This window comes from Theropithecus gelada, chromosome 17 (assembly GCF_003255815.1).
Source record: "Theropithecus gelada isolate Dixy chromosome 17, Tgel_1.0, whole genome shotgun sequence".
Lineage (NCBI taxonomy): Eukaryota > Metazoa > Chordata > Mammalia > Primates > Cercopithecidae > Theropithecus > Theropithecus gelada.
In genome coordinates, this window is record NC_037685.1 from 71,984,619 (window position 1) to 72,056,707 (window position 72,089).

A 72,089-nucleotide genomic window follows, 5' to 3' on the forward strand; every position below is an offset into this window, starting at 1 on the left:
AGCCGGGCGTGGTGGCGGGCGCCTGTAATCCCAGCTACTGGGGAGGCTGAGGCAGGAGAATCGCTTGAACTCGGGAGATGGGGGCTGCAGTGAGCCGAGATCGCGCCATTGCACTCCAGCCTGGGCTACAAAGCGAGACTCTTGTCTCAAAAAAAAAAAAAAAAAAAAGGATTTACGCTGGGTGCCAGGGGCGCAGTGGCTCATACCTGTAATCCCAGCACTTTGGGAAGCCGAGGCGGGTGGATCACTTGAGGCCAGGGGTTCAAGACCAGCCTGGCCAACACGGTGAAACCCCGACTCTACTAAAAATGCAAAAATTAGCCTGGCGTGATGGCGAGTGCCTATAATCCCAGCTACTCGGGAGGCTGACCCAGGAGAATAGCTTGAACCCGGAAGGCGGAGGCTGCAGTGAGCCAAGATTGTGCCACTGCACTCCAGCCTGGGCAACAGAGACTCTGTCTCAATAATAATAATAATAATAATAATAATAATAATAATAATAAAAGAAAAAAAAGATTAAAAAATGCAAGAGAGAGACTTGGCTTTTACCTGTCCGTCATGAAACAGGGAACTGTGACCCCAGAAATGATGTGGGGTTCCCAAACTTGGAAGGGCATGAGAATAAATCTAGTGGGAAATGTTGGCTAATAGGACACATAGGAACCACTAGCCTAAAATCCATAAAGGCATTCCAAAGTTTACATCAACATTTTCCCCGTCCTCTCAAAAAATAATCAAGGTGGGGAGGCGAGTTTTTGTGATGCTCAAACAGAGCTTACATTGAGCAGATCTTCCTGAGATCCACTAACACTAACAGAACCTTTGTCACTGAATGCTCTACACAGTACACTTTGGGATGCTTACTTTGTCTGATTTGTAAAAAACCAAACTTAAAAAAAAATTGAAGCATAACTTTGTCAAAAAACAAAATTATGGCAAATTTAGTGTAATTGGCTTTTATTTGTGATTCTAGAACAGGGTGACATCTCATTCTATAAAATAGTGTGAGTGTTCCAGTGAGTTGAGCAGAGGAGTTTGGCTTTATAAGCACAAAAGGGTTGAAGAAAATAGAAACAGGGAATAAAAATCAGATTGGACATTTCAAAGCTGCCTTCCTTATTAAAGGGTTAAAACAGAGGGATTTCCTTATCAAGCTGGCTCAGGTAAATTAGGCCCCCTCTGATTGGTGCTGTGAATCTCCTGCTTTTGGAAAACTGGTCCTGATTTCAAAGTTCAGTTTGATTACTTGGCACTTAGCACAAGTGACTATTCTGGTTTGGTCTGGTGTGCTGGGGGCTAGTACAGGAAGCTTGTCCAAAACTACAGCCTCCTATAAACTTTAGCAACTTCAATTCAGAAAAGTATATGAATTATAAATATGTTGATGACAATGTATTTTTGTTATTGTTGAGATGGAGTCTTGCTCTGTCACCCAGGCTGGAGTGCAGTGGTGTTATCTCAGCTCACTGCAACCTCACCTCCCAGGTTCAAGCAATTCTCCTGCCCTAGCCTCCTGAGTAGCTGGGAGTACAGCCGTGCGCCACCACCCCCGGCGAATTTTGGCATTTTTAGTAGAGACAGGGTTTCACTATGTTGGCCAGGCTAGTCTCAAACTCTTGATTTCAGGTGATCTTCCCATCTCGGCCTCCCAAAGTGCCGAGATTACAAGCATGAGCCACCGCGCCTAACCAAAAATGTGTTTAAGGAATGATCACAGAGTTAATACACCCACATAAACCTCCACCTAGATCAAGAAATAGAATATTAGCAGTATGGCATACTTTTCTTGATATCACTTGATACCCAGTGGAAAATCCATTCTCGAGTGTAATAAGCAGTCCATGTGGATCACATTTAATAGTTACTTCATCTTTTTTCTCTCCTTCCTTCCTTCCTTCCTTCCTTCTTTCTTTCTTTCCTTCCTTCTTTCTTTCTTTCTTTTCTTTTCTTTTTTTTTTTTTTTTTTGAGACGGAGTCTCGCTCTGCCGCCCAGGCTGGAGTGCAGTGGCCGGATCTCAGCTCACTGCAAGCTCCGCCTCCCAGGTTCAGGCCATTTTCCTGCCTCAGCCTCCTGAGTAGCTGGGGCTACAGGCGCCCGCCACCACACCCGGCTAATTTTTTTGTATTTTTTTAGTAGAGACGGGGTTTCACCGTGTTAGCCAGGATGGTCTCGATCTCCGGACCTCGTGATCTGCCTACCTAAGCCTCCCAAAGTGCTAGGATTACAGGCGTGAGCCGCTGCGCCTGGCCTCGATTTCTTATAATATCCTTCAAATGGGTTTTTTAAAACCCTAAAAACTCTTGACAAAGGAGATGAAAACTTCCATCTCAATTTCACAGCTTCTCTGGGGGAAGATCTTGTCCCATTTACCCTGTTCTTAATCTACTCTAAGGTAGTGCAGACACAGTAAATTACCTCCCTGCCGCATACGGGCAGATAGGCTGTGACTATGTGAAAGTGCCTGGCTGAGGGTCACAAGCCAGAATTGAAATTTAGTATTCTCTACCATTTGGTTCCTTCCACTATCACTTTCTTACAAAAGAGGCTTTCGTTGACCACCGTGGTTAATGTAGTCTCCTGCCCCATCCAGTCGCACTCTGGCAGGGATTGCTGTTGTCCACCTATAGCTATTCTCTTCTTCTGGAATTTAAGCTGAACTCATGACCCTGTCTCTACAAAAAAATAAAAAAATTAGCAGGGCATGGTGCACCTGTGGCCCCAGCTACTTGGGAGGCTGAAGTGGGAGGACCGCTTGAGCTCAGAAGGTAGAGGCTGTGGTTAGCAGTGACTGAGCCACTGCACTCCAGCCTAGATGACAGAGAGAAACCCTATCTCTAAATAAATAAATAAAATTCACTTTAATAAAAAAGAGAATTAATAGGATAGTTCTACTTGGCCATAAATTAAACCATAAAGAGAATTTCAATAAATTCCCCCCAAAATTTCAAGTCTGTCCTTTGAAAAACTAATATAACTTGTGTAATTTTTTTTCCAGAGCAATCATTTATGAGAGTGACAAAAATAAAGCCGAAAGTAGAAAATGTTTTTCCTCCCCTAATTTTCTATTATGGTATTTGATTCACCAGTCATTTTCTTCCCAGGGCCCCTTGGAAATGTACTTTTTAGAAACAAGGCAAGAAATAGAAAATCAACTGAAATTGCTCCTGATACAGAGCAGTGACTTTGTCCTAGCTATCATAAAATTTTATACGAATTAACTCAACAAGCCTTACAAGAAAATGAAGAAACAAAATCACCCTATATTCCAGTTATCCATTGCTGCACAACAAACCATCCTAACACTTAGTATCTTAAAACAACAATTTATTATCTATCCTGGTTCTGTGGTGGACGGGGCTCAGCTGGGTGGTCCCCACTTTGATTCCTCATGTGGTTGCCATCAGGTAAGACTGAATGTCCAGGATCGTTTCTTCACCCACACATCTGATGCCTCAGCTGGAATAGCTGGAAGAAACAGGGGCTGGCTGGGCCTCTCTCCACACCATGCCAGGCCTAAAGCAAGCTAACTCTTATAAAGTTACAAAACCACAGTGAAGATATTAAAGTAGCAGGTTAATTAATGGTACAAGCAATTTCACTTCATTGCAATGAACTTCTTTCCCATAATATTTAATGTATCCCAGATTCATTTCTACCATTACTTAGTTACTATACTAATTCTTAGAAACACTTTAAATCTAGTAAATAATACATCTCGGAAAGATCTAAGTGAATTAATAATACAGCTAGAAAGATTCAGAACAATTTAGAATGTTCTGCCAATATGCATGAACTAGCCACTAGTTCATGCTAGTGGATCACAAAAGGGTAAAAACAATGAAGCTCCTTCTCCCAAGTGGCAGGATGACAGAACACGAATGTCATAGCACAAGTGAGGTTTACAAGCTCTGTGGCTACTTTGCCTGTGCATTAAAATGTATCATATTCTGCTGTTTGTTTTATGCCATTTTTCCATCATACTTACTTTGTCTATGCACTTCATAGGCAATAAAATGTAATTGATTCTATTAATTGCTTTTTAGTCACTAGAATTGTCCATATATGTAACTTCATTTCCCAATGAATATGTCTATAAAGCTGTATAGTTTATGTCCAAAGTAATCTTTTTCCCTAAAATCAACTCTGAATTAACTTTCAATGCCTCTGTGTAAAAAAGCATGTAAGACTTTTTCCAATAAAATCAGGAGGCAGCATAAACATGCACAATATGGTAATGAGAATAATAACACCACTAACTGCCATTGTTGCATACTAAACCATTTACATTCTTATCTCATTTAATTTTCTCATTGGCATCAGAATTATCCAACAAGACCAGTCCTGTGTCACAGCAGATGTATGAAACCCTGTAGCAAGGAGTCCAGGAATGGTCAATATTTGAAAATCCAACTATCCAGGTCAGCAATGTCCCCAGTTTTCTGAGGTTTGCTCTTTGTGAAATAAGCCTACAGAATAAACCCAGTTGTCCAGCAGTTTCAGCTACCTACTTCAATTTACTTGTGGCTCCACTAGCAAAAGTATTAAAGGATTATGAACATCTTTCCAAAGGCGGTGTACTAGCTGAAGGCACAGAAAGAAGCAAAAAAGGAGGCTGGATGGGCTCACTGGGGACATAACTTGTCATGAGGTTTCCTGATTTGGGTGATGGATGATGTGTGTGGTACTACACTGGCTGTGGTATTTCCCTTCTTTTTTCCTAGGTGGATTAAGAGCATTTTTGTCTTTGCATCTTCCAAGTTGAGAAATTCTTTTCTTTCTTTCTGGAATGAATATATATATATATAAAATCTCCAGCTGGTCTATCTTATAAACCAGATCGAACTACAGTATCAAACACAGCCTAAAACAGCACTTTAGGAGGCTGAGGCGAGTGGATTGCTTGAGCCCAGGAGTTAGAGACCAGCTGGGCAACATGGGGAAATCCCATCTCCACAAAACATACCAAAAAAAATTAGCCGGGTGTGGTAGCGTGCACTTGCAGTCCTAACTACTTGGGAGGCTGAGGTGGGAGGATTGCTTGTACCCAGGAGGTGGAGGTTGCAGTGAGCCGTGATCATACCACTGCACTCGGGCCTGGGTGACAGAGCAAGATCCTGTGTCAAAAAAAAAAAAGCAATAGATGAACATACATGCATGTTTATATAATATATAGATAGATGATATTAGTGTAAATGTAGAACATTGTGTGAAAAATGTAGCTTTAGTCTCCTTGGAACACAGGGATGAGTATGACTTGCTCCCTGCTTCAAGGGGCTGGTGATCCAGCAGGGATCACAGATGTGGAACAAGATATATAATGCAACAGGTGCCAGGCCTGTGGGGGCCCAGAGAGGTTGCACCTAGATGGATGAGTCTCCTAGAGCCCATTACCTTCTTCACAAGGTCTTTAGTGCCCAAAGTCAAAAGACAAAGTAAGGGGGAGGGGCACAGAGAGGCCCACGGCAGCAGAACTTACGGGAGACGGGACGGAAGAGGAAGTGGTTTCGTGCCCTTCAAATTAGATTGCCTAGATACTTGTCTTTCCCCTCCACGTAAGATGAGTCATTCTTAGTATATTCATGTTTAAAATTGCTTTGGATTTTAAGTGCATGGAAGACCAGGATCATGTCACGCTAATGTGTATTGCACAGCTTATGACATAGAACTATGCTGAAATCGTGCTTAGCACATAATTTTTGGAGATGACAGAAATATGACCAGGCAGAACTGTCCTCAGGTCAATTTCTAAAGTACATCAAAGTACTCTGGTTCCCCCCCGCCCATCCTCTTGACTTCTTGTACTCATTTTCTCCTGTCCCTTGGCCCGTCTCTATGTTGCCTTCTAGCTTCTCAGAACCTCCTTGCTTTGGGTCTCACCCAGGCCTGACACCCTTGCCAAGATCTCTCTAAATTAGCTTTTCGTCTCCTCTCCTACATGTCAAACTCCTCTGTCATCTCTCCACCAGGGGGAGGGCTATATTATTCAACTAATACTACTGTACGAAAACCCACATTGCTAGCTTATTGTACTAACTATCTCAAGAAAATTTAATTTTTAAAAGAAATGCTTTCAAATTTCAATAAGCAAAGGCCTCAGCTGAGATTATTTTATTTTTGCATTCCTGGCCCCTCAAGTTATGCCTTCGGGAAACTGCTTCTCTAAGTGCTGACCCAAGCTGGCCCTTAGATAACATTTGTTATGTTCAAGTGCCCTCTGGAGGCAGAAACAGTCTCCTGTTAGATAAAAGACAGGCCTGCCAATGACCCACAAATGATTGGTCCCTGTGCTGTGAGGTCCATTCATTCCTTTCCATCTTTCTTTGTGCAGGTCTAGCACAGCCCTGCCTCGGGGCCTTCAGCTTAGGCACAGAATCTTCTTTGGCCTGGAATAGCCATTCCAAATACTGTCCCACGATTGTTTTCTTCACATCATCCACTTTAGCTCAGCAGGGCTTTCTCAGGAGTGCACCATGTCTAGCCAAGCCGACCTTCCCACTCTGTCATGTCGTGCTGTTTCCTTGTCTTCCTACATGCAGCACTATCTGAAATAATCTCCTTCCATTCATTCAACACGTTCATTGAGTGCCTGATCATATGCCCTGTCTTATGCACTTGAGACAGATCAAGGTACAAATGCAACACATTCTCTCTCCTAGTGGAATTTACAGGCCTTATGAATTACATGGTTTCCTTTTTCATCATCAGCCTCCCGGCTAGAATGTAAGCTCTAGGAGAGCAGGGACCTCTGTCAGCCTTGTTCACTACTTTATCCCAAGAGCCTAGAACTGTGCCTGGTACATCCTTCATGGTCAATCAGTATTTGTGGAAAGAAAAAACAAATGTTTATATTAGCCAGGCACAATTGCTGTTACAAGAGGATACTTTGATGCCAGGAGTTCAATACCAGCGTGAGCAACATAGCAAGACCCCAGTCTCTAAAAAAAATTTTTTTTAAGTCTATATTTTCTATCAGGATACACAACTAACATTTTAAACTTCTTTTGCTGTGAAAAAGTTAATTCAGAGACTTTTCTGACTCATCCAGCTGGAAGCAGAGACGCTAGGATTTTCCTTTCAGGTGTCTGACCCAGAGCTTGCATGCTAAGTGCTAAGGTGATGGCGTCTCAACTGTGCTGGGCCTTTATTTGTGTGTCCTTTCAATGGTTGTATCTGCCTATGTTTGACCAGAATAATTAATTTAATGAAAGTACTTTAAAAACATTTATAAACAGCTAAGTATCTAGTGATGGGTGCCATATAAATATTTAGATATAAAGGGTCTAAATTCAGATTTTTTTTACTGGGGGAACCATTATAAATGTAATTATAAATAGTACATTGCAGATATGTGCACACGAGAGAGAGAGAGAGAGAAGCTGTGTACACTTGCTACTTCACAACAATGATGCAATTCAACAGATTTATGATAACGATCCCTTTAGACAGATACTAAAACTCACCAGGGGCAGAGCCCTGGGCCAGGCAAGGAGTAAGTCACAGCTCCTAGGCCTCAGCAGGGCCTAAGATACAAGTACTTGCCCTTCCTGGGTGGAGTAGCTCACACCTGTAATCCTAGTGCGGCCAAGGCAGGAGGATCACTTGAAACCAGGAGTTCAAGACCAGCCTGGGCAATATGGCAAAACCCCATCTTTACAGAAAAATACAAAAATTATGTGGGGGTGGCAGTGCACACCTGTAGTACTCAGGAGACTGAGGTGGGAGGATTGCCTGAGCCCAGGAGTTCGAGGCTGTGGTGAGCTGTGATCATGCCACTGCACTCCAGCCTCGGTGACAGAAAAAAATTTCTGTTCGCCCCCCCGACAAAAAAAAAAAAAATAGGTACTTGCCCTTGTGGTTGGAGCCACAGGGGCCATGAGTTCAGCAGGGACTCCTGCCGGCTGCTCCAAGTCACTCTCCTGGCACTCCCTGCTCTACTCTTCTGCAGAACCAAACTGCTTACCGTTCCCCAAACGTGCTCTGCTGGTTCACACCTCCGTGCCTTTGCATGTTTTCTCGGACTGGAATGCTCGGTCCGTGTAGAGTGGACACGTGTCATGTTTTCTGGCTGCTTAGCAGGGTTTGAAAACCCTGCCTATGTTCTGGGAATTTCCTAACACAAGAATGAGTCCTGCCTCCCCAAGGCAGATGCCAGAGATCACATGCGGCCAGGCTTCTTTGCAGAGCAGGGTACAGGCACATGACCCAGCCTCCCTCCGTCAGCTTCGTCTACACAAGATACCAACTTAGAGATGAGCAATCCAAGGCAGTGGGCGTGGTGTAGAAGTGATGTATCAGGCGATGCTGGTAACGCAGGCACCAGGCTTTGGAGAAGCAATAGTTACCAGCGTGTGGCCCTGGCACAAGAAGGGGCAGCATCACAAACCATCAAATCCAGAGCCCTAGAGGGGCAGCGGCAGTGGCTTCCGCCGCAGGCCAGATCTGCAGTGGATGTAGGGCCTTGTTTCAGGAAGCTCTTCATGGCACTTTATGTCCCCATCCATCAAGCAGAAGAGTCACTCTATATCCTTGTAATCCTTTTAATCAATCCTTTTTGTGCTTTTGTTGATTATACCTAAGAGCCTGGCCTAGTTGCAAGTCTTCCAGCCCCTATGGTAGGTCATACACCAGCCTACATTAATCCTCTTAACGAAAGGCGACTTGCTTTGCAAAATCCATGTTGGCATGGAGGTCTCCTGTGGCCCTCCCCTGAAACCTTCTATCCCATTCCTCGTTCATGCCCTCCTGGGATGCCCTCACTACCCACAAGCCTCTCGCCGCATGCCCCCCGGATTATAATTGCTTGTTTCTTCCTCCTCTGCTTGGACCATGATTTCTTTGAGGCTAGCCGTTGGCTCTTTCACTTCTGCATTTCCAGCAGTTAGTTTGGGTTGACAGCATCCAACACAGGATGGGTACTAAAGGGAAGTTTGTTACTGATAGGAAGGAATGCTCCGATTTGCTTTCTGAGAACCAGAAACAGGTGCTATGAGGTGGCTGCGTCTAACATAGATCTCGGTGAATGGTAGGGATTTCAACAGGCAGAATTGGTGGGGATCATCCTGCACATGACATGTAATCTGCTTTTTAAAAATTATTATATCCCTCAGCATTTTCCCGTATCCTTAATATGCTATATGGGACATTCTCAGTTGCCCAACAACCCTTCCCTTGCCCTTCTTTTTTTCAGGTTTGGATGGTGATGTCTCCAGGAAGGTGGACCCTCCCACAGTCCCAAGGGGATGAGTCCTCATTGCTCCAAACCAGGGGTTGACCAACCGCAGCCTGCTAGCCAAATCTGGCCTGCCACCTGTTTTTGTATGGCTTCATACCATACAAAATGCTTTTTATAGTTTCAAATGGTTGGGAAAAAAAAGAAAAAAGAAAAAAATTCTTTGTGCCAGATAAAAAATATATAAAATTCAACTTTCAGTGTCCACAGGGACACTGGAACATAGGCATAATGATTTGTTTCCGGTGTCTCTAGCTGCTTTGGCTCTACAATGGCAGAGTTGAATATATGTGACAAGGACCACATGCCCTGCAAAGCCTGACATATTTACTGGCTGGTTCTCTTCAGAAGAAGCTTGCTGACCCTGTTCTCAAGCAATCATGCTAATGCCAATCTCCTCCAAGTGTTGATTTTTGGGAGGAGCATGAGACCTATTTCTCGGCCAATGAAACACACAAGGAAGCCTGACAGAGGGCTGCTGGGAAAGATTGTTTTCTCTGATGAGAGGGAGATATGTGAGCGTGCTTCCTTTTTGCCTTTGGATGTTGCATGTGAGGATGTGATAGGCAGAGCTGTGGCAGCCATCTTGTAGTCATGAGGGAAAAGCTAAGAGAACCACAGAGAAGCTGCCCCAGATATTGTTGAGCTGTTAAATTAACCAGCTCTGGAACCTGCTACCTCTACCTCTAGAATTTTTTAATATTCAAAGTAAATATACTAGGCAGGGCACAGTGGCTCATCCTGTAATCCCAGGACTTTGGGAAGATGAGGTGGGAGGATCACTTGAGCCCAGCAGTTTGAGACCAGCCTGGGCAATATAGTGAGCCAAATCTGTCTCTACAAAAAAAAAAAAAAAAAAAATTAGCTGGGCATAGTGGCACACACCTATAGTCCTAGTTACTGGGGAGGCTGAGGTGGGAGGATGACTTGAACCCAGGAGTTCAAGGCTTCAGTGAGCTATGCTCACACCACTACATTCTAGCCTGGGCAACAGAGCCAGATCCTGTCTCTAAACAAACATAAACTGACAGTTAGGCATTCTGTTCATTGTGGCCAAATTCATCCTAAAGCATATGATGTGAGAAGAGTATTTCCTCTTATTGATGAACCATAAAATGTTAACCATTTATGAGCATTTTCCCTTAATTATTTGTTATTATAAGTTTTATATTTTTAAAAATATATACCTTACAAATTCAAATTTAAGGATTATTAACTCTCAGAGGGAACACAGAGAAATAAAATAAAAACAAATTTAAGTCTCATAAAATATGTGCCTCAGCTAGTGCCTTCTCCCTCTCCCTCTCCTTCGGCTTCCTTCTCCTCCCACTTCTGTTCCCCATTTCTTTCCCTGTACCATTAAAACGTTGCCAAGGAAAAGACAAATGAAAAAAATTGCCCATCCCCAAAACACTGTTCTAACAAGTCTTTTACTGGATGCAGATCGCCCTCTTATTCTATGTAGATTGACAGAAATCCAAATCCATGTTTATCTATTTAAAATACAAATTCCATTATGGTTATTAGAGCCTGGGAAAGGCAGAGGGAGGAAAAGATAGGGAGAGACCGGTCAACAGAGATGAAATTTAAGCTAGATAAGAGGAACAAATTCAAGTGCTCTATAGCACTGTAGGGTGAATATAGTTAACAATAATTTATTGTGTATGTTCAAAGAGCTGGAAAAGAGGATTTTGAATGTTCCCAACACAAAGAATGAGAAATGTTTGAGGTGAGGCCTATGTTAATTGCCCTGATTTGACCATTACACATTGTATACATGTATTAATGTATCACTCTGTACCCAAAAAATATGTGCGATTAGTATATGTCAACTAGAAATAAAAGGAACAAATAAAATAACATACAAATTCTACCTGACTCCAAAAAAGACTTATGGGAGTTTTCAATAAAAGTTACATCAGCAGCCAGGAGTATTTAATGGGTACTAAAATTGCATAATCAAAAGCAAATTTTCTTCTTCTTCTTCTTCTTCTTTTTTTTCAAGACAGAGTCTTGCTCTGTCACCCAGGCTGAAGTGCAATGACGCGATCTCAGCTCACTGCACTGCAACCTCCGTCTCCTGGGTTCAAGCAATTCGCCGGCCTCAGCCTCCTGAGTAGCTGGGATTACAGGCACCTGCCACCACAGCCAGGTAATTTTCGTATTTTTAGTAGATACGGGGTTTCTCCATGTTGGCCAGGCTGGTCTCAAACTCCTGACCTCAGGTGATCTGCCCGCCTCGGCCTCCCATCTTCTTTCTTATTAACTATAAATACGTTTGAGTCAGAGATGTTTTATGCTGTTGATCTGTTTGCAACTCCAATGAACTCACTTTGTTAAAACATGTCCCGTGTGGTATAAGAACCAGGGATACATTTTCTGAAATTATTTCTCCTTTTAGTGTCATTAACCAGTGCATTGTGAAATTCTGTTGAAATAGCAAACGCTTGCTTGTCCATGCAGACATTCCATGTCTGTCCTCTCACCTCTGACCTGCGTCACACCTGCCACCCATCACAAAGTCAGCTGCTTTCAAATCTCCGAATCGTGCAATTCCAAGTGCAGCAAACAGTTACCTGGAGCAAGAGGTCAATGTGCTGACGTGTTTCCTATTTGGAACCTAGGTCTGAAATAGTATTGAGTTGAGCTACCTCTACAGAGAGCAGTGATCCACGTCTTTAAAATGTTGTTCTCAAGAGGCCATAGGATTCCTAGGATTTTTTTGTTGTTGTTGTTTTGTTTTGTTTTGTTGAGACAGAGTCTCACTCTGTCACCCAGGCTGCAGTACAGTGGCACAATCTTGGCTCACTGCAACCTCCACCTCCCAGGTTCAAGCGATTCTCCTGCCTCAGCCTCCGGAGTAGCTGGGATTACAGGCACGTGCCACCAAGCCCGGCTAACTTTTGTATTTTTAGTAGAGACAGGGTTTCACCATGTTGGTCAGGCTGGTCTCAAACTCCGGACCTCAGGTGATCCACTCCCATTAACCTCCCAAAATTACAGGCATGAGCCACTGCGCCCAGCCAGGATTCCTAGGAAATTACACTCAGAACAAAGTTTGCATGGACACTTTCTTAATTTAGTGCCAACCAGATGATTTTACAATCACTTCTCTGAGCATCTGAGAGATACGAAGCATTTTAACATCTATGTATTTATTTCTTTCTTCCTAAAATAAAGAGAGCAGACTAAGAGCCACTGTTGTGGGGGATTTTAAGCTGCTGAGGTGACTTTTATAAAATATTATAGAAGGAGATGTATTTCAGAAGAAAAAATTTCCAGTTCCTACAGCCCTCTTGCCTTTTTTTTTGAGATGGAGTCTCGCTGTGATGCCCAGGCCAGAGTACAGTGGTCCAATCTCAGTTCACTGCAACCTCCGCCTCCTGGGTTCAAGCAATTCTCTGCCTCAGCCTCCTGAGTAGCTGGGATTATAGGCACCTGCCACCATGTCCGGCTAATTTTTTTGAATTTTTAGTGGAGACGGGGTTTCATCATATTGGCCAGGGTGGTCTTGAACTCCTGACCTTGTGATCCACCCGCCTCAGCCTCCCAAAGTGCTGGGATTACAGGCGTGAGCCACCGCGTCTGGTGCCTCTTGCTTTTAATAAGAAGCCTCGGCTGGGCTCGGTGGCTCACGCCTCTAATCCCAGCAATTTGGGAGGCTAAGGTGGGCAAATCGCTTGAGGTCAGGGGTTTGAGACTAGCCTGGCAAACATAGTGAAACGCCATCTCTACTAAAAATACAAGGCCGGGCGCGGTGGCTCAAGCCTGTAATCCCTGCACTTTGGGAGGCCGAGACGGGCGGATCACGAGGTCAGGAGATCGAGACCATCCTGGCTAACATGGTGAAACCCCGTCTCTCCTAAAAAATACAAAAAACTAGCCGGGCGCGGTTGCGGGCGCCTGTAGTCCCAGCTACTCGTGAGGCCGAGGCAGGAGAATCGCTTGAACCCGGGAGGCGGAGCTTGCAGTGAGCTGAGATCTGGCCACTGCACTCCGACCTGGGCGACAGAGAGAGACTCCGTCTCAAAACAAAAACAAAAACAAAAACATCAGCCGGGCATGATGGCGGGCGCCTGTAACCCCAGCTACTTAGGAGGCTGAGACAGGATAATTGCTTGAACCCGGGAGGCAGAGGTTGCAGTGAGCCGAGATTGCGCCATTGCACTCCAGCCTGGGCGACAGAGCAAGACTCCGTCTCAAAAAAAAAAAAAAAAAAAGCCTCTGGAAGAGAGCACTGCACAGTGTGGCAGCTGAGCACCTGACCTTTGGAGTTGGACAGAACTTTGCTGAGTCCCTGCTTTTCTCTTAGCACCTGTGTAATGTGGCCTCTCAACGCCTTGGTTTCTTCTCCAACCTCATTCTTACCAGCCATTGGGCTAGGCAAGGGGATACAGCAACTAAGTTGGACAGAAGACAAATGGATGAGAGTTTGTGCAAAAAAAACAAAAAAGATAACTTTGTAGATTATGGATTAAAAATCTGAGCAAAATTCCGATCATTTCTCATAGAACAAATTGGGAGGCGTGGAGAGGAGAAATGTGGAAGGCTTGGGAGTGATGAGAGTTTGGAACAGTCTTTGTCAGGACAGGACAGGAAGGGGCTCAAGGAAGACATGACAAAGCACTAGGGGCCAATGGCTAGAGGAGAACACCATGCGCCCTGCATGGTGGACTGTTCCAACAGGCTGATGGACAGGGGGCTCAAAGGAACCGGTGATGCAGTCATGCTGTGGCTGGGGTTTACAAAAGGCTAAGTGACTCAGTAAAGGTCACACAGGGACATTTACACAAACATCCTGGCCCCGAGTCCAGTGCTCTTTCTAATCTAGAACAGGGTCCTTCCTTTTTTTTTTTTGAGACAGGGTCTTGGTCACAGTTGCCCAGGCTGGACTGCAGTGGCGTGAACACGGCTCACTGCAGCTTCAACCTCCCAGGCTCAAGAGATCCTGCCACAGTTTCCCCAGTAGCTGGGACTACAGGCATGCGCCACCACACCAGGTTTAAACAAATTTTTTGTTGTTGTTCTGATTTTTAGTACGGACAGGGGCTCACTGAAACTGCCTTTGCAAAAATCATAACAGAAAATTATGATGGTGAAAGAGATCTGACCTAACTGACTCCATCTTGCTTCTAACCTCCAAACTGTCCTTGTTCTGGGCGTAGGCCCAACTAACTTTGGGAGGAGCTTAGTTTACAGTTTAGTGTTGAAACAAAGACAATAACAGCCCTTTCCCAAAACAAATACCCTTCCTGCCTGGGGACCAGGCTGCCTTGGTAGGACTAACAAATTAGCCACAAGTTTACAAATTATGGTTTAGGAGTCACGCAGCTGGAGGCTGCAAGATTCTAAACCTCCCCAAATTGCTCCTCAGGATGACATCACTATTGTAAAACCTAAGATCAGAGATAAGATTGAGATATTTTGCAGACCCTGTACTAGACGGATTGATCAGCTGGCACTACCCAGATTGATAAACTGACTCATCTGGTTTTGTGGCCCCCACTCAGGAACCGACGCAGCTCAAGAGGACAGTTTAGACTCCCTATGATTTCACCTCCAACCTGACCAATCAGTACTCCCACTCACTGGCCCCCGACCCACCAAATTATCCCTAAAAACTCCAAACCCCGAATTCTTGGGAAGATTGATTTGAGTAATAAAAAAACTCTGGTCTCCTGTACAGCTGGCTCTGCATGAATTAAACTGTTTCTCGATTGCAATTCCCCCATCTTGATAAATTGGCTTAGTTGAGGCAGCGGGTGAGAAGAACCCATTGGGCAGTTACATCACTATGTTGCCCAGGTTCGACTCGAATTCCTGGGCTCGAGCAATCCTCCTGCCTCAGCCTCCCAACATGTTGGGATTACAGGCATGAGTCACTGCACCCGGCCAAGTCTGTCCTTAATCAGGGTTCTTTTGGGTCTCATTTTCCTAAGCTGCAAAAGCCATTGGACCAGGTGATGTTGCCAACCCCTTTAAGCTGCTGTAACCGTAGTTTCGGCTCCTGGGTCTGCTTTCAATTAGTTATGTTCCCCATCACTTTGGACAAGTCATCCCAACTCCCTGGCTTCTTTCTGTAACTCGATTATGGTCCAGAAGCCCGAGTTCTAAAGTGCTGATTCTGATGAGGGCCCACTTACCAGGCACTCTGATCCCATCATAGCATCTACTACAGCCTGGGAGGTGTATTCAAGTGTGCATTCATGTTAAGCAGAAACACCAATCAAATCACTTAAATAACGTAGGCAATAATCCAATAGCACAGTCAGACATGGTGGCTCACACATGTAATCCCAGCACTTTGGGAGGCCGAGGTAGGTGGATCACCTGGGGTCAGGAGTTCGAGACCAGCCTGGCCAAGGTGGTGAAACCCTGACTCTAAAAAAACACAAAATTGCCGGGCGCGGTGGCTCCAGCCTGTAATCCCAGCACTTTGGGAGGCCGAGACGGGTGGATCACGAGGTCAGAAGATCGAGACCATCCTGGATAACACGGTGAAACCCCGTCTCTACTAAAAAATACAAAAAACTAGCCGGGCGAGGTGGCGGGCACCTGTAGTCCCAGCTACTCAGGAGGCTGAGGCAGGAGAACGGCATAAACCCGGGAGGCGGAGCTTGCAGTGAGCTGAGATCTGGTCACTGCACTCCAGCCTGGGCAACAGAGCGAGACTCCGTCTCAAAAAAACAAAAACAAAAACAAAAACAAAATTAGCTGGGCGTGGTGGCGCATGCCTGTAATGCCAGCTACTTGGGAGGCTAAGGCAGGAGAATCACTTGAACCCGGGAGGGGGAGGTTGCAGTGAGCTGAGATTGCGCCATTGCACTCCAGCTTGGATGAGAGAGTCTAAAAAAAAAAAAAGAAAAAGAAAATAATAATAATCCAACAGCACATCCAAACAAGGCTGAAAGTTGTAAAATAAAATTACACTGTGTGGAGGGTGTGCATGTGTGTTAGAGACGAGGTCTCTGTCATCCAGCCTGGAGTGCAACAGTGCCATCATAGCTCACTGTGGCCTCCAATTCCTGGCCTCAAGCAATAATCCCGCCTTGGCCTCCCAAATAGCTGAGACTAGAGGCACGTGTCACCACACCTTGTTTTTTGTTGTTGTTGTGTGTTTTTATGAGACGGAGTCTCGCTCTGCACCCAGGATGGAGTGCAGTGGTGCGATCTAGGCTCACTGTAACCTTCACCTCCCAGGTTCAAGCCTCAGCCTCCCTAGTAGCTGGGAGGCTACGCACCACCACGCTGGGCTAATTTTTGTAATTTTAGTAGACGGGGTTTCACCATGTTGGCCAGGCTGCTCTTGAACTCCTGACCTCAGGGGATCCGCCCACCTCGGCCTCCCACAGTGCTGGGATTACAGGCGTGAGCCACCATGCCCGGCTAATTCCTGTATTTTCATACTCAGTTGTATCTCCTATTAGGGCCTTGAATCCCGAGTATAATTTTGTACTCAAATATAATTTATAAATATGGCCTTAGCCTCCCAACAACGTCAAAGCAGCTAAAAAGTCAGTCCTCCCAACCACTGACATTGCCAGCCCCCAGCCCTCAGTCCCAGCCCAGCAGGCTAACTAGGGTCCGGTCGCAGAGAGGGTCTCAGGGATCCCAGAGGCGGGAAAGTCTCCGGAGGCGCAGGCCCCGCTCTCCAGCTTCACCAGGGTCGGCCGCAGCGCCACACCGGGTCGCTGGCTGGGCTGTGCGCGCCGCGGCCCCACGCCCACTTCCGCTTCCCGTGCTGGGGGCTGTGGCAGGGCCGGTAGGCGGTGGCGGCTCCGGGTCCCGGCCTGGGCGCGGCCCTGCGCAGCCCGTCCCCCAGCCGCAGGGGCGCTCCTGAGCTGAGCGGGGCCGCCGCCCGGGCTGCCTGCGCGGAGGGCGGGGCGGAGGGCCGTCCGTGGCCGACGTGGGTGTTAAGTGGCCGCCCCAGCCGGCGACCCGGAGCCGAGAGCGGCGGCAGAGCCTGAGCGGGACGCGGCCACGCCGGCGCGGCGGTGAGCGCAGCCCGGCCTGGCGCCTGCAGCTGCAGGGAGCGCGCCAGGCGGAGGGAGCGGGGCGCGGGGCGGGCCTCGGTGTCCGGGCGGCGTGACCTTCCCGGGCAGCGGGGGAAGCAGCCAGCGTAGCCGCACACGTGCCGTGGAACCCAGAGAATCTCGGGGTCGTCGGCCTCCTTCCCGCAGTGCCCACCCAGTGAGAACTTTTGTCCTTCTTTGCCCGCAAGTCGTGTCATTTGGCTGCGGGGCTCCGCACCCCCGGGGCGCCAGTGCTGGGCAGCACAGAGCCGCTTCTGAATGGAGACTTGCAGGCTGTCCAGGAGTGGGCGGCTGGGCAGCGGCGGCGAGCGTTTAGGGCCGGGCAGAGAAAGTTGGAAGTCGTCTCCCTGCTTGCGAGGCCCGGGAAGACACGCGCCTGGCCAGGTCCTTGGCGGCAAAACTGATTGGCATCTCCACGCTTTACCTAAAGCCCGGGCTCTGGCATCTCCACGCTTTACCTAAAGCCCGGGCTCTGGGGACTGGATAGCGAGCTGGCCAGCGGCTCATGCCGCCCCAGCTTTAGCGAGAAGCCGGGATCTTCCCGCAGCGGTTCGTGTTCGCTCGTGGAAAATGCAGCCTCATCTACTGACTCTCCCTCCCATCCAAAAAAAAAAAAAAAGTTAATTTCCCCAAGGGTGGAGAAAAATGGGTGGTTGGCACTGTTGTTCCTCAGTCGCACCCTGTTGTAATTTGAGAGAGGGGTCAAAGGCGCTGAAAAGATTCTTTTTTCTATTCCAAGTGCTACAGCAAGCTCATAAATCAATTTTAATTCATGGTGAACAGTCTTGCCTTCTCCAAGCCCTGTGTCTTCTCCAAGCCAGAGCTACACATAATGTGAATTAGTTGCCCACTCCTGAGTGAATCTGTTAGTACCCGTCATCGTTTTCTATCCTAATAATTCTAGTGGCTATTTGTAGAATTTATTTATTTATTTGTTTATTTTTTTGAGATGGAGTTTCGCTCTTGTTGCCCAGGCTGGAGTGCAATGGGGGCGATCTGGGCTCACTGCAACCTCCGCCTCCTGGGTTCAAGCTATTCTCCTCCCTCAGCCTCCCTAGTAGCTGGGATTACAGGCATGGCCCAGTACGCCAAGCTAATTTTGTATTTTGACGGGGTTTCTCCATGTGGTCAGGCTGGTCTCGAACTCCCGACCTCAGGTGATCCACCCGCTTTGGCCTCCCAAAGTGCTGGGATTACAGGTGTGAGCCACTGTGCCTGGCCTATTTGTAGAATTTAATGTGTTTAAGTTTGGCTCACCTAACAGGGTTTAATTCATATGGACAGACAGAGTGTGATGTGATGTGACTTTCCTTCAAAGTTAAGAGAGAAGTGTCTGTGCCAAAAGAAATAAGCGCATTGAGGTTTATCTGGGAGGCCACATTGGACTTGCCTCTGTCAGTCTTCTCAGTTGCCCCGGTTTTTTTCTTTCCCTAAAATACAGGGTTGGGTGTTTTGTGTTGCCTTTGGCCAGGTTGAAATACTCAGATTAAGTGTTGGTTTGTAGGCACAGGCCTGAAAGGACAGGACTTTGAACTGAATCCTCTGTCACTGACAGTTGGGTGGCTTTGGTTGACCTTGCCTTGCTCCAGGCCTTAGTTTGCCTTCTGGGAAGGGATTAGGACCCTGATAAACTTTTTAAAACATGTTTTTTTGAGATGGAATCTCGCTCTGTCGCCCAGGCTGAAGTGCAGTGCCACAATCTCGGCTCACTGCAACCTCCGCCTCCCGAGTTCAAGTGATTCTTCTGCCTCAGCCTCCCGAATAGCTGGAACTACAGGTGTGCACCACCACACCGGGGTCATTTTTATATTTTAAGTAGAGAGGGGGATTTCACCATATTCATCAGGCTGGTCTCAAACTCCTGACCTCGTGATCCGCCCACCTCGGCTGGCCCAAAGTGCTGGGATTACAGGCGTGAGCCACCGCGCCTGGCCAGGACCCTGATAAACTTTTTTAGGAAGATACCAGATGGCCGCCACCTTTTCAGCCTAGTAAATGGTCCTGTCTCTTCAGATCTATCAACAGCGTATAAATCAGTGTCTTGCACTTCTAACTTAGTTGCTTTATTAAGTAATGTGCTGTTGTTGCCACTGGTTTAAAATTTTTTGTAAATAAAGGAAGATTATTGAAGTATGGTCATTGGCAAAATGCTTCAAGAGGTTTAAACAACTTCTCCACGGCCAGTGTTTCCTGTTGACGTTCAGGGTGACGTTGGTGTTAGGAGGGCACTTGGTGTTCATCTCTGATCCAGCACGATGGGTCACACGGCTCCTCAATGTGATGAGGAATAAGTTGTTCCTTATTATTTGCAAATAAGTTACTGGCACGGTTTGAAAGTTATACAGGATTGGTTGTTGAGTTGGATATTTTAGTCAACGTTTATTAAGCCCACGCCTCAACAGTGGTTGACTTTTGTCTTAAGGGAGAGAAAGAAATTCTCTTTTTCCCAAATGTCCAAGGCTCCAACCCAAACATACTGAATCAAGATTTCCAGAAGAAAGTCCTGGCAATTTGGATATTTAATAAGTACTCCAGGTGATCAAGCGGATTTGGACACAATGGGCCAGGTGTTGTATCTCAAGGTGTGAGTTTGTGGACTGGCATTGTCCGCCTCACTTGGGAGCTCATCAAAACAGGCAGAATCTCTGGTCCTGACCGAGGCTACTGAATCAGAAGCTGCGTTTTATTTAGCAAGGCCCCCCAGACGACTCCTGCGCACGTTTACATTTGAAGGGCTAGTGGACTGTGGTGACAGGAAGATGTGTGTGACAGGAAGGTGCTTGTGCAGGGCCTTGTTCTAAGAGCACGTGACGCTTGTGCACAGTGGGGCGTCCCATCAGTCTGATGTGGCTATTTGTGACTACCTTTGTTTTACAATATTTTTATTATTCACCTTGTACAGATGAGGACTCCCAGCTGTAGAGGCTGAAGGAGCCACGCTGCAGGTAAAGCAGGCATTCACCGAGGCGTGTGTGATCCAGGGTGCAGCTCCCAGCCTTGGCCACCTGCGTGTTCCTTTCCAGACCTACTGTCTTGTGAGATCCCCTTAGGCACCCAGCACAGGCTGCTGTCTGAATTTAGAACTGAGCCTGTTCAATTGCTGGCTCAACGTAGGCCTCTAAAAAAACGAGTCTGATGCGGTTTGGTACTGTGATTGGCTTACTTATTTGGTGTTCATTTTTTCAGTTTTCAGAAAGGTCACTTGAAGTGCTGCTGGTGGCTGTAGCATTGATACGCAGGGGAGTTTTTTGATCTGTGAGTTTTCCAGGGGGCAGTTGCTAAGCTGCACTGATACCTTGAGCCCCTTTCCTTTGGAACGATGTGGAGCCCAGTTCATGGCTCCCAGAAGTTTGGGTTCCGTCATTTGGCTGCAGGCCTAGAGAACAGGATGCTGCAGATTTGGACTAATGGCGAACTCTTGCCTCCCTGCAGGGATATGTGGTGCCTGTCATAAGCTCCAGAGAGTTGCCTTCCACAAGACCAGCAGAAGAGTGGGCAAACATGAAGTCCAATCCGGCTATCCAGGCTGCTATTGACCTCACGGCGGGGGCTGCAGGTACAGTCATGTGCCTTCTCACCATGTTTCTGTCGGTGATGGACGGCGTAGCTGGTGGTGGTCCCATGAGATTATACTACCGTATTTTTACTATACCTTTTCTGTGTTTAGGTACATTTAGATGCACAAATACCACTGTGTTATAGTTGCCTACAGCATCCCGTACGGTAACATGCTGTACAGGTGTGTGGCCTAGGAGCCACAGGCCATACGGTCTAGCCTAGGTGTGGAGTAGGCTATGCCATCTCGAGTCGGGTGTGTATGCTCTGTGATAGCACAATGATGAAGCTGTGTGATGACGCGTACTTCAGAACATGTCCCAGTCATTAGCAATGCCTAACTGTCATCCCAGAGAAAACCCAGTTCGCTCTATTCCTCAGCTACCCTGTAAATGAGATCAGATGAAAGTGGTAGGAAAATATTACCTCTCTCCCTCCAGAAGCGACGTGCTTTACCTTTGGGATGAATCCATTTGATGGAAGTACAGTATTGTTCAGAGCGTGGCAGAAGGTAGAGGAGTGTCCATTATTGTTAATACCTTGTGAGTCAGGGTGAGGGGTGGAATGTGCCCAGTACAGCTGGAAAACAGCTCAGAGGTGAAGCCCCTTGTCCGTTGTCACCTGGCTGGGATATGCAGGTGACAATGGTTCTTCACTTCAAGCCTGGCAGTCTTCAGAGCCCTTGTAGTGCAAAAAGAACACCATAGCATCTCCTGGGAAATACCACTTACTGTCCCCGCTAGTGTTGGGAAACAAAGGAGGACACTCTTAGAAATGTCTTTAAAAGGCTGGGCGCAGTGGCTCATGCCTGTGATCCCAGCATTTTAGGAGGCCGAGGCGGGCAGATCACCTGAGGTCAGGAGTTCAAGACCAGCCTGACCAACATGGAGAAACCACATCTCTTCTAAAAATACAAAATTAGCCAGGCGTGGTGGTGCATGCCTGTAATCCCAGCTACCTGGGAGGCTGAGGCAGGAGAATCGCTTGAACCCGGGAGGCGGAGGTTGTGGTGAGCTGAGATCGTACCATTGCACTCCAGCCTGGGCAATAAGAGGGAAACTCTGTCTCAAAAAAAAAAGACATGTCTTTGAAAACAAGACTGATAACGGACTGTGTCTTAGAGCCGTGAAAGAAGTTGTGGGATTTGCTGGGAATGTCAGCTAACCTGAGCCCAGGGGCCTAAACCCAAGAGCCTGAGGCTCCCCCGGCACAGGGAGGTGCTGCCTGTGATAAGGGGGTAGTGCTGGCATCGTGCAGGCTACTCCTTAGAAAGATCAGCTTGAACCTGCAAGAAGAGCAGGACCCTCAGGCTGAGGCACAGGCAGAATGGGAAGGGCGTGGTGGTAATTTGGTTCTCCAGAGTCCAGAAGTAGGAGGAGCAGCTGGAATGCCGACTGTCCAAAGGGAAACCCCGGACTACCCTGGCCTCCCACAGGATTCTCATAGTAGTTGCAGCTCCCTGGAGTGGGGAGGCCAGAGGCGTGTTGTCCAGTGCCGTCCTTCTCCAGCACACCCCCACCCCACCACCAGCAGATGAGTATAGTCATGAGTGTGGCCACCCCATCAGTCATTTGCTCCATTGTGAAAAAGAAATTGTTCAGGGAAGAGCAAAGTGTTTTCCCATGAGCCAAAGGTCGGCCAAGGTATGCTAATGAGGAGGACTGGAGAGAGCGCGTCACTGACACTAATGAGGGGCACTGGGCAAGGGTACTTCTCCCAGGGCAGAACCTACAAGGCGCGTCCCGGCCCCAGATGCCCAGGGAACTGAAGGCTGCTGGGGGTCTGCCCAGTAGTCTCTTGCCCACTGTGTGCCTTTAGGCTACAGCCTCCTGGGCCCCGGGCCCCCTCCCCTCCCCCATGGCACACTGGGGAGGACGCTGACCCTGAGAATGGTGCAACCATCTGCCTGCCCCCGGCCGCCTAGCAAGTGAATGCTCCTGGGCTCAGTTCTGCGTCTGCAGTAGGAGGGTGTGTAACCACATGTAGTCTCAGCTTTTGACATTTTATGTCTTTCAGTCAGTCTGTCAAAGACCTAGAACCTCTGGTGATAGAATTTAAAAGTCTACCTTTTCCTATTTATGTGCATACAGGTATTTGGGTACCACATTTATAATTTACCGTTAGTTTGAAAGATAGAAATTGCAACAGTATGGTTGGGAGGCTGGTATGTAAGGCATTTGCTGGTGGGCATGTTTTGAACACGTATTGGTCCCTTATGTGTACTGACACACTGTCCCCATCACTGTTGGACAAGTATTTCTCCCTGTGCTGGCGACACAGAGATGCCCCTCACCGAGGTAGAGCTGCGATGGGTAGTCTAACTTCTGAGGACAACGAAGCCCATTCCTTGGGGGGATGGGATGGGGAAGAGGAGGGAGACTTGGTCTCTAGGTTGGGGCCTGGGCAGAGGAGGTGCCCATCAGTGACACAAAAACCTCTGTTCTGCTGTGAGGCCCATGGGATGCAAATGGAAAGTAGATTCCCACTTTAGAGGATCTTGGAGTCTTTGAGTGCTGGAGCTAGAGCGACCTTTAGACATTGTTGGCTCCAGTGCTCGTTGAGTATGTAGAAAAAGGCCCACGAGGAGCAGTAGACTTGTTCAAGGTTATGCAACAAGATGGTGTGAAGACAGGGCAGGACCGAGGTCCCTGGGTCGCTTGTCTGGTGGTGGTGCCGTCTCTGTTTTAGTACTCCGTAATGCGTCTGCAGCACACTGGAGGGGAGGGTGAGTTTGGAGCCTTTGGGCCCTGACTTTCTGGATGTGGAACTTGCTGGGCTTTGGGATTTTTCTGCCAGCCACTGGATAGGAGCAGAGGACCTGTAGTGTTTTGTGGCAGAGGTCACCCATGGAAGCGATCCGACTGTAAGCACACAGCCAGCTGCTGCCCGAGGTGATGTGGATGGAGCTTAAATGTGGTGTTGTGTGTATTTCTTCTTTTCCTTTTAAACAAAGTTTTCCCCACCACACAGGTTTTCAGCCAGCTCATCTAGTCTAAAGTGCTGGGAAGTTCTCATTTCCCTATCTGCAATGGCTGTAAGAGATCTAGGTCCCTAATCAGCTAGGACGAAGGAGGATTTCAAGAACTTAGGTAATCAGATAATTATTGAAATGGGGGCGCGTGGATCCCAAAAGTTAAATAGTCTTGGAGGGAAACTTGGTACCACTTTAAGAGTTAGTCATTCAGCAGCTCTAAAACAATGCAGTCACTACTTTGACTACTGTTGCAGTGTAGCTTGTTTGGCGTAGTTGGGGAATGTGGCATTTCAGATCATTGAAGTTTATCTTCTCAAATGCCAAAATTAAAAACAACCCCAAACCTGTTTTGGTTGGAGTTTCTTGAAAATGATATACCTCCCTGCCCTGTTAAACCTTTATGGATGGCCTCCAGAGGGGTTTGAGGGCCTCACCTCTGCTCGGGTGGACCTGGTCCTGTGGTGTGAGTCTGCTTCTCTATTCTCACCTCTCTGTCTTCTTCAGAGCTGTCCCTTCCCTGAGACACTGCCCCTGCCCTGATAGATTTCCTCTATATTTCAAGATTTAGTGATTCTATGTCAAGGACTGAAAATCCAAACCACCACCCTTGGTAAAGTGTTAGGTATGACATAGTCTGAGTGCCTTTCCTGCGGAATAAGGTGCTTGGCTGGCCACCACACCGCCTAAAGAATGTTGTTATTTGTCTTTTAAGGAGAATAAGATCAGAAGTCTGACTTCTAGGCAAGTGGAGAAATATAATATTTATTCATGCCTTTATGGACTTGATAGATCTCTGAGAACCTACTACGTGTCAGGCTCCGTGGTTGGTACTGGTGTTAGAACAGTCTTCTCTCACTTGAGGGCACCGTGAGCGCCATGACCATGTCATTTGCGGTAAATTACACAGGAAGTTAGCTTACCCTCGCAGAGGACGGGAGACAGTTGTCCTAGCATTTGTACATTCATTAGCCTCCCCCTTCTCCCTGTTGGAAATGTAACTATCCCAGCTATACGACAAATATGTATTCTAGTAACCTGTGATGCCTGAACTGTTCAAGATGATCAACTTCAAAGATGAATGTGCTGAATTAAATGCTTTATGGCTAGATGCAGCTTATCTGCATCTAGGCTCTCTGAATTATGCAGCCACTTAAAACATTCTGTCACCTCTTCTCTGGGAATAATTAAATTATTTTAATGTCATTCAGATATCTTTTTATCCTAGCCCAGCAGTACCTGGGAGAGAATGACTCAGGATTAATCATAGTAAAATCATATTAACTTATATTCCACTCATTCAGAATTGGGGATTATTTGGCAGTTAAAGGCAGAAGTGTGTCATTCCTCTCCTGGAAGAAATGAACAGTAACGATGGGCTCACACAGATCATATTGCTTGTTGCTTAAAAAAGAGATCAAAAGCTGGGCGCGGTGGCTCACGCCTGTAATCCCAGCTCTTTGGGAGGCTGAGGCGGGCGGATCACGAGGTCAGGAGATCGAGACCATCCTGGCAAACACAGTGAAACCCCGTCTCTACTGAAAATACGAAAAAATTAGCTGGGTGTGGTAGTGGGCGTCTGTAGTCCCAGCTTCTCGGGAGGCTGAGGCAGGAGAATGACGTGAACCCAGGAGGCGGCGGAGCTTGCAGTGAGTGGAAATCGCGCCACTGCACTCCAGCCTGGGCGACAGAGCGAGACTCCGTCTCAAAAAAAAAGAGATCAAGTGGTTTTCAGACTCTTTGGAAGTGTTGGCTTATTTGCCAATAAATAATTGAGAATTATTCTTAATGTCCCTTCCCCCAACTCCACTTTCCAGAGTTTAAATGGAATAACTATGTATAATGTCGAAGTCAGGAAGTTGCATTTGTCAGATATTTTCTATAAGCCTTCTTTTGCATTTTGATGAAGTTTTAAGAGCTCCTCTCAGGTCCAGGAGGGGATGGTAAACGCTAACCACTGGGAGTTCCCATGACACCAACCTTACTACAGGGTGTGGGGATGTTGTAGGGTGGTTACAGTTCATTCCTTTTCTGCCGTTTAGAATTTTTATTAAAATGATTTCACGTGGCTGGGCATGGTGGCTCATGCCTCCCAGCATTTTGGGAGGCCGAAGCAGGAGGATCATTTGAGGCCAGGAGTTCGAGACCAACCTTGGCAACATGGTGAAATCCCATCTCTATGAAAAGTACAAAAATTAGTCAGGTGTGGTGGCGGGCACCTATAATCCCAGCTACTCGGGAAGCTGAGGCACAGGAATTCCTTGAACCTGAGAGGTGGAGGTTGCAGTGAGCTGAGATTGCACCACTGCACTCCAGCCTGGGTGACAGAGCAAGATACCATCTCAAAAAAAAAAAAAAAAATTTTGTGCAATGTAGACTTTGCTGTAAATATTCTTATAAAAGTATATAAATAAAGGATTTAAGCTAAGCATAAATAAATTTCAGTCCATTCTCTAAATACACGTTATTAATCGGTAGAGCTCAAATTAAAGAGATTTTTCTATAGAATGAAATATTTAGCTTTTTGGGGATTAATTAGCCCGGCTCCTTGTTTCCTTTCTGTGGTGCCGGGTCTGATCAGTCCCACTGGGCGTTAGGCAAAGTGAGTGATGAAGTCTTCCCAGGTTTCCCCTCCCTTTCTGTGGTTTCCGTTTCACACACACACAGTAGCCACTGGTTACTAACCACTTACGTAACTGGTGCTGTGCTAAGCCTGTCTCCTCCATTTTTATTTAATCCTCATGCTAACCCTATGAGGTGGCATGGATGAGGAGCTGAGACTCAGAAGTTACGTGGCTTGTCCAGGATCTCGCAGCAAAGCTGTAGTCCCTCTGACCCTATTGCTCAGGCTCCTACATACTCACTGCACTGTTGTATCCTCTGCCTGCCACTGTTGAGCACATGTCTGTCTCTCTCCCCTGCCTGGCATGAGCTCCTTCAGGGTGCGACTTAGATGCCAGGCACATCAAGGACCTGCTATAAATCGTTTACTGGACATGGCTGGAAGGTTTTGGAGGAAAAGAGGTTGAAATGAACTGAAGCAGGGGTAAGTTCTGGGGTAGGCTGCCTGTGCCTTCTTTCCATAGACAATGGAAATGTAGCCTCATACTAGAGCAGTCATCTGTCCTGATTCCAGGGGGCACAGCGTGTGTACTGACTGGGCAGCCCTTTGACACGATGAAAGTGAAGATGCAGACGTTCCCTGACCTGTACCGGGGCCTCACGGACTGCTGCCTGAAGACTTACTCCCAGGTGGGCTTCCGTGGCTTCTACAAGGGGACCAGCCCAGCACTAATCGCCAACATCGCTGAGAACTCAGTCCTCTTCATGTGCTATGGCTTCTGCCAGCAGGTGGTGCGGAAAGTGGCTGGATTGGACAAGCAGGCAAAGCTGAGGTGAGTCAAGGACACACGCTTTGTTTTATTTTTAAAAAACCCCACAAAACTGGGAAGGCATGGTGGCTCATGCCTGTAATCCCAGCACTTTGGGAGGCAAAGGCAGGAGAATGGCTTGAGGCTAAGAGTTCAAAACCAGCCTGGGCAACATAGCAAGATCCCCATCTCTACAAAAAATAAAAATTAAAAAACATCTACTGTTGTAGGGTCACAATTTTACTGATGCCTTATGTGGAAGAACATTTCTTTTTTAAAAAACAACTGCTTTCCTTTTATTTATGAAGTCATCATATAAAACTTTTATTTATGATTGTCATCATGTAAAACTTGGAAACCACATATGCACGTCACAGAGGAGACCTGCTCGTCATCCACCACTGAGAACGAACCGCCCTGCGGTTTCAGTTTTCTCCAGTAGAATGCTGTTCAAATGCAGCTGGCGGTGCTACCTGTCATCAGCAGACATGCTGCACTAAAACTGTAGATGCCGCTTATGATCCACGTTTTAGCTTTTCTTTCATTAGCAAAAAGCAGAGTATTGGAAGAGGTTGTCTGAGCCAGATGAATTGCAGGAGTTTTAGGAAGGGTTGGAAATGTTTGCAAAGATGCAAGGGAACCCACCTTTCACTGTCCGGATCTTCCCGAAACATCAGACTTCGCCTCGTTCTTGGTCTTGCCTTGGGTATTTATTATATAGAGACTAAAGAGAATTCGGAAACCACTGGGATGTTTAGCTATCCCTGCTTTGAACGTTGATTTCATTTTATACCACTGAAAATTATTATATAAGCTTCAATATTGCAAAGGGCAGTCTTAGTTATTTCAGTAGGAGTTTGAAACCTGATTGCAGCTGCAGGTCCCACACAACTGAATTCGGTTCCTTGTGCACAGCAGTGTTCTCTGGAGGTGCCTGGAGGTCTGAAGGTGTGCCCTTTTCTAGGCAGGAATTCCACCATGATGAGTAGAGCTCGAGGCTTGGGACTGGATACGATTGCCCAAGAAGACAGTGTAGACAGCGAGGAGGGCTGAGCATGAATGAGATGAGCCTCCAGCACAGAAAGGGCAGGCAGGAGGGCAGTAAAGAAACAAGCAGGGCACAGACCAGGAGAGTGTGGCGTGCCACGATGGAGACTGAACAGAAGCCAAAACCACAGGCGACTGTAGTTTTGTTCCCTGTTGAAGGAGAGACTCTATTAGAGAAGACCTGGACTTCAGTTCAGTTCAGTTTCCTTAGCAAAGGACAAAATGGGGAGAGAAGACAGGGAAACAGTAAGCAGCTACGTGAGATTCTGGAGAAGACCTGTGTCTTCTGAGCAAAGCAGCCCCTCCAGCCGCAGGACAGACAGTGACTTCTGTCTTGCATGAGCGAAACCACTGGGGATCTGGCCCTGCCTGCCCCTCCACTTTCTTGCTTCCTTAGCCTGTGAACAAAGTGAAGGACAGGTAAGGGCGTATTGCTTTTCTGCTGAGAACAATCTAATACCTTACAGCTGCATTTCCCCACACTACTTTCAGAACATTGAATTGCTGGGTGTCCTTAAGAAAGAGTTGGGAAATTACGTCACAGTGTCTCTCTCATGAAGAGGTACATTTATCTCTGGGTACATTTATTTCATGTAGTGTATGTGTTATTTAGTTCATTAAAGATGCTTAAAGCTGGGCATAGTGGCTCACGCCTGTAGTCCCAGCACTTTGAGAGGCTTAGGTGGGCAGATTACTTGAGCCCAGGAGTTTGAGACCAACCTGAGCAACATGGCAAAACCCCATCTCTACAAAAAATACAAAACTTAGCTGAGTGTGGTAGCACACGTCTGTGGTCCCAGCTACTGGGGAGGCTAAGGTGGGAGGATTGCTTGAGCTCAGGAGGCAGAGGTTGCAGTGAGATGACACCACCGTACTCCAGCCTGGGCAACAGAGCGAGACCCTGTCTCTCAAAAAAAGAAAAGATGCTTAGTTGTTTTGCAGTAAAGAAACCATCCTGATTAACGTTGTCTAATCCAGTGCTCATCTTTTTTGAGCTTGGGCCTTTTTTTTCTTTTTCCATTCTGAGGAACAGTGTTTGCCGGTTACCTGTTGGGGAAATGCTCTCTTAGAGTCTGCAAAGCTCTGACATGTGTATCATGTCTCCGTAGGCCTCACCGTGATCCTGTGACAAGAGCAAGGCAGATGTTTTTCTCTCTAAGGGATGGAGGAACTGAGGTGCCGATATTGACATGCGCAAGGTCACCCCGCTAAGGCCTTGGACTTGTGTCCTCTGAGCTCCTGCCCAGTCTCCTTTCCATCAGACCACGGTTGGGGATCTGGAATATTTTATAAGGGTCAGTTCTAGAGAGAAGATTAATCAGGAGCAGTGAAAGGAAAGAACTGCTTGTGAGAGCCTGTGGTGAATTTCTGCAATCACACTGTAAATATTTGTCTGTTCCCGGTTTCAACATGACCCAGAGTGTTGTTCTGCTTTGACGTTTTGCTGGACAGGGTCTTACACAGCAGGAGTGCTCAGGTCCATGTTTGTTGAATATATGACAAACAGATGATTCTTACAAAATCCCATCCTATAATTACTACCATTTCAATTCCAGTTCTGTACATTCGTACTCCATGCAGAACCAGGGGCCCGTGCACCTCCTCCTGTGCACTAGTTGATGAAAGTATTTATCGGAAAGCCAAAGTCCACTGCATATCTGATTTGACCGTGTCCTTGCACTATAAGAATGTGCTTGGTGTTCCTTCAGATGTCTGAGCCATTATTATATCTTCAACTCAATAGACTTCTACATTTATTGATGGCCACCTTTGTCCTGGCAAACTTGGCAGACCCTGGTTAATGCTCCTAATTGACTATTGCCTGTCAGCAGGTTAACAGAGAGTCCCTGAGGGAGGCCAACTGTGGATCTGCAGGCTGACTGAAAGACAGCAGAAACCATTTTAAGCTTTGGTTCTAACAAGCTGCTAAGGAGTGAAGTGGGGGAAAGGAGTGGACTGAACAGCATTGGATGGTTTCCACAAGCCATAAAAGCGTGTGCAAGTACATTTGCGTACCTGGTTCTTCTTTGTTAATGGTTTTAGGCTTAATTCTCTAACATCAAAAGGAAGTCTGCACTGCAAGCAGTGTCTTCCTACTGAAAGAAAGCCCCACTCCAGGCAAAGTCTTCTGAAAGATTTGGGTGTATCAAAGGCCAGCTCAGCCTCTGGGAACCCCCCTTGCATCTGGCCATGGCACAGAAGCTAGACCGCCAGGGACTAGCAAACCAGGGCCAAGACTAGCGCCGCCTTGATTTTATATTAATCTTTAACACTGGAAAAACTTTAGTGCCCCTGAATATGGTAGGTCCGTCTGTGCTTTTTTTTTTTTTTTTTTTTTTTTTTTGAGAATGGAGTCTCACTCTGTTGCCAGGCGGAGTGCAGTGGTGTGATCTTGACTCACTGCAACCTCTGCCTCCCGGGTTCAAGCAATTCTCCTGCCTCAGCCTCCCAAGTAGCTGGGACTACAGGTGCGCACTACCATGCCCACCTAATTTTTGTATTTTAGTAGAGATGAGGTTTCACCATGTTGGCCAGGATGGTCTTGATCTCTTGACCTCATGATCTGCCCACCTCGGCCTCCCAAAGTGCTGGGATTACAGGTGTGAGCCCCCGCGCCCGGCTCCGTCTGCGGTTTTGCTCACAGTTTGGAGAAAAATTGTTAGGGGATTCTCTCTCTACCTGGGTAGTTAGCTGAGGAGATTCCCACCCACCCTTGGGGGTTTTTGGAAATCTGTGAGGGCGATCTTGGCTGTCCAGTGAGAGCGCGATGCCAGCATTGAATGGGTGTCAGGGAACCAGTTCAGTCCTTCCTGCCCAATGAAGGATTGTCCCACCCCAAATGCCAGTCATGATCCTATGACACAACACTCTTCCGGGGCTGGAAGGGACCTTCTATCCCAACTCCCGTGAACCATGAACTCGCAGAGAAGCCTTTCTTTTGAAACACTTCTCAGACTTTTCCCCATATTCTCTTTTTTTTTTTTTTTTTTTTTTTTTTTGAAAGAGTCTCACTGTGTCGCCCAGGCTGGAGTGCAGTGGCATGATCACGGCTCACTGCAACCTCCGTCTCCCTGGTTTAAGCGCTTCTTGTGCCTCAGCCACTGGGGTAGCTGGGATTACAGGCGCGCACCACCAGGCATGGCTAATTTTTAGTAGAGACAGGGTTTTGCCATGTTGGCCAGGCCTCAAGTGATCTGCCTGCCTTGGCCTCCCAAAGTGCTGGGGTTATAGGTGTGAGCCACACGCCTGGCCTCCCATATTCTTGAACTCTTACTGGATTCCAGTTTCACAACCCTGCTAGTGACCTTTGGCTGCTGGTACGAAATCCATACAGGAGGCGAATGGTTCTGTTTTCGTATTTGTGCATTCACCGTGCTGTCTAGTTTAGATTTCCAGTTTAGCCATTTCATCTCATACCATTGAGCTTGCAGACTTGTACTGGCTTCACCCACTCCCATGGCACCATTTTACCCTCTTCTGTGTTGCTGAGGTGGTAGGTCATCAGCTGAACTGGAAAATCTTTTTGTGATGCAGCGACTTTTGGTTAAATTTTTTTCTGGGTTTTCATCTGTGGCAGTTACGTTGCACATCTGGCTGCTCCAGGTTGGATTGTGGGCATGTGGGGATAGTCTTAGAGCCTAGTTTTATTTAAAACTTAGGGCAAATACACTGAAGTATTAATATTGCATGTTTTTCAGTGGGGGACTGTGGGCAATATTTTTCTCCTTGCCTTTGGGTTTTTTTGTGGAGTTTTATTTTGTTATGTCGCAATGTATCTTGGCTTTGGCTGCTGTAACAGAATACTACAGACTGAGTGACTAAAACAAACATTTCTCATAGTTCTAGGGGCTGAAAAGTCTAAGATCAAGGTTCCAGCAGATCTGGTGTCTGACGAGGGCTTGTTCTTAATTTGAACATAGCCATCTTCTCACTGTGTCCTCGTATGGCAGAGAGTGAGCGATCTCTCTGGCCTGTTCTTCTAAGGGACTAATCCCATCACAGTGGCCCTATCTTCATGACCTCATCTATACCTGACTATTCCCAAAGGCCCCATCTCCTAACACCATCACCTTGGGGGGATCAAATTCAGTCCATAGCGCTGTGTGTAATCAAAAGAATATGGGTGTTGCAGTCAGGAAGACCTGGGTTCACATCTTAGCAAATAGTAGCTGTGTGACTGGCCATATTATCTCATCTCTAAGTGTCACTTCCCATAGGGAATTGGGGTGCTGCTATCTGCCTTACACGGTTGTGGGATCCTTAGATGAAACAGCACATGCAAGTTTCCTTCCTTTCATCATTTTTTTAGACATGGAGGTCTCTCTTTGTTGCCCAAGCTGGAATGCAGTGGCTATTCACAGATGCAGTCATAGCACTGTAGCCTAGAACACATGGACTCAAGTGCTCTTCCCACCTCAGTCTCCTGAGTAGCTGAAATCACAGGTTCATGCCCTCACAGCTGGCTCCTTACCCTGCTTTATCACCAGAGCGCCCTCCGTGTGGTGGGTGCCGAAGGAATGAAAAAGCTGAGGAGTAACTGTCTGCTTGTGTGCTTTCAGTGATCTGCAGAATGCAGCTGCCGGTTCCTTCGCCTCTGCCTTTGCTGCACTGGTGCTCTGCCCCACGGAGCTCGTGAAGTGCCGGCTGCAGACCATGTATGAGATGGAGACATCAGGAAAGATAGCCAAAAGCCAGAAGTAAGCACCACTTGGGCACAAACGTCAGGTCTCTATTGCCCTAGTGAATTGGATGATTTCTCATTTTATATTGTACTAAAGTGGCAGATGTGGAAGCCGATTTATCTACTCAAAATATTGTTTCTAGAATGCTTTCCCCTATTAGTCAGAGATTTTCTGAAAGGATTGGCTGTGATTAGACCCACCACCCACTGCATAGAAAGTCTTAGACAGATATTTAATACCCCAGAACTGGAGAAACCAGGAGCTTAACACCCTTTTTGGCCTCTTGGAAACATAAGGCGTGATCTTCAACCATTTTTGGAGGTACATAGTGGGTGGCTTCTGAACTTTGCCTTAGACCTGAGCCTTCATAAGTGCCAATTTGGATTCTGAGATGAATATTTGATGCCCACTTCCAGGTTTCACATGGGTATTCAGGCCGATTGCCCCAGTTCCTAGAGGTAGCTTTCCTTACCCCACTTATCCCCAGTCCTTCAAGTGTACCTGCAAATGGTCCAAGTTCTGAGAACATTAATCAATACTTTTGTAAGCATAGTTACTCTTCAATGATTAAATCACTCTCTAGCTCACTCTTGAAAACACATTCCCATTATCCTTGGAGAGTGCTCTGTCATACACAATTTGATTTACTTGAATTGGAAAGCAATTTATTATCCTTATTAACTGCAAAACTTGCCTACTTATCTTGACATCTGGCCGAGTTCTGACCAAGGATATTGCTGTGGTTAACTCAAAGCCTATAAATCTGCTGGGAAAAAGCAGTAGATAAATTGACCATTTTCAGGGATCAGTCCCCACTCAGTGAGAATGGGGTTTGGAAGAGTGCCCTGTTTTCTACACCCTTGAGACACATTACAACCAATTTGAATCTAATATTCATCGCGTAGAAGTCCAAGAGTGTAAGTCTTTAAAACTTTTTATTCAGATATACACATAGTATCATGAATGCACATGTAAGTCACAAGTATGCAGTTCTATATTTAGTGACACAATTTATGTGCCTTTGTAACCTGTGTCCAGATTAACAAATAGAACATTAACACTACCCAGGAAGCTGCCCTCATGTCCCTTGGAAGTCATTCAAGGTAATTAAAAGATAGTAATAGTTATATCCAAAGGACTTAGGCAGATCGACACCTTGAATTATCAGCTGACTTTGTATTTGAGGTCTAGCAGTGTTCACACAAAGCATATGGTATGGTAACTTGGGGCTAAGCCTCGGATTGGAAGGGAGGTTAATTGTGTTGAGCTGGATTACTTTTATTAAATTCCATGTAGCAGTGCCTTCTGAAGCTCTCAGAAGGAAAATAGTTATTAAACGTCTGTGGCCTTTATTACCTTGGGACTTGATCCTTTATCTATCCAAGCCAAGTCCCCTTCTTGCTGAGAACAAAGTGAGGAGAGAGGGATTCACTGAGTTGCACTGAGTATGTGATTTCTTGGCCTGTTCTTAGCAGGGATAAGCCTGCCCTGGTAGCCCCCCATTATGAAGGGGAGTCAGACAAAAAGTGTTCTGTGTTCTGGCTGCTACAGGAGCAGGGCTGTGATCTGCTTAGAAGAAATTCTCCTGCATCCCTGGTGCTCTGAGAAATAAATTCTTGGTGCTTCTGCATAACAGGAGCTATAACTTGTTCTCAGAATTTGTCTTGCCTTCAAACAACATTTACTCCTTCACTCATTTCTCTGCACTAAAACAAAACAAATCCTATAAGCACCTGAACAGATTTCCCAAAAACACACCAGAAAGATTGAGGAAATAGGAATCACGGCGATAAAGGACCGGGCAATAAAATGCCATTTTATGCTTGCTGAGTTTAGATAATTCCTTCCTGTAAATAAATTTCCTTCCCACAGAAGGATGCCTTTTAGTCTCAGTTCCTGGCTCTTCATTCAGAAAATCAGCTTCTTCCTTGCTAGTGCTTGACCAGATCTGTTAACTGGTTGCAAATGCCCTGGTCCTTTCTTCCCACCTGCCATAACCATGCTCTTTGTCTTTCCTCCCAGTACAGTGTGGTCTGTCATCAAAAGTATCCTTAGGAAGGATGGCCCCTTGGGCTTCTACCATGGACTCTCAAGCACTTTACTTCGAGAAGTACCGGGCTATTTCTTCTTCTTTGGTGGCTATGAACTGAGCCGGTCCTTTTTTGCATCAGGGAGATCAAAAGATGAACTAGGTAAATGTGTTTGCGTTGACAGCAGTGGGGTGTGATGGTGTTTGCTCCCTACAGGTGTGGTTTCTGTGGATTCTCTGCCCTTTGTGCTCTCCTCCCCACATTGGTGGCTGCATCTGGCACAGGGAAGCTTCTGGATGCCAGAAGGTAACATGGTGGCCACCCTCCAGGCCTGATAATTTCCTTAGGGCAGGGCCTGAAGCAGTACATCCCAAACTTTCTTACTGGAATAAAGTTTGTTAATTTTTCTGGATCTATATTAGGGGAGAAGAAATCCAGAAATGACTTTCCCAATTGGGGAATCACCTATAAATAATCTTGAAATAAGCTTAAAACTTGGTCATCTTAATAGTGTTTTGAGAGCAGCGGAAACCATAGTTCTTTGTAGCTTATCATGTTTAGCTGGTTGGTTTAACTACACGCGATGTTTGGCTCACATAAGTGAGTTTTTCTTACCATCTCTCTCAGTGTGTGTTGAATCTATTCTGTGGTTAGTCAAGCTCCCAGACTTAACTGCTATGTTTAATAAAAACAATTTTGGCGTTTAATGGTAAAGGAAGAATCAGGGCTATTAAAATACTTAAGAGTGAGAAAGTTGAAAAAAGACGTAGATTGTGTTTGGCCTGTCTTCTCCCCACTGTAGGGGGTTGCCACTCAGCTGGAGGCCTGCTGGTTCATGTGGGCCAGCCCTCGATACCTCAGTGACCAAACTAAATATAACCCTCACTAGGGCTTCTTGTACTTGGCACGACCCAGGGGTAGACCTGGGCTACCAAACAAAACCTTGTGTTCTTAGAGCTTGGTAACAAGAGCTTTGACCGTTTCCTCAAAGAATTGTATTCTGCCGCATTAGCATTTTTATTTTCATCTACCTGCAGCCATTGCTACATTGACTTCTGGAAATGTCACATCAGCTGTTCTTGAGACAAAATACCATTTGCTATTTTTTTTTTTTCTCTAGGCCCTGTCCCTTTGATGTTAAGTGGTGGAGTTGGTGGGATTTGCCTCTGGCTTGCGGTATACCCAGTGGATTGTATCAAATCCAGAATTCAAGTTCTTTCCATGTCTGGAAAACAGGCAGGATTTATCAGAACCTTTATAAATGTTGTGAAAAATGAAGGTGAGTAAATACCTGTTTCTCAAGCATCCATATACATGTTAAAATCTGAGATATGGGCCAGACGCGGTGGCTCATGCCTGTGATCCCAGCACTTTGGGAGGCCGAGGTGGGCAGATCACGAGGTCAGGAGATTGAGACCATCCTGGCTAACAAAGTGAAACCCCATCTCTACTAAAAATACAAACAAGATTAGCTGGGCGTGGTGGTGGGCACTTGTAATCCCAGCTACTAGTGAGGCTGAGGCAGAAGAATAGCGTGAACCTGGGAGGCGGAACTTGCAGTGAGGCGAGATCGCACCACTGCACGCCAGCCTGGACGACAGAGCGAGACTCCGTCTCAAAAAAAAAAAAAGAAAAATCTGAGATATGAACTTCTCTGTTTTGATTGGAGAAAGAAAGAGGACAGTAACACAGAAACTCTGTGTCCCAAATAGAGCACAGATACCTTGTCTATTACTCACAGTAATCCTCCCTTAAATCTGTATAACAGGTAAAGTTTTACAAAGTATTTACACCTTCCTCCCTTATCTAATTCAATCTTCATAACCACCCTGGGCAGTACTAATACTATAAACAGGTCTCCGGCTTCAAGGTTGGTGCTCCTGCCACTGCCCAGGTGAAGCTGCAGAGCTGCTGCCACCTCTGTCTCCATGGTTGCCTCTGTCTGGCCATCTCAGGCCTTAGCTCTGCCACATCCATATACTAAGAGTGAACCGAGCATGGATTTGGGGTATGTTACCTGAGCATCAGTCAGTTTTGCCAGGAGACCTAATACTTGTCCTTGTTTCTGTTAGTCTATTTAGGGAAAGCTGGGAATGCATCCTTCCATGACTTGTGCTAGCACTGTTGTCTGGGTTTGCATATGTAAATATACCGGTGCTATGCAGCTGCGTGGGTGTCCCCAAAGGAGGGATTGTTGCAGTCTTTGATCGCCCTTTTATTTGCTAGGAATAACGGCCTTATATTCTGGACTGAAACCTACTATGATTCGAGCATTCCCTGCCAATGGAGCACTCTTTTTGGCCTACGAATATAGCAGGAAGTTGATGATGAACCAGTTGGAAGCATACTGAAGTGTCTTGGTGAGCCTGAGCCAAGCACAGGTGTTTGAGGACTACAGTTCATCTCAGGGTTTCTTGGAGTACAAGACCAGTGTGAAGTTATTCTGATTTCCTGGGAATTTTGCTTTTTGTCTTCCTTTCTACCCTACATCTTAAACTTTATGGAAGAACCTCTATTTTGCATCATATCGTTTCTGCCCATAATAGTACTGAAATAGAAAAGTCACCGCACTTGCTCTTGGTAAAATATAGAGTGGTCAGTAGCCTTATGCGCCTAATTCAAAAGGCGGAATATAGTTCCTACAACCTCCACTTGTACATGCAATTTGGACATTATGTGTTGAGGGAAATACAGTTTGGTTCCATGTTTATTTCAAATATCAGAAAAACCCAGAGGTGATCATTTCTCATGAAGATGCTTATAAATGGTTGCTTAACCCATCCTAGATGTAGGGTCTGCTTAATGGGTATACTTTTCTAAGTGGTTGATTATTATTATTATTTTTTTGATAGGGAGTCTCACTCTGTCACCCAGGCTGGAGCGCAGTGGCATGATCTCAGTTCACTGCAACCTCTGCCTCCTGGGTTCAAGCAATTCTCTCACCTCAGCCTCCCGAGTAGCTGGGATTACAGGTGCGTGCCACCATGCCCAGCTAATTTTTTTTTTGGTATTTTTTGTAGAGACGAGGTTTCATGTTGTCCAGGCTGGTCTCGAACTCTTATACCTCAAGTGATTTGCCCACCTCGGCCTCCCAAAGTGCTAGGATTACTGGTGTGAGCCACCATACCTAGCCAGTGGTTGAATTTTTTAAAAAGTGTTCATGGGGTACTTGAAAACTAAAATATTCTTCTAGATTTGTAAGACAGTATACCTGCATACTGGTGTGGCTTCCACACTTGAGTAAAAGCTTCAGAGTAGGCATCCTAGATTTCCCCAAGATGCTCTACTCTTAAAAGAGTGCCATTCATTTTCTTGGTGGGATCATATTCCACACTGACTATATTGCTGGGGGTGGCCCAGAGGGTCAGGCCTTTGGGAAATAGCACGACCTTTACCAGCTTCCCTTCTCTCCCCAAGAACTTCCCCTCTTGGGCTTTAGATTGAGGAAGGGGCTGAGTGGTAGGCAGTGCCGCTGTGCTTTGATGAAGACCCATGTGGCTGGCAACAGCTCTTACCTTTTGTCTCTGGGTCCTGGCCTGGGTAGGATTCCTGGGTGTTTTGTTGGCTCATTTGGGGCCATCAGTCCACTTTGGACCACTCACTGTCTGCTCTGCCTCCACCAATCAGAAACCCTTCCAAGGAACAGTGAGAGCCAAAGCCAAGAGAAGCCTTCCTCCCTATTTGGTGATTGTGTGACCGTGGGTGAAATCCTCTCTCAGAACTAGAAAGAACTCAGTGCTTTTACTCTATAGTGAGTAATGTCAGGGCTGACCCATCCTGAAGTCTATCTTGCCATGCTTTTACAGCGTTGGAGGCTTCTCCATTTGGTACTGGCAGTCAGCAAGTCTTTTTTTTTTTTTTTTTTGAGACGGAGTCTCGCTCTGTCGCCCAGGCTGGAGTGCGGTGGCACGATCTCGGCTCACTGCAAGCTCCACCTCCCGGGTTCACGCCATTCTCCCGCCTCAGCCTCCGAGTAGCTGGGACTACAGGCGCCCGCCACCACGCCTGGCTAGTTTTTTGTATTTTTAGTAGAGACGGGGTTTCACCATGTTAGCCAGGATGGTCTCGATCTCCTGACCTCGTGATCCACCCGCCTCGGCCTCCCAAAGTGCTGGGATTACAGGCTTGAGCCACCGCGCCCGGCCAGCAAGTCTTAATGATGACTGTATATGGGATATGAGTTTATAAAGCAATGCAACATAAGCAATTGTAGGCCAGGCGCGGTGGCTCAAGCCTATAATCCTAGCACTTTGGGAGGCTGAGGTGGGTGGATCACAAGGTCAGGAGTTCGAGAACAGCCTGACCAACATGGCGAAACCCCATCTCTACTAAAAATACAAAAAATTAGCTGGGCGTGGTGGCGTGCGCCTGTAATCCCAGCTACTCAGGAGACTGAGGCAGGAGAATCACTTGAACCCGGGAGGCGGAGGTTGCAGTGAACTGAGATTGTGCCACTGCACTCCAGCCTGGGTGACACAGCGAGACTTTGTCTCAAAAAAAAAAAAAAGAAAAGAAAAGCAATTATTCTTAACCATGCCATATATATGTGTTCACTGACCACAAATTCACTGACCAACCAACCAAACTCCACACTTCATCTGATCCCCCATAGACTTTGGGATGGACAGCTGTTCTTTGGCTATATGGTATAAGAGGGTCATTCTTGTCACTACTAAAGTTAACCTCATCATTTTGTGCTGCTCCAAGACCAGCAGGGTATCTTCCAATAAAGTGTTCCTAAGCAGCCTGTATACTGAGTGCAAGCAGGCTAACAATTTGAGTAAGAGTCCATACCATGTATGTGTTTCTGTCAGCAGAATGTACATGTTGTACAAAACCTCCAGGTTCCTTAAGCTTTTTGCTGTCCATGAATCCTCTGTGGCAACTGTAGTCATAGAGCCAGAAGCCAGAGGGTCAGGGATATGAGGGACTGACAAACAGCAGGGGACATCTGGGGAGGAGATCCCTGTCATGTCTCTCTTGTGCCACAGGGCTATTATGGCTGGTCTTCCATTTGCTTTTTCTTTCTTTAAGTGAAAACCATTTTTCTACTTTGCTTTTCTCTCCATACTTAAATGGTCAGTAGCTACTGAGTGGTGCTTTATCTGAATAGGCCTGGATTGAAGCAAAATATAAATGGGACTGGCTTTCCACAGGAAGTAAACTGCTTCAGAGCCCACAGTCCCCTGCTCAGTACCCAGAAACAAGTCAGTCATCCCTGTTGGCAGTAAATCTTCCCACAGGCCGTCCATTAGAGATTTAACTATATATCTTCAATAGAAAGAGTCTGAGGCAAGTGGGAGTGAGGAATGGAAGCTTAGGTTGGGAGAATTTTTTTTCATTCTGTTTGCTTAATTCAGAGTCCCGTTTGTGGTATTTCATATCTGTACTCCAGGCAGAAATATAACTTGAAAATACTGTGTCTAAAGACATTTCAGTGTTCTATCATTAAATTATTTACTTAATATTTGAGTCTGATGAATTTCATTGAAGTTCTTTACATCCATGTTAGGAACCAACTGTCAGGAATGTTAAAGAGTTATGTGTAGTAGTGTTTCAAGGCAGCAGTTTTATTGCAACAAGCATTGTATTCAGTCAGCAAGACACCTGATGTAATTTCACTATAGGTGACAAAAATATTTCTATGCACTGAAGTTATGGAACTTGGCTCACTAGAATTACTTTCTCCCTCCACCTCTTTTTATCCCTCTATTTTAAAAAATAGTTAAACTGTCTCCTCTTAAGTTTTGGATGATTCCATTCCAAGTTACTAAATTCTACTTAAGAAAACATGTATCTGAAGTGCCAAGATGGCTGACTAGAAGCAGCTAGTGTGCGCAGCTCTCCCAAGAGGAGACAGAGTGGTGAGTGAACACGAGCTCTTCAGGTTGGTCATCCAGCAGGCTGTGTTGGGATTCATCAAGGAAGCAGTGGTGAGTCATGGAGAGCAGAGGGGAGTAAGGCAGGACAGCCGCCCACCTGGGATTGGTGCAGCGCAAGGGGAGGCTCCCTACAGCAGGGAAAGGGTGAGCGAGTGAAGGCTCCTGGGGACTCACACTTCTGCCATGGACCTTTGCAATCCCCGGGCACAGGAGATCATCCATGATTCCACTTACCCTCCCCCGCCACACACACACCCTGGGGCTCTAGACTGACACAGAGAGCTGCCTGGAGTCTGGGCAGAGCCACTGCTCAAACCAGTGTGGATCCCTGAGCTGCTATGGCCCCAGCTGCCATAGTCCGGCCAAGGTAGGCCAGGCTCTCTCGTGTGCCCCTAGGATAGGGGCCATCTCCATGGTGCTGAGGAGTGGACAGACTGCAGGCCTCACCTCCGCTGCACCTTGCCAGGCAAGGCCCACTGGCCTGGGCCTCCATCGCAGCCATCCTGCCCCCTGCCTGTACACTCCAACTGGTCACAGCCCTCATTTCTCTGGGATGGAGCTCCCAGAAGTAACCAACAGACCCTCTGCCCTGCCGTAGCCTGTGCCCCTGCTGCCCTCAGGGTGGAGAGGGAGCAAAAAGCCCAACAGCTGTCATGGGCCTCCAGCCTGCCACAGCTGGCGTATGGAAAGGCAACCCAGACCGTTTTCCACACGAGTCCCTGGTCCTGCTGCTACTCACTGGGCAGGATGCCTCCTGGCTTGGGCCCCCAGCATAGCTCCTGCCTGATCACCAGTTGGTGGTGGCTCTGTGTTTCTCTGGGATGGAGCTTCCAGAGACAACTGACAGGCCTCTGCAATTGCTGCCACCACAGTATCCACTCTTGCTTCCCCCAGGCTAGGGAGGGAACAAAGAGCCTGACTACTTTCTCAGCATCCTACAGAGAGGAGGCCAGACTGTCTTCTGGGTCGGGTTGCCTGACCTCCCTGCTCTTCAGGCAGGGCCCCCAGCTTGGGCCCAACTGCATAGCTGCCGCAACCCTGGCTGATAACAATTGGCTGTGGTTTTGCATTTGTCTGGGGTAGAGTCCCCAGAGGCAACTGATAGGCCCTCTGCCATTGCCACTGCCCGGGTCTACACTCCTGTTGTCTCTAAGCTGAGGAGGGAACAAAAAGCCTGAGCTTGCCCTGGGGCTGCAGCGTGGCAGCTTGGGAGTGCCAAGGTGAGATCTGTAGCAGGCACTAGAGCAGGAGAGGAGCCCACACTCTCAGAGTACTGAGAGGGCTGTTACATGAACCTGCGGGCTACCATAACAGTGGGTGTGCCTCCCTATGCAGGGCCAGCTGGCTGGAAAAAGGGTGGCCTATTTCCCTACCTCAGCCTCTGCCTGAGGGAGCACACCTGACAAAAGAAACGGGCACAGTGCCATTGGTTGGAAGGGGCTCCCCCAGGGCCCAAGAGCGGACCTGATGAGGTGGTCACCTCTCTTCCCACTGTACCACAGAGCGCAGCCAGAAACACCAGGAAATACAAGTGGCTAAGATCTATCTACCGACCATTACTCCTAAGTGCCATCTACTGGAATTCAGCCCAAACTACAAAAATAGTTTGCTAATATACCTTCCTGTAAAACCAAGGTAAGAATTCAAGCACAAATAAAGACCCTGCACGGAGTCTTGGCCCTCGGAAAACATGAAGAAATGCAGCCAACTGACTATGCTCAACTTACACCACAGTTAAAGGAATACCAACCCTCTCAGATGAGAAAGAATCAGCGAAAGAACTCTGGCCATTCAAAGAGCCAGAGTGTCCTCTTACCTCAAAATGAGTCCGCTAGCTCCCTAGCAATGGTTCTTAACCAGTTGGAAATGGCTGAAATGACAGATGTAGAATACAGAATCTGGATGCCAAGGAAGCTCATCAAGATTCAGAAGAAAGCTGAAAATGAATCCAAGGTTTCCAGTAAAGTGATCCAAGAGCTGAAAGATGAAATAGCCATTTTAAGAAAGAACCAAACTGAATTTCCATAGCTGAGAAATTCACTGTAAGAATTTTATAATACAATTGGAAGTATTAACAGCAGAACAGACCAAGCTGAGGAATCTCAGAGCTCTTCTAACCAACTCAGACAAAAATAAAAAAAGAATTTAAAAAAATGAGCAAAACTTCTGAGAAATATTGGATTATGTAAAGAGACCAAGTCTGTCACTCATTGGCATTCCTGAGAGAAAAGGAGAGAGAATAAACACTTGGAAAATATATTTGAGGATACAGTTTATGTAACTTTCCCTAATCTTGTTAGAAAGGTTGACATGCAAATCCAAGAAATACAGAGAACCCAAGCTAAATACTATATAAGATGGTCATCCTCAAGGCACATAGTCATCAGATTCACCAAGGTCAATGGAAAAGGAAAAAGTCTTAAAGGAAGCAGAAGAGAAGGGCCAGGTTATGTATATGGGGAAGCCCATCAGGCTAGCAGCAGACTTTTTAGCAGAAACCTTACAAGCCAGAAGAGATTGGGGATCTGCTTTCAGTGTCCTTAAAGAAAATAAATTCCAATGAAGAATTTCATATCCCACCAAAAAGCTTCATAAGTGATGGAGAAATAAAATGCTCAGAGAAACAAGCACTTAGGGAATTCATTTTAACTAGACCAGCCTTATAAGAGATCCTTTAGAAAGTGCTAAACGTGGAATTGAAAGAACCTGCTACCACAAAACACATTTAAGCACATAGCTCATAGGCAATACAGAACAACCACACAAACAAGTCTATACAACAACCAGCTAACAACATGATGACAGGATGAAAATCTCACATATCAGTACTAACCCTGAATGTAAATGGGCTAAACTCCTCACTTAAAAGGCAAAAAGTGACAGGCTGGATCAAAAGACAAGACTCAATCATCTGCTGTCTTCAAGAAACCCACCTCACTCCTGATGACATCCACAGGGTGAAAGTAAAGGGATGAAGAAAGATCTATCATGCAAATGGAAAACAAAAAAGAGCAGGAGTCGCTATTCTTATGTTAGATAAAACATGTTTTTAACCAATAAAAAGGACAAAAGAAGGGCATTATAGAATGTTGAAGGGCATTATAGAATGTTAAAGGGCAAAATCCAACCAGAAGACCTAGCCTAAATATGTACATAACCAATACTGGAGCGCCCAGATTCATAAAACAAGTTTTCTTGGCCTACAAAAAGATTAAGACAACCACACAATAATAGTAGGAGACTTCAACACCCCACTGACAGCAATAGACAGATCACTGAGGTAGAAAACTAACTCTGTGCTTAAACTTGACAGTTGACCAATTGGACCTGATAGACATCTACAGAACACTTTACCCAATAAACACAGAAGATACATTCTCATGTGCTCACAGAACATAATGTAAGATCAACCACATGCTTGGCCATAAAGCAAGCCTCATTAAATTCAAAAAGTTTGAAATCACACCAAGCACACACTCTGACCACAGTGCAACAAAAATAGAAATCAGTATCAAGAAGATCTTTCAAAAATACATAAATACATAGAAAGTAAATAACTTGCTCCTGAATCACTCCTGGGGTGAACATTTAAATTAAGGGAGAAATAAAAAAATTCTTTCAAATTAATGAAAATAGGGACAAAACATACCAAAATCTCTGGGATGCAGCTAAAGCAATGTTAAGAGGAAAGTTTACAGCACTGAAGGCCTTTGCCAAGAAGTTAGAAATATCTGAAATTAATATTCCTACTTTGCACTTAAGGGAACTAGGAAAAAAAAAGAGAAACAACTAAAATTAGAGAAGCACGAAATGAAGTGTTTTTTGAGGTGCTGGTTTTTTTTGTTTGTTTGTTTGTTTGTTTTTTGAGACTAGATGCAAAAAGCCACACAAAAGATCAATTAAACCAATAATTAATTTTTTTAAATAAACAAGATTGATAGGCTGATAGCTAAACAAAGAGAAGAACCAAATAAGTACAATCAGAAATGACAAAGATGACATTACAACCAATCGCACAGAAATACAAAAGATCCTCAGAGAATACTATAAACAACTCCATGCAAACAAATTATGTCATCTAGAGGAGATGGATACGCCAGGCACGGTGGCTCACGCCTGTAATCCCAGCACTTTGGGAGGCCAAGGCGGGTGGATCACGAGGTCAGGGGTTCAAGACCAGCCTGGCCAACATAGTGAAACCCTGTCTCTACTAAAAATACAAAAAATTAGCCAGGTGTGGTGGCAGGCACCTGTAATATCAGTTACTCTGGAGGCTGAGGCAGGAGAATCACTTGAACCTGAGAGGCAGAGGTTGCAGTGAGCCAAGATTGTGCCACTGTACTCCAGCCTGGGCGACAGTGTGAGACTCCGTCTCAAAAAAAAAAAAAAAAAAAAAAGGAAATGGATAAATTCCTGGAAACATAAAATCTCCCAAGATTGAATCAGAAAGAGATTGAAACCTTGAATAGACAAATATCGAGTTCTGAGATCAAATCATTAATTAAAAATCTACCAACAAAGAAAAGCCCAGATGGAGCCACAGCTGAATTCTACCAGATATAGAAATAACTGGTACCGGTTCTAGTGAAACTATTCCAAAGAATTGAGAATGAGGGGCTCCTCCCTAATTCACTCTATGAAGCCAGTATCAGCCTAATACCAAAATCTGGCAAAGACACACACAGAAATAAAACTTCAGGCCAATTACTCTGATGAACACAGACACAAAAATTCTTAATACTAGGAAACAGAATCCAGCACATCAGTAAGTTAATACACCACAATCAAGAAGGCTTCAGTCCAGGGATGCAAGGCTGGTTCAACATATGCAAATAGGCTGGGCATGGTGGCTCAGACCTGTAATCCAAGCACTCTGGGAGGCCAAGGCGGGCAGATCACGAGGTCAGGAGATCGAGACCATCCTGGCTAACACAGTGAAACCCCATCTCTACCAAATATACAAAAAAAAAAAAAAAAAAAATTAGCCAGGCGTGGTGGCAGGCACCTGTAGTCCCAGCTACTCGGGAGGCTGAGGCAGGAGAATGGCGTGGACCCAGGAGGCGGAGCTTGCAGTGAGCCGAGATCGCACTACTGCACTCCAGCCTGGGTGACAGAGCGAGACTCCGTGTCAAAAAAATAAATAAATAAATAAATAAATGAATGTGATTCACCACATAAACAGGACTAAAAGCCGAAACCACATGATCATCTCGATAGATGCGGAAACAGCTTTTGATAAAATCCAACATCCCTTCACATTAAAAACCTCAACGGATTAGGTATCAAAGGAACATACCTCAAAATAGTAAGAGCCATCTATGACAAAGCCACAGCCACCAACCTACTGAATGAGCAAAAGCTGGAACCAATCCCCATGGGAAATGAAACAAGACAATGATGCCCACTCTCACCACTCCTATTCAACATAGTACTGGAAGTCCTACCCAGAGCACTCAGTCAGGAGAAAGAAAGAAAGGCATCCAAATAGCAAAAAGAAAAAGTCAAACTATCTCTCTTTGCTGATGATATTATCTATATTCAGAAAACCCTGAAGACTGCCAAAAGGCTACTAGAACTGGTAAACAACTTTAGCAAAGTTTCAGGATAAAAAAAAAAATCAATGTACAAAAATCAACAGCATTTCTATACACCAATAATGTCCAGGCTGAGAGTCAAATCAAGAACAGAATCCCATTTACAGTAGCCACAAAGAAAACGAAATACTTAGGAATACAGCTAACAAAGGATGTGAAAGATCTCTACAAGAACCACAAAACACTGCTGAAAGAAATCAGAGATAACAATTAAATGGAAAAACATTCCATGCTCATGGACTGGAAGAATCAGTATCACTCAAATGGCCATACTGCCCAAAGCAGTTTACAGATTCAGTGCTATTTCTATCAAACTACCAATGTCATTCTTCACAGAATTAGAAAAATGTATTCTAAAATTCATATGAAAGCAAAAGAGAGCCTGAATAGCCAAAGCAAATCTGAGCAAAAAGGGCAAAGCCAGAGGCTTCAAACTATAACACTATAGTAGCCCAAACAGCATGGTACTGGTACAAAAGCAGACACAGACCAATGGAACAGAATAGAAAACCCAGAATCAAGCCTTACACTTACAACCATCTGATCTTTGACAAGGCTGACAAAAACAAGCAATGGGGGAAGGACTCCCTAGTCAATAAATGGTGCTGGGGTAACTGGCTGGCTATATGCAGAATAATGATACTGGACCCATACCTTTCATCATATACAGAAATAAACTGGAGATAGATTAAAGATTTAAATGTAAGACCTCAAATGATAAAAATCCTAGAAGAAAACCTCAGAAATACCCTTCTTGACATTGGCCTTGGCAAATAATTTTTAACTAAGTCCCCAAAAGCAATTGCAATAAAAACAGATTGACAAGTGGGACCTAATAAAACTAAAGATTTTCTGCACAGCAAGATAAATGATTGACAGAGTAAACAGACAACCTATAGAACAGGAGAAAACATTTGCAAACTATGCATCCAACAAAGGTCTAATATCCATATAGGGAACTTACAGAAAATCAACATGCAGAAACCAAATAACTCCATTTAAAAAATGGGTAAAGAACATGAACACATACTTCCCAAAAGAAGACATACAAGTGACCAATGAACATATGAAAAAATGCTTCATGTCACTAATCGTCAGAGAAGTGCAAATCAAAACCACAATGAGATACCCTCTCACACTAGTCAGAATGGCTATTAATAAAAAGTCAAAAACAACAGATGCTGGCAAGGCTACAGAGAAAAGGGAATGTTTATGCATTGTTGGTGGGCATCTAAATTAGTTCAGCCACTGTGGAAAGCAGTCTGGAGACTTCTCAAAGAACTTAACAGAGCTACCATTTGACCCAGTAATCCCATTATTGGGTATATACCCAATGGAAAAAAGATCATTCTACCGAAAGACACGCACACTGGTATGTTCATTGCTGTGCTATTTACAATAGCAAAGATGTGGAAGCTGTGCTATTCACAATAGCAAAGATACGGAATCAACCTACGTGCCCATCAGTGGTGGACTGGATAAAGAAAATGTGGTACATATACACGATGGAATTCTACGCAGCCACAAAAATGAGCGAAATCATGTCTTTTGCAGCAGCATAGCTGGAGCTGGAGGCCATTATCCTAAGCAAATTAATAAAGGGACAGAAAACCACATAACACATGTTCTCACTCATAAGAGCTAAATAACAGGTACTCTTGGACATAAATATGGGAACAATAGACACTGTGGACTACTCGAGGGGGATGGAGAGGAGTGCAGGTTGAAAAACTACCTATTGGGTACTATGCTTACTACCAGGGTATGATATACTGATGTGACAAACTTGCACACATACCCCCATGTTTAAAGTTAAAGTCTTAAAACATGAGTATCATTCTGATATGTTTCTTGAGTTGTTCAAATAATCATTCATTTTGCATTCTAAGAAAGCAATACCCAAAGAGGTCTTAAACAAGTTTTCTTTGAGTAAGCAAAAGCAGAATAGTGTAACAACTCATGATTTCCAGAAATTTTGGTGGGTCTTGGAGGTTTGGGGAAGAGAAACCTTAATGGTAATCTTATTTCAGAAAGTGAAATTCTTAAAATAAAAAAGGGGGTTTCTTTTCTTCCTGTATTGCTAGTATTCAAAGACAGATCTTACTCTTCCCTGAGCCAGTTAAGTATTTTCCTCCCTATTCACCTAAACCCAGGACATAATCTGCCCTCTGTAGATTACTGCTGTGTGAATTTTAAATGAAATAGTCCTATGTTGTGCCTACACATGTTTCTGTAATATGAATGGCAGGGTATAATAATAATAATAACATGAAGGGAATTTGAAAGCATGTTATATGATCTTTTTTTTTTTTTTCCTCAAAGTGGGAACCAGATTAGCAGGAATAAGAACATAAGCCTTTAGTTGGGCTGCTGCCCTGGCAGTTGGAACCTTTCTTGGAATATTTAGAGGAGAAAAAATCACCTGCAGCTAGGCTGCGCACCAGCCTTGTGGGGCTCTTGGCTCCTGGCAGGTTGCTGCCTTCCATGCCCACCATGGCTCGGGGCTCTACTCTCATCTGCGCCACTCTGGTACCCGCAGCCCTTATATATTCTATTTCCACTCAAAAATAAAAAAGCTCCTATGGCAAACTCCAGATATTGAGCTGCTGAGGTGGGTGGTCTGAATGGTTAGTGTGTTGGTTACAAAGTTGTTATGCTGGAGTGGTTTGCCTTGAACTCTCAAACCCTATATTTTCGTGAACTGCTTCTTTTTTTAGTGCCTTCTGTAGAGTGCAAAGTTTTTCAGGAATGAGTATATCGTGTTTTAGCAGTGACCCTTGTCTTATTAGTTGCTACCTTTCATTTCCTGATGAATTCATCTTGGTCTAGATTGTTGAGAGCCTTGTCCATAAAAGGAAAATCATTCAAATAAGATTAATTTCAATAAAGCCAAAATAGAACTTTTTCAAGGACAATCATGGCCTGAAGATACAGTGGCAATGAAGGTACTTTGAATAAAGTAACACCCACAGGCTGGGCATGGTGGTTCATGCCTGTAATCCCAACACTTTGGGAGACTGAGGCAGGCAGATTGCTTGAGTTCAGGAATTCGAGACCAGCCTGGGCAACAGGACGAAACTTCATCTCTACTAAAAATACAAAAATTAGCCGGGTGTGGTGACGTGTGCCTATAGTCCCAGCTACTCGGGAGGCTGGAGGTGGGAGAATCACCTGAGCCTGGGAGGTCGAGGCTGCAGTGAACCAAGATCACACCACTGCACTCCAATCTTGACAACCAGAGTGAGACCCTGTCTCAAAAATAAAAAATAAAAATAAAAAATGTGTTTTAAAAAAGTAGCACCCAGCACCAAAGAGGAAATAATAATGATTTCCCATAGACATAAGGCTAACCAGTGTTTATAATGAAAAGATTACCTCCCTTCAGAGTTCCCCCATTCCCCCAAGCTCAGGTGAAGTTAGTTGTGAGCAGGAGTAGTGGATTTCAAAATAATACGCCTAGATTACTCTAAGAACAAATATTTCTTTTGATTCACTTACAATTTTATACAAAAGCAGAAGTTACCGAAGATTATTTATCCTTCATATTTTTTACCACGATCTTCTTACCCCAACCCCCATGTCTGTGTGTAATTAAAGGAAGCTTGTTAAGTAAGCTACTCATTTCGTGCTTGGAATGAGAGAAAAGAGTGTGCGCTGGGAGTTGGGGGACTGCCTGTGTGAAACATTTCTCTCTTCTGGGTTTAAAACTTAGTCTTTGCTGCCAATCTGTTAACAGACAGTTTGTAAATGAAGTAGAAGAAAAACATATAAATTAGCTTTCTAATAAATGTGAAATTACAAATGTGAAACAAAGCAGGGAATAAATACTTGACCAAAAGTATGTAAGTGGGTGTTGGGGAATCACAATTTTTAAATATCTCAATTATTTTGATATGAAAGTTCTATTTCAACATTCTTCAGAATGATGCCTAATGTTCCTGCATACTGTGTTCCAGATTTATATAAATACAGGATAGAAACTGTGAAGTATATGCCTTCAAAAAAGAAAAAAAAAAGACATTTTATCTATATATATTTAATAGCTTTATCAAGAACATATGTAAACCTATATAAATATAGATATACCATCAAGGAAGATTTAGAACATATAACTATGTGGCAGGGGTTGGAAAGGACATAATTCTTTCCCAGAAGGGGAAGGGGGAACTACACTTAATCAGATACCAGCTACAACGTAACTATAAGTCATTTCTAATAAAAAAAAAAATCTCTACTGCAAATTCTGGTGGGTAAATTTTCCATGTCTTTTGTTCATGTGGATTATCCAATTCCTTTCTTCGTGGTTTAAGCCTAAGAATAGAAAAAAAAATTATTACATTTTTATATTGGGGCTAACTGAAAAGCCATGCAGTTGGGTGCTCTTGTTAGAGCTTGAAGAAATAAGAAAAGAACCTTACCATGAATAGAACCTCAGCCCCTTTTTTGTGTCTCATTTGGCTCCAGCAACACATCAGTAACTGATTCTTTTTTTTTCTTTTGAGACCGAGTCTTGCTTTCTTGCCAGGCTGGAGTGCAGTGGCCTGATCTCAGCTCACTGCAACCTCCTACTCCCTGGTTCAAGAGATTCTGCCTCAGCCTCCTGAGTAGCTGGGAGTACAGGCACTCGCCACCACACCCAGCTAATTTTTGTATTTTTTAGCAGAGACAGGATTTCACCATGTTGGCCAGGATGGTCTTGATCTCCTGACCTCATGATCCACCTGCCTCAGCCTCCCAAAGTGCTGGGATTACAGGCGTGAGTCCCCGTGCCCGGCCGCTGATTCTTTTTTTTTTTTTTGAGACGGAGTCTCCCTCTGTCGCCCAGGCTGGAGTGCAGTGCCGTGATCTCGGCTCACTGCAAGCTTCGCCTCCCGGGTTCAGGCCATTCTCCTGCCTCAGCCTCCTGAGTAGCTGGGACTACAGGTGCCCGCCACCACGCCCAGCTAATTTTGTTTTTGCATTTTTACTAGAGACGGGGTTTCACCATGTTAGCCAGGATGGTCTCGATCTCCTGACCTCGTGATCTGCCTGCCTTGGACTCCCAAAGTGCTGGGATTACAGGTGTGAGCCACCGCGCCTGGCCGCCTGGTCTCTGATTCTCTTAACATTGCTTTTTATGGAATTAATGACATTCAGGTTTAATAAAATATCTAAATTTCAGAAATCAGTCAGGCTAGGTATGAATGAAAACCCAGTAATAAAATACTATATCCCTTTAAATTTATGTGTGAGGTTGCAATTTTTTGAATTTTTACGATCAGACCTTGGAGATGACCTTGAGCAGTAGTATATAACTCCTACATGCTTAGCGTTCCAATAATAGAACACTAGGCATAAATTTGTTAACCCATTTATGCCTAATATTCTAAATGATAGAAGTTGGCATTTTTGGCTATAACAATCTCATAACAAAAACAGCTTTGCCAAGTAGTATGTAAATTTAAACGTTACAGAAATCTTTAGAAATTTATATAAAAGTGAGAATAAAAGTGATCTAACTTATTGCTGCTTCAAAATGAAAATGGTGTTTTAAAGGAAAAAAGCTATCCTTTAGCAAGAACCACTTTTGAGGAACAGCATCAAATGAAGCTCCACCCAGCTCTCCAGCATCAAACGAAGCTCCACCCAGCTCTCATTATTTGAGGGACTTTGCTCATGTTAGAAGAAAAAGTTTATTGTTTGTATACATTCAAGAAAAAAAATTGTAAAAAATTTCCATCAAATCCAAAGTTCACTCTATCAAAATCCATTAAACATATACACATTACAGGTGTGTAGACCACAGGTTTAATTTACCGTTGCCTTGCTGGACTTAAGGAGTTATTAGATCCAGTCCACATCTGAAGAAAAGATTAGGACTGGATGTAACAATAACTATCAATTCATGCCGCATATAATCATAGCCACTTCTTCAACTCTCACCTAAATCATTTAAAAAATATTTTCTCCTTTTGTATTGAAGAGTATGGTTGATTAGAAAAAAATCTCAATTTTTCACCACCACAGAACAAATGCTACTTATAGTGGATAACTTCTAGACTGAAAAATGAGTTTCCAAATATGGCAGAAGGTTTTTTTGGAACAATAATCTCCAAATCCAATTAATAATTTTTCAGAAAGTTTTCCCAATTCAGTTATTAGAAAGCCACATTTAAATGGGAGGTTATTACTTAATGATATTTTTTTAGCTGTAGTCCTTAATGCTTATTGTGTCTTATAACTTCTCCTAGATATAAGTGTGTCAGTCAGCTTTTCAGCTAGCTGAAGCCTCCCTAGGTCCTGCCTTACTTTAGCACAAAATTTGGTGGTGGTTTGTCATTGGTAAATCAGCACCTACTAAGGACCTGACATATTGAAAGTACTGAGCAGACTCATATTGAACTTCTCTGGGAAGAATTTGCTATCACACTTAAGATCTGGTTATAATATTTTTGAACTCATAACACAGTCCTATGGCATGGACCTTGAGGATACTGCAACAGTGGGTCTCAAGAACAACTAACTGTATTTTTAAAATAACCAAATTAAGAGGAGTAAGGCAATGGTCAATGGTGGCTTGAGGAGTTTTTGCTTTCTATAAAGTTCTTGACAACCAGGAAAAGACTTGCCATTACACCTTATACATAGACATTGAAGATTAGGCTGTTTCTATAGGTTTACATTATATCCATATCTGTTATTTTGTATAAAAGATGTGTTAAACCAGAAGAAAAAAGGACAGTTGTCATAGTATTTAGGAAGATCCTAAAAAGAAAAAAAAATTTTTTTTTCAAAGTAAAACTGATACCAAGAACTAATCATTCCAAAGAAATTAAACTTCATTCCTTTATATATTTACCAAACAATTATAACCATTAAACACATAGCACTCTGCAGTCTATAACAATAAACTCAAAACACAAAGGAGGAGGCTTAAGAAAATGCTATTGCATTCTCTTGCTGTTTCTATCAAAATTTTCAATGCTAGATATTTAATTTAATATTAAATTAAAATGTAAATGCTGATATTTGAATCTAGTTTAGATAGTGCTAAACAGAATCTACTAAGGACCTATGCCTAAGGACCCAAGTATATTGTAGTGAATTCTTACAATTTTTTTGTTGCCTCAGCATCCCTTTTAAATATAAATTGGACTTTCTGATATCGGAAGCAGGGTTCAGTCACCCTCAGCAGTTTCCAGTTCACCTCCTCCCAGTTTCTCAATGTGACTGATCCTGTTAGCTACCTTATTCAACCTTCTCCTGGGGACTACTTCATTATGGGACAGCTAGATATAACCTACTTGACTTACCCCACAGACCCCCATACTCCACATGAACCATGTGGATATAACAGTGACCACCTCTCAGTTACAACAGAGACTCATGGCTGCTTGCATTAAACCAAATTGGACCTCCCTGTAGGAAACCTGCTCAGATAGCACCTTACATCCTAATAAAGAATTCCACTCCCAGGCCCCTTCCTCTCTCTTGCTATTGATCCCCATTGAGCACAGGTCTCCTGGATGGCTCTCCCTTCCAGTTAGCCCTGCCAAGTGTGCTGCCCTCTTCTCTCTGGAATAAAAAAAACTGCTTCAGTTATTTGATGTGTTTTATTGTGCTGCCTTCTCTGTGTTTCACCCAACGGAGTCACCCAAACTTAATTCTCTTTCCAGTCAGTGCTCCGAGCTACTCGGGAGGCTGAAGTGGGAAGACTGCTTGAGTCCAGGAGGTTAAAGCTGCAGTTAGCTATGATCACGCCACTGCACTCCAGCCTGGGTGATAGAGTGAGACCCTGTCTCATTTTTTTTTTTTTGAGACAGGGTCTCTTGTTGCCCAGGCTGGAGTGCAGTGGTGCAATCTCAGCTCACTGCAACCTCCGCCTCCCAGGTTCAAGCGATTCTCCTGCCTCCGCCTCCCGAGTAGCTGAGATTACAGGCATGCGCCACCATGCCCAGCTGCTTTTGTATTTTTAGTAGAGACAGGGTTTCTCCATGTTGGTCAGGCTGGTCTTGAACCCCCGACCTCATGTGATCCGCCCGCCTCGGCCTCCCAAATTGCTGGGATTACAGGCATGATTACTTTTTTAATTTAAAAAAAGATGCAAAACAAAATGTAATCATTGCTATGCAGTAAAACATAACTTTGGTTTTTTTTTAGCATCTTGGCTTTTTGTGTGTGTATTTTGTATTTTTTGTATTTGATAATTAACATATGTAAATTTAGACAAATTTAGAAAATTTACAATTTAGAAAAAACAAATGAACAAAAATTATTCAAATTACATATGTTCTTTTAAAAAAATTTATTATAAATCTGATTTATTGTTTTTCTCCCCCTCCCTCTGTGGGATGACATCTATCATCTCCCTTTTTGGGAATTGTGGTAAAGCAAATCTTAAATAAAATCATTCAAAAGACCAGACAAGAACAATGGCAGAGGCTGTTTCTTGATTACTCACCAAAGAGAAAAATTGCACTTTCACATCATCATGCAGAGGCGGATAGTTGAATACATCAATTATTGCTCTATTTCAGTGTCATAAAATACCTGTGAATGAACACATGGAATTTAGAACTATAAACCTAACTAACGATAACAATGAAGTTTCTTTTCACTTATTATGACTTCCAATATTTATCAAGTACTTTTGGTCTCACAGCCCAATCACTATATGTATAAATAATTATTAATCTTTTCTAGTTGTAATACTGTTGTTTATGTGTGTGTGTGTGTGTTTGAGATAGTCTTACTGTCACCCAGGCTGAAGTGCAGGGGCATGATCTCAGCTCATTGCAACCTCTGCCTCCCAGGTTCGAGTGATTCCTGTGCCTCAGCCTCCTGAGTAGCTGGGACTATAGGCACATGCCACCACACCCGGCTAATTTTTGTATTTTTAGTAGACATGGGGTTTCACTATATTGGCCAGGCTGGTCTTGAACTCCTGGCCTCAAGTGATTTGCCCACCTGGGCCTCCCAAAGTGCTGGGATTACAGGCATGAGCCACTGCACTGGGCCTGTTGTTCACGTTTTTTAAATGCCAACATGTTTGAGGGTTATCATGAGGCACTTTTCTTTTTTTTTTTTTTTTTGAGACAGAGTCTCGCTCTATCACCATGCTGAGTGCAATGGTGGGATCTCGGCTCACTGCAACCTCCGCCTCCCGGGTTCAAGCCACTTTCCTGCCTCCACTTCGCGAGTAGCTGAGACTACAGGCATGCACCACCAGGCCGAACTAAGTTTTGTATTTTAAGTAGAGACCAGGTTTCACCATGTTGGCCAGGATGGTCTCGATCTCTTGACCTTGTGATCTGCCCATCTCGGCCTCCCAAAGTGCTGGGATTAGAGGCATGAGCCACCATGCTTGCCCATGAGGCACTGTTAAAAAGTGCCTCACTTTTAAAAAATATTGAATTTTCTATTAGACTTTAATCAATTAATTATTATAATTTAATGTGTGTCATTTGATGTTCATGCGTTAGGGCCTCTTTTGAGAATACATTAAGAAGCTCAACTTTAAAGCTAGCATTGACATTCAAAAAGCAATGTGTAACTCACCAAGGTTTTTTATTTTCTAAATTTAAAAAATAACAACAGGGGCCTGTAACACTTGGGCGGTGGGTCCACCCGCCCCTCTACTCATCATGTTTTATCAGAACTCTTGTGTTTGTCAATGGGATCTTTGGACTTGACCATTGCAGGTTGGTAGATGAAGTGACCAAAGATAGGTCAAGTTTTGGAATGAATGACTTCGAAGCTATACTATTTCTTTGACTCACTCTCCTGTAAATAATGGCACCCACAATAAGAAAGGTCGAGGTCCTGTGAAAAACACAAAAGGAGGTACAGACTCCGTAGGTTTCTTCAGGGAGCTGTACACATAAGAAACAATAGTAGAATGGTATATAACTCAATCTGTATTATGAAGACTGGGTGTGCTGTTATGCACTATTGGGGGCTAGTTAACACGAGGTGCAGAATGCAAAAATTTCACTGAGGAGGTAAAAATTGAATTGGACATGAAACAGTTTAGATAGAGGAAGAAGGGCTCTGAAAATAGAATCTAGTCCATACAGAGGGAAAAAGACCAGCAATAATGCGAAATAGAAATTAGAAAAATAGGCTGGGCATGGTGGCTCACGTCTATAATCCCAACACTTTGGGAGGCCAAGACGGGCAGATCACCTGAGGTCGGCAGTTCGAGATCAGCCTGACCAACATGGAGAAACCCTGTCTCTACTAAAAATACAAAAATGAGCCAGACGTGGTGGCGCATGCCTGTAATCCCAGCTACTTGGGAGGCTGAGGCAGGAGAATCACTTGAACCCACGAGGTGGAGGTTGCAGTGAGCTGAGATTGCACCATTGTACTCCAGCCTGGGCAACAAGAGTGAAACTTCATCTCAAAAAAAGAAAAAGAAAAAAAGAAATCAGAAAAACAACAACAAAAAAGGTCAGGCAGTGTGGCTCATGCCAATAATCCTGGCACGTTGCGAGGCTGAGGTGGAAAGGCTGCTTGAGCCCAGGAGTTTGAGACCAGCCTGGGCAACATAGCAAGATCTGGGCTCTACAAAAAATAAAAGAATTGGGGGATTGCTTGAGTTTAGGAGGTCGAGGCTGCAGTGAGCCATGATCACACCACTGTGCTACAGCCTGGGTGACAGAATGAGACCCTGACTCAAGAAAAGAAAAAGAAAAGGAAGAAAGGAAGGAAAGAAAGAAATAACCAACTAACTAACTAAATAAATTAGAGTTGTGTTCCAAGAGCCAAAGAGGATGACCCAGTTTATTTGGAATGAAGTCTGTTGGTCAAACTACTGATGGAAAAAGCTCAGGTATTACATTAGGGCTATTACATCTTAAGAGCTCAAGAGTCAAAGAAATAAGAGTGAAGTTGTTGAAGAATATGGTGGGGCATTTCCTACGTGACAAAGATGCCTGATAATTATCACATATAACACTTATTTAGTGATTTATAGTTTACAAAGAAACTTCATATATATTATCTAATTTAATTCCCATAACACTTGAGATATGATATTTATTTTACAGATAAGGATGTTGGGCCAAAGGTGTGAACTGGCTCTGATCACGGGCACACAGTGTGTCTTCTGCTCTACCTACAACTTTTCACAATGAGAGAATATTCCAGGATGCATATTTGAGGATTCTATACATTGCATTATATAAGGAGAAAGAAAAGGTAAGGAGACCATTGTAGAAATCTAAGCATGAGCAAATGAGGTTCTGGACAGTTAGTGGCAGTGAGAACAGAAAGGAAAGAGAACACAGAAAAATTTCAAAGGCATAATCAGCAGGAATTGATAACTAACTGGATTTAGGGAGCCGAGGCAAAGAGAATCAAAGCACAAGGCCTGAGTCGGAGAATGCTGGTGCCATTTGCAGAAGCAGAGAAAGCTCATTGACAATTCAGACTGGCTAATGCATTTGAGTTGGAGTGGAAACTGTTCATGTTGTAGCTCCTGCATCTACAACTCAGTGGGTTCTCATAAACATCTGACCAGTAAATGAACAAATAATAGTTTAAGTAAGGGGAATGGGTCATTCTTCAACCAAGAATGAAGCATTTGCTAAGAACAGAAAGCCAAGGGTCAGGCCTGGGTGAATGCCCTCAGTTGAGAGAGGCCAAAAAAAGAGCAGGAGAGAGGGGGCGATGCAGAGAGGGAAGGAATAGGGTATCAGGAGAATCTGAGACAAAGGCCTGGGTAGGAAAAGTTTATGGTTATTAGACCCATGAAGGAAGCTTTCTTATTGTTTCAGAAAAGGTATATAGTTTTAGGCATTTCTTCATTGCAGCAAAACATTGACTACCAGGTCCTTTTTGCTTTGGATAAAGAGACTCCTCCCCAGTTCATTCACTCTTGCATTATTTCTCATAGGGTCGTCCCACAGAACGTCTGACTTAGAATCACCTGGGACATTGCTAAGTCTGTAGATTCCTGGCCCCCATTCCAGATTTCCCGAATCACACTTTGGGGGTACAACCTAAGAATGTAAATCTTTACAAGCTCCTTGGTGGTTTTCATGCACACTAAAATTTTAGAATCAGTACTGTATAATTAAAGATAAAATGAACAACAAGAGAATATGGCTGTAAAGACCAGATATGTAAATTAAAATCCTTAACACATTCCTGGGAACATGCTCAGCATTTATGGAAAAGTGAAAGGCAAAGCAACACTGAACAGAAATAAATTCTGGAAAGGACCCTGAAAAAACTGTTTTGAACAAACAGGTTAATTTATCTCTGGTTTGCAACCAAACCCAGTGACACCAAGTTGGATGGTAACCAGAAAGCGTTATGGACTCTCTATGGTGAGTGATAGTTTAGGGAGGTGAATATTGCTGCTTTGACATTCAGCCTTAAAACAAACATCAGATTTTTTTCAATTCACATGCTTTCTCTTACCTAACAATTTCTTAAATAAGTACAGGAAAAGACAACCTTTTTCTCTATTACTATTTTGACTTTTAGATCATATCCATCATCTGCTCCAACACCTAAATGAAATTTAAAAGTTAGGTTGGTTAGCACGAAGATCAAAATGTCTCACCAATTAACATCATGGATGAAAAAGAGAAAAAGTTATCCAAGCTAACAATGTATCAGTAGTTACTATTTGGTCTTGCATGGATTTTGTCCTTGAAAGACAAGGCTTCAAGCCCAGTTCTGTCTCCTAAAGCAGATTTTATAAGTCTAGAGAGGAGAAAAAAAATTACATATAGTTCAGCTTTAAAGACTTAGAATCCCATCACTATATCTTTCCAGAAAAAATATCTAGGGAAGGTGGGCCGGGCACGGTGGCTCACACCACCATAATCCCAGTACTTTGGGAGGCCGAGGTGGATGGATTAGTTGAGGTCAGGAGTTCGAGACCAGCCTGGTCAACATGGTGAAACCCCATCTCTACTAAAAATAACAAAAATTAGCTGGGCATGGTGGCACGTGCCTGTAATCCCAGCTACTCAGGAGGCTGAGATAGGAGAATCACTTCAACCTAGGAGGTGGAGGTTGCAGTGAACCAAGACCGCACCACTGCACTCCAGCCTGGGTGACAGAGCAAGAGTCTGTCTCCAAAAAAAAAAAAAAAAAAGGAAGGAAGGTGACTTGCAACCTTTCTTGCTAATATGTTGCTTTCTTCAGACTTCTAATCATGATTCTTAATAATAAATACTGTAGTCTAAACTACTTTGGCCCTACTTTAAGTCTAGTTCCTATTGTAATCCCTATAAAAATATGTGATAGTTATATCCAAAAATTCCTGTGGTGTTCAGCATATATTTACAGAAAAAGGCTCTTTTGCCCTTCTTTTCAATTCAAATGACTCACTTCCTTTAGCATTTCCTCAAAGACTTGGTTTCTCAGCCAATTAACTCTTTATTGCTTTACTCTCAATTCTACATTTTTAATTTAAATATGCACAAAATTAAAGGTAGAGAATTAAAACAAATATTTTAATAAACTAGTGTATTAATTATTCTTGATTGCTCATATTGTATGCTGTTTGTTTTCTTTTCATTTAATTTTGTTTTCACTAACACTATGCTATTAATTTGTCATTAGAAATCACAGTTTCTTGCCTCAGTTCCCTCTTTCCCATTCCAGGTGCAGAACTTCTTTCTATTGATGTCTACCAGAAATCAATGAAATGTAGAACTAAATTCAGAAAGCTAAAAATACTAGGCTGTCTGTGTGGAAACCACCATCCTGGCACCATGGCACCTATAACACCCAGCACTGGCACCACCTCAGGTCCACTAGCTGGCTGCTAGAAGAGGTTTGTTTTAGGGGTTCAGAAGCATCGCCTCCTCCCTGCTACCTCTCTGGCAGCGGGAGTGGTGAGACCCCCATCCCTTCCACACAGACACATCCTGCTTTTCCACCTCCCCTGAGTGTAAGCTGGGAGTGAGAGGGTTACAGATGGACGAGACAGGGGAAAGGGAGAGCCCAGGGTGATAAGAAAAAAATATGCCTCTGAAAGAAGGTGAGAAAATGATATGGTATGGAGACACCTGCACCAAGACAAGCTCTGAACTAGAGGTGGTTATGAGAAATAACTAGTCTTGAGGGCACATGGGTCCTCCTCCTCCCTCATCAGAGGCTCACTCTGCCCTGAAAAGTCCACCCTGGGTTCAGACCAGAGGAGCAACAAGAACAGGAGAGATGGGAAGGGGATGAAGTCCCCCAAAAGAAAAAGTGAAGAACATCTAAGGGCTGGCAATCAATGGACAATTGCAGGAGGAGGGGCATACATAAGGAGTTCATGTGTGAGGATATGTAAAAAGACAGATATGAGTTAGGATCATCTGTATATGTAACTATGAGCAAAAGCCTCCCAGAGCGGGAACATTGGCCCTCCTGCCCAATTCTCCAATTATACATAAAGCGCTTACCATGAATTGAATAAATAATGAATGCTTTTATAAAAAGTATCCTTCTTGGAGGGAGATTCCAGTTGTAGATATGTTTCACTTGTGCAAAATATCCAACATATCTATTCTGAAAAGCAACAGAAGCCTCACTTGAAGTGGAGATGAAAAGTCTAAAGTCAGCATTCCTCTCTCTCTCTCTCTCTCTCTCTATATATATATATATATATATATTTTTTTTTTTTTTGCATAAAGCTTTTTAAGGGAAGTAAGTAATTAAGGAAACATTTAATGGATGACATTATATAACTAGACATTTTGAGGGATGCTGCCTCACAACTAATACCTTGGGGGTAAAATACTGAATTAAGTGCTATGGGGAATTAAGAAGGATGGAGCCAGGTCTTGTTTATAGGCTGCTTACAGTTAAGAGGGCAACTAATCAGAACCAACAACAAAACAGTTACAGCATTATCAGTGTACAGATAGAAGCTTGGTTGTGACTGAGTTAGAGGAAGGTTTGTGGTTTGGTGAAGAGCAGCTTGCTGGGCATGAGAGAATGGTATATGTGAAAACTCAAGAGGAATACCTCCATATCTCAGTAGCAGATTTCATGTCATTCTCTTGTTCCTGACAGCTACAACTTCTTCACTTTCCATTTCCCCAATTCTGTTTTCACAAGTAAGCCCTGGAATTCTCTTAGCTTGGTCCTTTCCCTGGGGCAGGCCATTCACAACTGCTCTCCTTGAATCTTTCTTCAAGGTGTTGAAGAGCTCTGGTACTGAATCAACTGGTTCAGAATTCAAAAGTTGGCTGGGTGCTGTGGCTCACGCCTGTAATTCCAATACTTTGGGAGGCTGACATGGGTAGATCACTTGAGGACAGGAGTTTGAGACCAGCCTGGCCAACAGGGTGAGACCCTATCTATACTAAAAATACAAAAATTAGCTGTGCGTGGTGATGGGCACCTGTAATCCCAACCACTTGGGAGGCTGAGGCAGGAGAATCGCTTAAACCCAAGAGGTCGAGATTGCAGTGAGCTGAGATTGCACCACTGCACACCAGTCTGGGCGACAGAGCAAGACTCTGTCTCAAACAAAAAAAAAAAAAAAAAAAGAATAAGTTCACAGACTATTCCTTACCCATTGGGAAATGCTCATTAAAGTAACTAACTGACATACTTTCCTTTAGAAAGGGCCAGTCATGAGGAAGGCTCATGAAAGTTCTTAAGAGTAGATGTAAGGCTGGGCACGGTGGCTCACGCCTGTAATCCCAGCACTTTGGGAGGCTGAGGCGGGTGGATAACAAGGTCAGGAGATCGAGACCACGGTGAAACCCCGTCTCTACTAAAAATACAAAAAATTAGCCGGGCACAGTGGTGGAGGCCTGTAGTCCCAGCTACTCAGGAGGATGAGGCAAGAGAATGGCGTGAACCCGGGAGGCGGAGCTTACAGTGAGCCGAGATCGCGCCACTGCACTCCAGCCTGGGGGACAGAGCGAGACTCCATGTCAAAAAAAAAAAAAAGAGTAGATATAGTCAGTAGAATAGCCCCCAGTGCAGGATCAGAATTTGATGGTGTCTGAGAATCACCAGCAGACACAGAGGGTACTCTGTCCTGAGGTCTTGCCAACACAGCTCTCAAACATGCAGCTGAGTCCCTGTGTTGCTTTCTCAGTGATTCAGAAGAGATTCAGTTGCAGCCTTTGGTGTGCTAGTTCTGGACTAAAGTTTGGGAAACTATGCATGACTGCAGAAGAAATGGGGATGGGGGGATGTGTGGGGAGAGGTGTTGAAGGAGCTCCATCTAGCATCCCCTTAGCTCCTGCCACCAGATTCTCCACCTTCCCCTAAAGGCTGTAGCCTACCAGGGCCCTCAAGCTGCTTGTGCTCCCATGCTTCCTTCTCCTAAACTTAAAACAACATGGACGTGTAGTAGAAATTAATACAATCAACACATAGGAGCCACTCACTAACAAACAAAGAAGATATTATGAGAAAAAGGTGGAAAGACGGGTAAGCCATGGACTCTGCCTTTAAAGGCGATACAGAAGTCACCACTTCAAATACCTAGAGAATAATGAAAAGTAATGTAGTCCCTAAGAGAAACACAAAGGGCTTAAAGAATTGAAAAAGCAAGACTACTTCAGGCTGAGAAGGGAAAGAGACTCCAGGAAAAGGGGCATGAGCAATGGCACAAGGGAATCACGTGTCCACAGGCTGGGAAACAGCACACAGCCTAAATGTGTTCAAGTGTGGGATGTGTGCATGCACACAGCGGAAGAAAAGGTTGGAAAAGTCAAACTGCGGCTTCTGAGTGCCAGGTTGAAACATTTAGCTTATTGCCATTGGCAGTGGGGACATAGTATGGATTCTGAGCATGGAAGTGGCATGATTAGGGCTGCACTTCAGTAAATTCACCTATTACTTTTAGCTTAGGGTCTATGACTGTCTTTGTTTTGTTTTGTTTTTGGCTGGGGCGTGGGAGAAAAGTATCAGTGGATAAGGCTGAGTTCTTTTGACCCAAACTAAGGGTTTAGGGCCAGTAGTTACAGTGTTCTTCTAACGGGGCCAAGAGTACTTACTCAGCTCCCACCACTTAAAGAAAAACTCATTTACAGCCACATCCAAATCTATTTAAGAATTCCCAACCCACTCTCACTTCGGTTTTAGGGGCAATACAGAAAAGGCACTATAAATGAGAAGCAGTGCACAGCAATGGCTTCAGGGTCTGACATCTAGATTTCAGTCCTTGGTTCAAAAGTTACTTTCTCTGAACCTCAGTTTTCTAATTTATAAGATGAGAATCATAGTAGTGGCTACTCATAGAGTTACTGAGAATACTAAACAAGCTGGTGAATATGTAACTCTTAGAATAGCTCAGCAAAGTCTAGAATGTTGTAAATGCTATAGGATAAACATCCTGGTTTCTTCAATAAACAAATTATAAGTAATAAAAAATGGAGAGAAATCCATGAACTTAGATTCTTAAAAGAGACTTAGGAGACAGAGCAACCAAATGAAATGTGTGGACCTTGTTTGAATTCTGGTTGAAACAAACTAAATTTTTAAAGATTTTAAGACAATTTTGGAAACAAACATGGACTACAAATTTGATATTAAGGATTTTTAAGGTGTAATATTTTTATATATGATAAAGAGTATTCAGGGATTTTTTTTGTTGTTGTTCAGAGTCCTTAAATGTCATACTAAAACACCTGTGGGATAAAATGATCTGAGGACTGAAATTTCCTTTAAAACAACCCAGGTTTAGGGAAAGCAAGAGTAGAGAGTGGGGTTAGGGGTGTGAGTAGAGTGGGAAAAGAATGGATGAAATGTGGCTGGTTGCAGGCTGAAATGACTTGCAGCAATGTGATGACTATATGGGGATATACTGTATGCTTCTCTGGACTTTTGTATATGATTAAACTTTTCCATAACAAATGTTTTTCTTTTTTCTTTTTTTTTAAAGGAGTTTCACTCTGTCACCCGGGTTGGAGTGCAGTGGCGCTATCTCAGCTCACTGCAACCTCTGCCTCCTGGGTTCAAGGGATTCTCCTGCCTCAGCCTCCTGAGTAGCTGGGATTACAGGCACCCGCCACTACGCCCAGCTAATTTTTGTATTTTCAGTAGAGACAGGGTTTCACCATGTTGGCCAGGATGGTCTCAAACTCCTGACCTCGTGATTTGCCCCACCTCGGCCTCCCAAACTGTTGGGATTACAGGCATGAGCCACTGTGCCCAGCCAACAAATGTTTTCAAAAAATAGAGTAACAGTGTATATTTCACATAGGTGTTATGGGTATTAAATGAGATATGTAAAGGTGCAATACTGTCTGATATATAAAGAGTTTTTGTAAAGTTTATTTCCCCTTTACTTTCTCTTTTAACATACACCTCCCCTACAACACACAGAAAAGACACACACACACACACACACACACACACACACACACACACACACACAGAGGAGTCACCCAAAACAGTCTTTGTGATGTTCTGCAGGGTTGAACTGCCCAAGTAAGGGTTTGTGAAAGACTTGGATCTTTTTTATATTGAAATCAAAGGCTGGTGATTTTAGATAAACCTCAGGGTCCTGGAGCCTTAGGTATTGGACCTTCCTACTTTGGGAAAATAATCACCTCCTGAGCTCTGTAAACAATAACCAGTATAGCATAGAATTCAGGATGCTCTGAGGAGAAGCCAGAGCCCCCAGCCTGGGAAGCATGGCCCTCAGTCTCAGGGAGGGACAGAGGCCTGTCACAAGGTGCCCAAATGCTGCTGCCTGATCACCAAAGGAGAAGAGTCTAAAATGAAATCAAATAACAGGTGGCAATCTTAACCCACTGCCCTAAAAACACTCCCCTTTTAAAAAGGAAAACTTACCTGAGAAGGAGTTTCTACTCCCTGAAATTCAGTGCTGTTGGTTTTATCTGTTTGCCTTTCTCTAAAATAACACAGGCTTTCCTACAAAAAAGGGTCTAATCCAACCATGGTTCATCTACACTCTTTCCTTTCATATATTAGGTACCCTTAGTGTTTCTATGGCCACCTTCTTTCCTAAAGTCAGTGATTTTTTTTTTTTTTTTTTTTTTTGGTAGATTCTTGCTCTGTCACCCAGGCTGGAATGCGGTGGTAGGATCTTAGCTCACTACAACCTCTGCCTCCCAGGTTCAAGTGATTTTACTGCCTCAGTCTCCTGAGTAGCTGGGACTACCACCATGCCCAGTTAATTTTTTGTATTTTTAATAGAGATAGAGATTTTGCCGTGTTGGCCAGGCTGCTCTCGATCTTCTGACCTCAAGAGATCCGCCTGCCTCAGCCTCCCAAAGTGCTGTGATTACAGGCATGAGCCACCGTTCCCAGCTGCAGTGATCTTTGGGCAGAGGCTACCCAAAATAACAAATTTAACAAAGCCACATCAAGGACTTATCTCATTCAAGGATTCATAAATTCATAAAATTTTAGAGCTGGAAAGACCTTAGAAATCACTTGGTCCAACCCTTCTTTCCGTATTACAAATGAGAACACTGAGACCAAAAGAAAACCAAGCAATCTGCCATGGAGATGCTGCAGCCAGTTAGAGGCAGGTCCCTGGTTCTCACTCTAGGGCTCTGGATCAATGGCTGTCAATGACTTTCAAAACCTTTGTTTTTTAAGCTGCAATCCACATTAATAAACCTAGGAGACACACACACACACACACACACCCCTAATACTTAAACCTTTTGATATTTTCCATTCTGCTCTATTTACTTTTATTTATTTATTTATTTATTTATTTATTTATTTATTTTGAGACGGAGTCTCGCTCTGTCCCCCAGGCTGGAGTACAGTGGCGCGATCTTGGCTCACTGCAAGCTCCACCTCCTGGGTTTACGCCATTCTCCTGCCTCAGCCTCCCGAGTAGCTGGGACTACAGGCGCCCGCCACCTCGCCCGGCTAGTTTTTTGTATTTTTAGTAGAGATGGGGTTTCACAGTGTTAGCCAGGATGGTCTCGATCTCCTGACCTTGTGATCCGCCCGCCTCGGCCTCCCAAAGTGCTGGGATTACAGGCTTGAGCCACCGCGCCCGGCTATTTACTTTTATTTTTAAAAGATGCTAGTCACAACCCAGTCACTTTATTTTACAACTCACTGATAAGTCATGATCCATAGCTTAAAAAACACCATCCTAGAACATCCATTTTCTAAATCTGTGTGTCTCAAATTAGAAAAACCAAAGATGGTGGAATTGGAGTGCTGGGCATTGTGCATAACCACCACTTCTTCCCTAGACTGTAGGCCAAACAACTCGAGCGGAGCGGCTGGAATGGTAGCATCTCAGCAAGAAAATGACAGAAAGAAAAATGACCGAGAACTCTACTTTAAGTGGAAACAGCCCACCTTGTCTTATCTGAAATTTCTAGAGGTCAGACTCCACATGTATTGACTAAGCAAAGATATTTACATTCAGGGGATGCTTTGAGTTGCAAAATGTTGCTTTTATCTATCTAAGAGTTGTGAGGATGGCCAAGGCTCTTTGGAGAATTTATCTAATTAAGCCTGATAATATTCTCACCAGGAAGGAAGAAGTCATGGTGAGAGACACGACTAGCTGGATTTCCTAAGTTGACTAAGAATTCCTAAGCGTAGCTGGGGAAGGTGACAGCGCCCACCTTTAAACATGGGGCTGGTAACTCAGCTCATACCCAACCCATCAGGTAGTAAAGGGAGCTCACTAAAATACCAATTAGACTAAAAGCAGGAGATAAAGAAATAGTCAATCATCTATCCCCTGAGAGCACAGCGGGAGGGACAATGATCGGGCTATAAACCAGGCATTCGAGCCAGCAGTGGCAACCCCCTTTGGGTCCCCTCCCATTGTATGGGAGCTCTGTTTTCACTCTATTAAATCTTGCAACTGCACACTCTTCTGGTTCGTGTTTGTTCCGGCTTGAGCTGAGCTTTCACTCACCATCTACCACTGCTGATTGCCCTCGTCCCAGACCCATTGCTGACTTCCACCTCTCTGGATCTGGCAGGGTGTCCTCTGCACTTCTGATCCATCCAGGTGCCCATTGCTGCTCCTGATTGGGCTAGAGGCTCGCCATTGTTCCTGCGCGGCTAAGTGCCCGGGTTCGTCCTAATCGAGTAGAACACTAGTCACTGGGTTCCATGGTTCTCTGTGACCCACGGCTTCTATAGCTATAACACTCACTGCATAGCCCAAGGTTCCATTACTTGGAATCCCTGAGGCCAAGAACCCCAGGTCAGAGAACAAAAGGCTTGCTGCCACCTTGGGAGTGGCCCGCCACCATCTTGGGAGTGGCCATCTTGGGAGTGGGCTGCCACCATCTTGGGAGCTCTAAGAACAAAGACCCACTGGTAACAATGGTACTAGCAGGAGTAAGAGCAGGGCCAGGTGAGGTGAGGGAAGCACTATGATTACTGAATGTTTTTGTATCTGTGTAACATGGCTTTACTCCCCTCACCTTAATCCGGCCCCATCAGGTCTTGTCTTTATTTAAAATGTTGATATTATATACATCACAGATTTTAGCATTAATTTTTATTGTTAAAATATTGCATTAAAAATTATTTATTTTAATGCAATTTTTAGCATTCCCTTAAATTTTGCACTTCATTGACCTTACTCTAGTCTTGGCCCAAAGAGATTCTTAAGTCAGCTACTAACTACTGCATGTTAAATAAGAAAGTATCAAAAACAGGCTTTCTAAAAACTGCTTCTCCAATTAGTTTCACTAAGCACCATGACTAAATCATCTTAACATCCTACCAGTGATGTTTCAGAACTAGCAAACTCAGTCATCATAAGACAAAGTTTGTAGTAACATCCTTCATACCTTTGCAGTTAAAAATAGTTCAGAGGCAATAAGGAAGGCACAAACCACAGTTCCAGTTCTTCCTAGAAAAGAAATTAGTTCAAGGAACATACGTGGTATAAAAACACACTCAAAAATATTCAAGGAGTTCATTTTAAATTGATTTTCCTTCTTTTTTTGAGACAGAGTCTTGCTGTGTCACCAAGGCCAAAGTGCAGTGGTACAATCTCGGTTCACTGCAACCTCCACCTCACAGGTTAAAAATACGCAAATTACATTTACAGTAAAAATATTTCTCACCACCTCTCTACAAAAGGACACGATGAAGTTTTTACTAAATCTATAAGAAAGCAATAATTCATGTGTTTATAAATTTTTTTGGATAATAGTAAAAAAGAAAAATTCCTTTAGTCAACTTGTTTAGTATACTAATATAACTGATTCCAAACTTGCACAAATATAGAAGAAGAAAAGATAACTTTATACCAGTCTATACACATGAATGTAGATTTAAAAATATACATATTTTCAAAATGAATTCAGCAATGTAGAAACACCATGTATCAACACCAAGTGCCATTTCTCTTAAAAATGCAAGGATTTTTTTTCCAAGATGGCAGATTACAGGCTTTTAGCATGCCTCAGTCATTTGGAAATAGCAAGTTGGTACATAAAGATAAACTCTGTGAACTTTAATTCAAGAAAGAAAATGGCAATTCCCTGGAATTATGAAGGACACCCCAGATCCTGGGGAGGACAATGCAGCCCAAACAGCCCTCATTAGAACATTCGACTGATAAAAGAGAGTGAAGCCTCAGTATGTGAGAGAGGCAGACAACATCCTTCTGTCTTACCTTTCCACTGGGGATTCAAGCAACTCAGGGATTCAAGCAACCTGGGGCTTCTCCCAAGCCCTGGAACTAATTTGAGGAGAGAGTTGGAGACTTTGTGAGGGAAAGACACACGGAAAAGCTGCAGGCATTTTCCCAAATCTGAACTGAGAGAAGGACAACATTGGGGGACTTTCCCCATCTGGCTCCACCCATGTTGTACCCCCAACGCCCCTACCCCTAAGGCTGAGGAGGGAGCTCAGATTAATGTATACTCTGGGAATCAGCCCATTGCCTGAGGCAACAGAAAGCTCCTCTCCATAAACAAGGATCAAGCATATAGCCAGCAGTACTGGCCACAGCCAGCTCTTACCCATGGTGCCATCTACTGGCTTGTAGGTCAAACCACACACCCAATATAAAACTTCGTGCATAGGGCTACAGAAGCAAAGCCAAAACATGCCATCTAGCATGCTCTATAGTCACACCCCCTAGGGAGGAGGGAAAGGGAAAGAAGAAGAAAGGAGAAAGAAGGAGAAGAAGGAGCAGGAGGAGGAGGAAGAGGAAGAGGAAGAGGAAGAAGAAGAAGAAGAAGAAGAAGAAGAAGAAGAAGAAGAAGAAGAAGAGGAAGAAATATAATAATAATATCATCATAGGAAAGGAAAGAAAAAAATTATACTCAAAGAAAAATAATTACAAAAACTAGAAGTGCTAGCATCTCCAGATGAGAAGGACGAGTGCAAGAATTCTGGCACCATGAGAAATCTGAATGTAGTGACACCACCAAAGGATCACACTAGCTCTCTGGCAATGCTTTCTACCAAAATGAAAACTCAGAAATGACAAAGAATTCAAAGCATGGGTTGCAAGAAAGTGCAATGAGATTCAAGGTTTAAATCAACAAAAAGAAACTTCTAAATCAACCCAGGAAATGAAGGAAGAGATAAACATCTTAATAAGAAATTAATCAGAACTTCTGGAATTAAAAAAACTCACTTAAGGAATTTCAAAATACAATTGAAAGCTTTTATCAATAGACTGGACCAAGTAGAAAACATAATTTCAGAGCTTGAAAACTGATCTATTGAACTAATGCAGTCAGACAAAAATAAAGAAAAAGATTTTTTAAAAGTGAAGAAAGGCTTTCAGAGATACGAGATTATGTAAAGTGATCAAACCTACAAATTACTGGCATTCCGTAGAGAAAAGGAGAAAAAGAAAACAACCTGGAAAACATATTTGATGGAATAATTCAAGAAAATTTATTGACTCTTGCTAGAAAGGTAGACATCTAGGTACAATAAAGCCAGAGAGCACCTGCAAGATACTATAAAAAAATGAACATTACCAAGGCATATACTCACCAGACTGTCCAAGGTCACCATTAAAGAAAAAATCCTAAAAGGCACTAGAGAAAAAGGCCAGTTCACATACAAAGGGAGCCCCATCAGGATAAGAGCAGACTTCTCAGCAGAAACCTTACAAGCCAGGAGAGATTGGGGGGTCTATTTTCAGAATTCTTAAAGAAAATAAATTATAATCAAAAGATTCATATCCTTCCAAACTAGCTTCAGGAGTGAAGGAGAAAAAAAAACAAAAACATTTTTCCAGAGCAGCAAGTGCCAAGAGAATTCATTACCACTAGACCACTCTTACAAGAGATGCCTAAGGGAGTTCTAAACATGGAAATGAAGGAATGATACCTGCTATATAACATACTTAAGTACATAGCACACAGACCCTATAAAACAACCACACAATAGAAAGTACAAAATACCAGCTAACAATTTCACGATAGGGTGAAAAGCTCACAGGTCAATATTAGCCTTGAATGGCAAATGGTTTAAAGACACCACTTAAAAGTCACAGAGTGGCAAGTTGGATTACAAAAACAAAAAAAAATAAAAAACAAAACCCATCTGTCTGCTGTCTTCAAGAGACCCATTTCACATGTAACAACACCATTACATTCAAAGTAAAGGGTTGAAGAAAGATCTATCACACAAACAAAACACAAAAAAGAGCAGGGGTCACTATTCCTAAAACCGATAAAACAGGCTTTAAGCCAACAATAGTAAAAAAGGACAAAAAAGGGCATTACATAATGATAAGGAATTCAATTCAACAAGAAGCCTTAACTATCCTAAATATATATGCACCCAACATTGGCTCACCCAGGTTAATAAAACAGACACTTCTAGACCTGTGAAAACACTTAGCCACACAACAATAGTTAGGAAACTTCAACACCTACTGATAACAATTCACAGATCATTAAGGCAGAAAACTAAAAAAGAAATTAACTTTGGACTTAAATTCAATACTTGACCAATTGTACCTAATAGAAACCTAAAGAACACTCCACCCATCAACCACAGAATATACATTCTTCTCATTTGCATACCAAACGTATTTCAAGATCAACCACATGTTCCACCATGAAGCAGGACTCAATAAATTTAAAAAAAAAAAATTGAAATCATACCGATCATTCTTTTGGACCACAGTTGAATAAAAATAGAAACCAATACCAAGAAGATCTCTAAAAACAACACAATTACATGGAAATTAAACAACTTGCTCCTGAATGACTTTTGGGTAAACAATAAAATTAAGGCAGAAATAAAAAAATTCTTTGAGGAAGTTGGTTCTAAGATGGCCAAATAGGAACAGCTCCACTCTGCAGCTCCCAGCGTGACTGATACAGCAGACAGGTGAATTCTGCATTTCCAACTGAGGTACCTGGTTCATCTCACTAGGACTTGTCAGACAGTGAGTGCAGCCCACAGAGGGTGAGCCGAAACAGGGTTGGACATCACCTCACCTGGAAAGCACAAGGGGTCGGGGGATTTCCCTTTCCTAGCCAAGGGAAGCCGTGACAGACTGTATGGGGAAAATCGGGACACTGCCACCTAAATACTGCTTGCACTTTTCCAGTGGTTTTAGCAAACGGCACACCAGAAGATTATATCCCACGTCTAGCTCAGCAGGTCCCATGCCCATGGAGACTTGCTCACTGCTAGCGCAGCAGTCTGAGATTGAACTGTGAGGCGGTATGCCTGGCTGAGGGAGGGGCGTCCACCATTGCTAAGGATTGAGTAGGTAAACAAAGCAGGTGGGAAACTCGAACTGGGTGGAACCCACCACAGCTCAAGGAGGACCACCTGCCTCT

General features: G+C 44.1%; 1 protein-coding gene and 1 long non-coding RNA gene across 2 annotated transcripts; one reads left to right on the forward strand and one right to left on the reverse strand.

Annotated features, from left to right (window-relative positions):
- The first annotated feature begins 16,972 nt into the window (after positions 1-16,972).
- Positions 16,973-37,704, forward strand: SLC25A15 (solute carrier family 25 member 15). The gene is made up of 7 exons (XM_025364791.1): positions 16,973-17,224; positions 20,696-20,819; positions 26,926-27,184; positions 32,767-32,904; positions 34,912-35,081; positions 36,040-36,198; positions 37,146-37,704. Exons 2-7 carry the CDS (start codon positions 20,765-20,767, stop codon positions 37,268-37,270), a joined length of 906 nt encoding a protein of 301 aa, XP_025220576.1. The 5' UTR covers positions 16,973-17,224; positions 20,696-20,764; the 3' UTR covers positions 37,271-37,704.
- On the reverse strand, positions 27,171-35,633 carry LOC112611080. Its single transcript, XR_003116542.1, has 3 exons — positions 34,246-35,633; positions 32,679-32,851; positions 27,171-28,605 (listed from the first exon to the last, which is right to left on the reverse strand). It is a non-coding gene; the product is annotated as an uncharacterized LOC112611080 (long non-coding RNA).
- Positions 37,705-72,089: the final 34,385 nt, after the last annotated feature.

Excerpts from the sequence above, each read along its gene's own strand:
- SLC25A15 (XM_025364791.1), top strand. The coding sequence starts at position 20,765 with ATGAAGTCCAATCCGGCTATCCAGGCTGCTATTGACCTCACGGCGGGG. Across the intron at positions 32,905-34,911 it reads AAGATAGCCAAAAGCCAGAA|TACAGTGTGGTCTGTCATCA; the intron begins GTAAGCACCACT and ends CTTTCCTCCCAG. Across the intron at positions 36,199-37,145 it reads AAATGTTGTGAAAAATGAAG|GAATAACGGCCTTATATTCT; the intron begins GTGAGTAAATAC and ends TTTATTTGCTAG.